The 72089-nt window shown below is 36.5% G+C and overlaps 1 protein-coding gene across 4 annotated transcripts; it reads right to left on the bottom strand.

The window, feature by feature from the left end:
* Window positions 1-13956: 13956 nt before the first annotated feature.
* On the bottom strand, window positions 13957-71782 carry TTLL7 (tubulin tyrosine ligase like 7). Of its 4 annotated transcripts, XR_001295276.2 has the most exons (21): window positions 71699-71782; window positions 71380-71514; window positions 69583-69704; window positions 68814-68881; window positions 62223-62381; window positions 61019-61235; window positions 56549-56713; window positions 55833-55991; window positions 45004-45098; window positions 43971-44118; window positions 43807-43880; window positions 40682-40817; window positions 39777-39863; window positions 35213-35408; window positions 33905-34185; window positions 30825-30959; window positions 27700-27780; window positions 22637-22797; window positions 17889-18062; window positions 17421-17539; window positions 14317-14392 (listed from the first exon to the last, which is right to left on the bottom strand). XR_001295276.2 is itself a non-coding variant. In XM_013961423.2 (20 exons), exons 1-20 carry the CDS (start codon window positions 71721-71723, stop codon window positions 14272-14274), a joined length of 2739 nt encoding a protein of 912 aa, XP_013816877.1. In that variant the 5' UTR covers window positions 71724-71782; the 3' UTR covers window positions 13957-14271. The 4 variants fall into 4 exon arrangements, 3 of the variants coding, with proteins under 3 accessions (XP_013816877.1, XP_013816878.1, XP_013816879.1); XM_013961423.2 differs by lacking the exon at window positions 17421-17539 and having other exon boundaries at window positions 13957-14392; XM_013961424.2 differs by lacking the exons at window positions 14317-14392; window positions 17421-17539; window positions 22637-22797 and having other exon boundaries at window positions 17948-18062.
* Window positions 71783-72089: the final 307 nt, after the last annotated feature.

Here is a 72089-nt window from a genome sequence, read left to right as displayed (position 1 = left end):
AATTCACAAATGCAAGGACTACTGTTGAAAAAAAAGTTTCTGATAGGAAGAACAGCAGCAATGCTTCAGCAAACACATAAGCATGTATCCTAAATGAAATCATAATGAATGAGGAAAAATATTGTACATAACCATCTGAAAGACAAAAATATGATTCATAAAACATATATCATCAACAGCCATAAATCTAACTAATAATCGCACCACATCCATCACATTCAGAGGCAGGTAAAATAGAAATTCTAAACCAGAGGACAGTATGTTCCTGCTTATAGTTTAAAATGGCTACTTGCTTTAGGTGTGTACAGTGTGCCTATGTTGCTCTCTTTTGGTGAATATGCAGTACTGACAAATTTCTGTGCTACAATTCCAGCCCTTAAAAATATATATATTTATTCAATGCTAATTCCAAAACTGATCTTTGTTACAAATAACCCTTAGCTTCTGAAAGGCTGACTATTTTTACACATTTCTTTTACGCGTTTATTTATACATATATTTTAGCTAAAAATGGCTGATAATGCAGAGAGCTAGCTGCTTTTGTCCCAAGAGCCTTCATCAGGCATAAGTCTCATAGATTACAGGCTACTTTATCAAAGTGACCAATACCACATCTACATGCACAGAAATCTTAATTAGGAAGTATGTATGTTGAAAGCAAAGAACGACTTTTAGAAAGAGATTATGATAAGCTGTTTTGGTTCTTTTACTTGGCAATGGCAGTCATACTTTGCCACACTTGAGGTTAAGGCAGGAAAAGCAAAAACCAGCAAATAGTGAAGTATTCACTGTAAATACAATTATTTTTGTGTAGTGGCAGAAAAATCAGGATATGACAATTGAAACAAACTGATCCATTTACTTCATCGTCTAGCTCATGGAGCTAACTCCATCACTATTCATACAGAAGAGATTTAGCACAACTTCTTAAGACAGTCCCATCCACTCTGTAGAATATCTCGCATCTCAGGCCGCTCAGTGTGGGCCTTCCTTCTCTCCCAAACCCACATTAATTAGTATTAATTCTTCCTGACACTCTCACCAGTGATATCTCTATACCCTTGTTTTCCTCAACTGTTGTCCCATTTTGTGTCCTGTGTTAGACTGTTTGCATGTACATCTGTTGTGCTATAAAAGTGTTTAATAATAATCCCTGTCCTTTCCACCTGGGCTGTGCAGAACTGCAGTAATAATGTTTATAACCAATTCCATGCAGTAATTATACAGGGCCAGGTAACCTTCAGGCTATTTTTCACTTGGGGCAGATAACCTAAATTAAAGAGATTAATCCTTAGGGTACACATGGGCTTACAGGTACTAAAGGAGGGCAAATACTTTTTTTCCATTAATTTTATGAGTAAGCCTAACAGGCAAAGCACAACATTCTTAAAATAAGCACCTAAAATAGAGACACCTAAAATAAAACATTTCAAACTTACAAATATACTATGTGACTTATTTCTTATTAGCACAGGAGAACAGTTACAGTTCTCTTAGATTTCAGTGGCACTTTTGAAATGCTTAGCACCTTTAAGAAATTCTCTCTTTTTTACTGAGATGTATTAATATGGGTTTTGGCAAATATTTTTTGTCCACACTGTTTGACCTTCTTTTTCCCCTAAAAAACAAATAAATAACAATAAAAATTTTGCATAATTATATAAAAAAGTAGCTATTGACTCAGCTTAAGACTTACTGATAATTTGCAAAATCATCATAATTTAATATCTTCTAGGAAGCTGTTTATCTTGCATGATACGGAGATACCTGCGCAATCTGTAACTCAATGGAAATCACATCAGGAGACAAGAGAGTTAAATCAGATGAGACTTTCTGAACAATTTTAAAACTTCCCTAAACACAAGCAACACAAGCAAGCATGTCTTAAAAAATGCACTGCAATACATAAGAGCTGGATCTTTCAAATACTTGCCATAAGTGTAATGCTTGCTAAGACGGGAAAAGTCACAATGACGTGCTCTACTGCCCCAAAGTGAAGGCAGAAATTCACTGGTTACAATCCCTGGATACACCTGATACATCAGAGAGCAACTTTATACCACTAAGGTTTTATTAAAGCTCACACAGATTATTTAGCCTTTTAATTTACAGCTTACAGAATAAATGCAAGGTTAAATACCAAATCCCAATAATCCATAGTAAGTGGGAAACAAAAATCCTGAAATAAAGAGCTTAAAATTCTTAATTAAAAATATAAATAATATATAGCCAATCACTGTTTTTATAATTATTTTAACTCTGATCTTTAAAATCTCCAAGCTGATTTATATCATATTGCTAAAGAAATCAAATATTTTTCTATAGTTGATAAACACTCAATTTACTAGTTAATTAGACCCTTTCAGGATTCTTTCCTCTTTCAATTTTAACAGAGAATAAGAATAATCTTTTAATAGCAAAATGGAGCTGCATTATATATTTTTTTTACCTGATGTTCTTAGTTGCAATTTTTGGTTTAAACTAGAGTCCCCTTTGGGGAGAACTTAAGAAGAGTTTGGGTTTGTCACTGTTACTAGTAATTAGAACCAGTAATTAGAAAATACCTTGGTTTTCTATACATCTGATAATCTGCCTTTGTCTCTTCCAAACAATTGCAAATTTCCCGTATCTTTAAGATTATGTGAACTATGCATGCACATTAATCCCCAAATTATCTGACATATGTAGTTCATACAATCTTCTCCCACATTAGTGTCATTTCAGACTTCAGTATAACACTGATATTTTATGTTGTATTATAAAAACATTCTAAAAGCATAATTTTCATGTGGTGCCACACAGCTCAAAATACATAGGAAAAGCAAACCACTTTTAAAAATAAGCAACTTATATTGCCATCTTTGATTTTCATTTTCTATACATGACAATCATAGGCTTGATCCCAAAAATATTTTCTACTAAGCGCAGTCCACTGCGGTTAATAAGGATGGCCTAACATTAGCAACTTCTCAGCCTCAGCAACATAACAAGCCAGTAGAGCCTGACTAAACTTGATTCAAAGCATACGGTTTTTCCAGTAACCATCATGGCAGTTTTCATTGCAGCCTGTGAGTCTAATACTGATGGCTTAAACCCATTCACACCGACTGCTGAAACTGGTCTTCTCAGCAGCTTCACAAAGCTTATGGGAAGTGACACTGTGACAGCTTAACAGCAGGGCTGGGTTTGCCTTTGCTTACCTGTGAGGGAGGAGAACACCAAACCAGAGGGTTTGTCAAATGCCTAGTTGTTTTGTATTTCCTGGAGAAAAGTGCTCCTCAAACTACTGTCCCACAATATCTGATTGAACAAATAGTGCTGTCACTTATATTGCGCCTACTAAAATGACATAAATAAAAATACAGACAATTATTTGATTATTAATTTCTAGGAAGCAACACAACTGCTATCTTAAGAATTGCTGCTCAGTTTTTAAGTGTGGTAGTTTGCACTATTTGAATAAAAGGAAAGAACGTCCACAGGCATTAAAGCCTCCAAAATAAATTCTTCCCACTAACTGATAACTACTAGTACAAAGAGACTGGGGTAATTATTTCTAGACTGCTCTCTCACTCGACCTTGGCAACAAGGAGACAAAGTTAAGATGTGAAAAGTCTCCTTCCCTCCTTCCTGCAAGTGATTTTGTAGAAAACAGGAACAATACTTCAGCACTACTGATGATGATTTTTCTGAAATAATTCCTTTATTGCCATGGTACCACAAAAGTCTCAGTCCTTTAAAACGAAGGGCTTGAGGTTGAAATTGATTATTTCACCTGTGTTTTGAACTAGTCATATCCTGAAGGTTGAGCTATACCTCACTTGTCAGAAAGGAGAATCATTCTTGATAAGTCTGCCTATACAGATTTACAGAATCAAAGTACAAAGCAAGCCTAGAATCAGAGGGGTCTCAGGGACAAGACCTGGCTTACAGAAAATTGAATTCTGGTCTTGTAAAAGTTCATTGATTACAAGGAAGAAAAAAAAACCTCTCAAATTTATGCTGTGGCTGGAAAAAAAAGTAGTTATGCCTCCATCATGATATTCATAGATTTTTCTGTTGCTGGATTTGTTTTGAGTAGAAGTTTTTGGCTAGACCTGCACCTGTTCAGTGGGCGAGTCACACTCCATTGAGAGGCACAGTGTTACTTTTTTCAGAGAAAACAACTCAGACTTTGACTAAGCTGGTTTTAGGGAAACAGGATAGTACCTTAAAGACACAAATGTTACATTGCCTCTGCTTTCTCAAATGGTGCTCTCTGTGCAGTACTGGAAACATTCAGACAACTTTTTTCTATAAATCATAGTAAAGGAACATGACCTTCTTGGCTGATAACAGCTAATAGTTGCTAGAAGTGCTAGACCAAAACCTTTATGAAGATTGTCCGCATCTTTCTTAATAGGGCTAGTTTACGACTTGTTTTACAAATCACTAGCATAAGTTTTTCTCAAAAAGGAAAAAATGAGCAGGCTGAATCATCAGTGATGCTAATGGGGTAATGGCAAAACTATATTAACCTCTCAGAGGGAGGACAGTTGTGCAATTGCAACATGGAAAGTCTGTACAGATTTCAAGTCACTATTGGTTTCAAAGACAGAATAGAATAATTTGTTCTCATTTGTTTAATGCCATGAGGTTGAAAATTCTGTCTGACACATCTTGTTGTCGGCATTCTTTGTTTCTGTAAATGCTGATTACTGAATGCTTTCTAACTGGTGACATTACTTAAATCTGTTGAGGAACTGCGATGATACAGAATCCTGCGCATTGACAATGGGCTATCTGCAATATATCAGTTCTCTGACACCTGGCTCAGTTGCTTTCAGATTCCCAGGCACAGTTTCCAGGACTAAAAATATACTGAAATCTCAGTAGTCTAAGACCAGTCCAACCAACCTGTAAACAAAACCGGATACCAAATTTTATAGTGACATGGATGCAAGAAGGGAGCACGGCTAAACTCCAATTGCTAGACTATACTGAATAGTGATGTCTCACCAGTAGACATACAATGAAATCAAAGTTGCTCTTGAATGACACACTACTTTCTAAAAACAAAAAAGCCCCCAAAAAAGCAAAAAAAAAAAAAAAGCAAAAAATTCCCAAACTAAAAAGGAAAAACAAAAACCCACCAAAAATACAAACACAAAAAAACCCAAACCACAATGGCACAACACAGTAAAGTACAATTTATTGTTGTTTAAATTATTACAGTACAGTCTTATACTTCTTGCTGAGGTTCTGCAAGCTAAATTTCAACTCAGGTGAGACATAAACTCCTAAATAACAAAACTGCTGACAAATCAATATGCATATTAGCAGTACTGGGTGTTGTTATCACTGATACAAAGAAAAAAAAAAAGATATACAATTGTCCTTCTAGAATTTTAGAACAGGTTATACGGCAGTCAACTAAAACAAAAGTGTATACCAATTTCATTTACTTGACTTGGCTTTAATAGCCAGTAAAGTTATCCCCATAGTGTTGTTGTAGTCTATACAGAAAAAGAAAATTACTGTGAAATATACACCATCATTCCAAAAGCTTAATTTGGAGCCTAGCTTCTTCCACACAAGGATGTTTCTAAAATAAGAGTAACCATTTGATTACTTCAGCTCTCTAATGCTAAAAAGGTTTTCTATTATTATTAGTAATACATGTATCTGTGTATCTGAAAGAAGATTCCTATGCATATATATCATGTAGGGGTGTTACAAAGTATGTTAATTGCATATTGTTTGGACAGTTCAAATGTATTTTCTGTAAGAACATTTGTATTCAAATGCAAATAAGAAAGTATACTTGGACAGTCTGAACACTGTTTCACATGAGCTATTAATTTCCATTGCTATTAAACCTTTTTCTCAGAACAGATTTGTTAATATTTTGAAGTTACAAGACATACAATATCTACTGTTTCCTCCACCTGATCATGCGGGGGGGTCAGGGGGGAATGACAAAGGAAAGTCCTCCAAACTGTTGCACTTCAAAAAGAACATTCAGCCTCACTATTCTGAAAACTGTTACAATGTGAGCAAACAAGATGCCAATAGTTTGCAAGCTGGTAAGTATAAAATACTGCACTATACCCTGCTTTCTCAAAAAACAAAACAAAACAAAACAAAACAAAAAACCTTCACTTATTATCTAGGTTTCTAATATTCAGGAATTGAGACCAGACTACTGTCATACTCAGTGGCCTATCTGTGGAGCAAAGTATTTAGCTTCTTGGTATGTCAAAAGGCATGTCACAGATGGAAGAAGTGAATCATCTCTGGTTCATGTTACACATTAAATACAGTGACCGGAGAGGAACACATACTCTGAAACAACCATGGGCAAAGGTATACACAAACTCCATGCTTGGCACATGATATAGTGAAGTTTAGTCCACACTGGTTATAACCTAACCACATAGTTTTAGGAAATTGTGCTGATTTTTCTTACAAACCTTCCCACAAATTAAATAAGTTAACAAAAATTGAAAAGATGCTGTCAGGTCTAGCTTACCAATGCTGGTAGAAAGTATTTTAAGTGTCAGAAGAACTTATTTTCCAAATCTAAAAATATGCCAATAAGCTTTCTCAATTGTCTCGAGCTGCATAATGTATTAAACACCAAAGCAATCAACAGCAATGTGACTGCACTTAAACTGACCTTATAGCATATCTGTCTAACACTATGTCATTTTGATGCAAGTACTTTATTCATCCTCTGAATCAGAATTAAAAAAAGTCAGATGGCTTGAATTCTAAACAACTGTGAAAAAGAAGAATTCACTCCCATTAACAGCACAAACCCTACAAGAGGAAATGAAGCACTGTACTCCCAATTATCTTACTTAGCAGAATGCCTCCAAATACCTAACAGAAACGGAGCTGAATGGGAAAGGGTAGCTGGTCCTGGAAGAAAGTCAAACTCTCACAAACATGATGTGTTTCTAAGATTGCTGACCATTTATCAATATGGCCTATTACTAGAAATAGGTCTGCATTGCACACTGACACCTACTAATTCAGGTACCAGAAAAAGTACAGCTCTCTGCACAGGACAATTTATCCTACATCTTATTAACAAAGCTTAGTTGTTTGACTAGCTTGCTGTATTTGTAAGGGATACTGCACACCAGTTACTAAAAAAACTTGTACTAATGAAGCCTGCAGCTGTATGCTGCACACAAGAGCAAACAACTTCAAAGATGTAAGGAACTGACTTTGGTGAAAGCTGAGAACATCCAACACTCAGTATAAATGGGTCTATGAGCAAGGGCTGCTTGGAGTACAGGTGCATATCCCTGGAAACATGTACTGAATTTCCACCTCCATCTACTCCTGTGTCACATGTGTCATTCAGTATATTGCTGAGTACAGATGTGTGCCACTCAGACCTGCATTTCTCTGAGCAAAACAAATTAATCTCATGGAGAATTCTTATGCTATGACAGCCAGAACACTTCCAGTTCCTGCAGTCAGCTCAAGAATCTATGCACTACATAGCAGTTTGCAATACAGATATACCCTGACTTTTTTTTTCTTCCCATCTTGCTTAGGAAAGCTCAGATTTAGGACATGCAGCTGAGAAACTTTTTCTAAAAGAGACAGTGACTTGTGGGGAATTGTGGCAGAAACAACTGAGTGGGTATAATGTTATAGACACTCAGATGACACAATGCTGTTCCATTAAAAGTCATATATAGCATTAAATGAAATAGTCTTTTGTTCTGCTGTGACTGAGCAAATTATTTCCACAAGAATGGGCCCAAGGAAAATCTATAATGCAAAATGATGCATCTTCCCACCAGACATCCTGACTTCTCTTAGTCATTTTGGACTTCATCCTATTTCATGACAAGCACCCCCTCAGCTTTCAAAGTCAGTCCTTCACAGCAACAATACTGCATATAGCATCAACCCCTGCTGCAGCAAGTTGCCCAACAACGCTCAGCAAGAACCACACTATACTAGCAGGGACCGGTTGCTTGATCAGAGTGCAACAGAAAAGGCAGGTATGGGTCACTTCCTTAAACTCTCCCACCCTACATGATGTGACTGCTAACTTTTAACAGGAGCAGGTGCAAAGGGCGACAGACTGCTGTACAGCCATTCAAGCCAACATGGAATACAGAGTAGACGCTCAGGGATCAGTGTCAGACACCATTTCTGTCAAGGGCAGGCTCCATTTTGCTCTTTTCCACTAAGAACAGTGTCATGCTGTCATGCTATGAAGGTTCGATAGCAACGACTGAGACAGTAATATAATAATAATAAAAAAGATGTTTATTTCCTCACACAAGTTCTTGGATTAGTAACATCCATTAAAATAATGCGATTACTAATTTAGGAAGGATAACACAAAACCATCAGTTACTAATTTAGAAAGGGTAACCTGAAACCGTCGATTACTGCGTTATTAATTGGAAGGACTGCTTATCCCTACTTGAAAGCTTTCTTGTTCACTCTCCTAGTGAGAGGGCTCTCAACCTCGAGGAGTTACCTTAACCCAGCGTCCCAGGAAAAGGGGAGGGGGGGGATACTCACGGTCCAGCCGGAGAGGATGATCAGGTCACGTTCCCGTCCCTGCTCAAACTCTCCTAGCTGCCAAGCCTCTTTTTATACGGCTGGGGCTCTGGGCAAACACTGCTTTTGCTGACTTTTTGCGAGTTTCACAATCACAGGACTGTCTGTTTGTCTGCTTGGGGGGACCCTGCTAGCGAGGCAAGACCACAACACCTCCGTATTGTTTCTTCCCTCCCCGGGGGTCCGTGCAAATTCCAGGTGGCAGACTTCACTTCTCCAGTCTTGTTAATCATTCCGCAGCCTTGCGCATGTCAATCCTTGCACATATCGGTTGGTAGACTTCTTTAGTCCTGTTAAGTCCTCTGTTCAGCAGCTTTGTGCACGTCAGCTCTTGTGCTATCAGTTCTTCTGCATATCAATTGACAAACTTCAGTCCTGTTAACTCTTCACTCGCCCGTCAAACAGATAGAGCCATTCAGAGGGCATTTAAAGGCTGTACACAGCAGTTTTAACTGTATTATTTTACAGGTGTTACCATGTTTTGTGAAAGGAGGCAAGTTTTAAGAGTAATAAGTTTAAGAGTTCTCCTCACTAAGTAAACGTTGTCATTTGTTTTAAAAGGAGAAACAATAAAAAATATATATATACAATAATGTATCAGTCCTGGGTCCTTACAAGCAAAATCTACCCCTGTCCCCAATAAGGTAAATGGTAAAATTACCACTGATTTCTTTGTGAATTCCTTAAGAGTCCTAAATGCTGTAGCTATTTACATCTCAACAAAGACTCTTCTGAGTTAACAAAAGACTTCAGCAATGCAGGAAGCCGCACAGAGGTGGCTGACAGAGAACAAAGAACACTGATGCAGAATAGCAACTAATGCATGGGAATTTTGCCACATACAGAAAAAATTACAAACGTTTTTAGCAAATGCTGAAAGATTTTCCAATAAGTATAAAATCTAACAGCAAATTGTCTTCTGAAAATGTAAATAAGTGCAACAGCTTCAAGTTAACTGTTTTAACACCACATGCTTGCTAATGTTTTTGTTTTAATACCACTAGCTTGCAAATATTTGCATTTGCTAACACCTACATTAGATATTATACAACTGTCAATATAATTCAATCCTTATCCTTGAAGATATGGAGAAAGTTGTAAACTATAAATACATGTTTTTATATTTAAGAGTGAACTTATTCTAGATCTCCTAGCCCAACTAAGAAATCACTCAGATGTACTTTTAGAGCCCAATGTATGAGTTTATTTTCCTGCACAGAGAATCAACTACTGGAGACTATAATTTTTCTGTAATGAAGCCAAGACATTCCTTGCTAGATGGACCATTATCCCAAGGCTAAGGTCTACCAAATGGGTGCCTTTATTAGGTGCTTTAAGTGGTGTTTCCTTTAATACGACTTAGGTGAAGCAATGCTTTCAAAAATGTATTTTCTATGCTCTTCTGACTTTGTACTTAGATTCCCAAGCTTGTTACCAAGAACTGAAGCAGCAGTTTTATATGCATTTTCTTTCAGCAGAAGATTAAATATTCCTGGGCACAGACCAGATGCAGCTGTAGTGTATTTAGAACATGCAGACAAATAATACCAGTAGCTTTCTACCCTTTCTGATCAGTCCTGGAGGCCCATTTTGCGGTTCTCACAGACAGGACTCCTGCAGACCTCAGTGGGTGTTTTTCTCCATTAAAGACTAACAGAGCAGATGCCATCAGGCTACTCTCTTACAGGGTAAGAACTGTTTCTCACCACAAATAACGTGTGAATTCTTTTTAAGGTTTCATAATTGGTATTTCTGAGCCCAACTCTACAGCTGTTCATCCTGCTTTAAAGTGAAAACATCTTTCACACCAGCACAGTATGAGAACCCAGAGAACAAAACTGTGAATCAGTTTCTAGGTGGCAACATTCACGGCAGCACAGTTGTTTGGGTGCCCAGGGCGCGCACCCCGCCACAGGTGACCGCAGCAGGAGTGCGAGCGCCGGTACCGGCGCTGCCTCCACACAGCATGGCAGCGGCCGCCAGGAGCCTGAGCACTCGCGGCTTTCTTGAGGAACTGTAACTGCTGGGAGGGTTTTTTACATGAATCAAGTGAGAGTTTCTGGTGCGTTTTAAACATCTACCCAACACACTGGTTTGCTGTCACTATCTTCGCCGTTATCATCACAGGTTTTCTCTCTAGACAGCCAGCTAGGACACAGGCATCCTCGGTGATGATTATGATCACCCACTGCCCCGCTTCTTCCATTCTGGCGGTACTTGAAGCGGTGTTGTAAGAAATTACCACAATATCAACTCTGGAAAAGCCTGTTTAAAGCTGTGAGGAAGAGCGGCTACCGCACCTCCGGGAAGGTGACCTCGCAGTCTCGAAGCATCGCCGAGCGCCGCCCTCCCTCGCGGGCGCCGCCGCGCCCCACCTGCTGCCGCCTCCCCTCGGACGAGCGGGGCGGGCGGCGGCCGTTAGGCGCTCAACGCCCGCGCGGCCGCCCCGCGCCCTGCCTGAGGTAACCCGCCCGCCCCGCGCCCCCGCCCGGGCTCGCCCCCGCCCCGTGCCGCTCTCCCTGCCCCGGCACCAGCTCTCGTGTCCCTGGGGCTCTCGAGCGGCGCCACCCCGCGCCCGCCGCCGCCCGCGCGCGATGGCTCCTGTAGTAAACCACTAACGTCACGGAAAAGAAAAACCTCCGATAAAGGTAGTATTTTGGTTAACTACCAGCGGGTTTCTGGAGATCAAGTTATTAACTAATCATACTTAGTGAGGGAGCCCAGTCCCTCCCTGCCTCTCCCCAGGGGTCGGCGAGGAAACAAACCCCGCGCTCCATTCGCAGCAGCTGCGGCGCTTCCCACCGACTGTCCGCCGCCGGGCGGCGCGGCCAGGCGGGCCCGGGCATGGCCTCGGCGCGGCCCCCGGCACGGCACGACCCCCGGCGGGGCCAGGCGGGCCCCGGCACGGCCCCGCGCCGCCTCCCCGCGCCGCCCGGCGGCAGACCTGCAAACACACAGCTCCCCGAGCACGGTCACTGCGCATCTTATTTCCACGTTGGAGAGTTTTTTTACTTACTAAGACCATCGTATACTGTCACAATATACTAACCGTATTTCAGGCCTGTCTCAGTCACGTCAATGTGCAAAGACTAATCTTCAGTACAATTTTATCTGTGTTCTCTTCCTTCTCGTTACAATTTCAGTATAATTTAGAAACACAGATGGGACCCTGTTGCATCAGGAAAGGCATTGAAGAGTTGGGCTTACCTCCGTCTCTGGTTCAGGAGCTGCTTGCCAAGCCGCGGTGCGATGGTAGGGCTGAGAGGACTGGTCAGGGGACCAGCCGGTCACCAGGCAGAAGGGCTTCAGCCCCGAGGTGCTTGCGAGAGAGCCAAGGTCCAAGCTAATCCCTGCTCAAAAACCCAGCTGATTTGTTGTGTGATTTCTGAAGGACAGGACTAAAATGCAGCAGTTTGGCAGAGTGAAGGGGGTAAATGCTTGCACCTGCGGTACTGCAGAGACCCAGCCTGTAGGGGCGCCTGTACTTCACCTGCAGAACATACCCATGCGTTCGGAGGAGCTGGGCAGAACGTAGGACTACATTTATTTTAAATGGGGATTTACACGTTATTGAGTACAGTACCACTCCAGGAAGGGCTATCAGAAATATGACCATACTAATATCAGACATAAACCAACCGATTTTTGAAAACTCAAACCAACCACTTTTGTACATGCTAAATATATGAGTTTTTTTCTAGATCTATCCATACTGTATACCTATACTTAGTAGCCCTCTTTCTGCTGGCAAAATATTCTATACAGTTGACCCGTACCCGCACTGGCTTCTGAGAATACTGGTCCAAACATAGTTTAAAAAAGCATATGAATCTACTATTATAAGGCTCCATTTGAATTCGGCAGACTAAGTTGGAAGCCGTTTTTCTCCCTATGGCCAAAAGTAATATACAGTGGAAGCCACTCCCAAGAAGAGAAAATTTTTAGATTTTATTAGGTCTTACAGATAATCATAGTATGCTGTATCAGTAGTCAGTGTATGGACCAAAAGAGATATACAAAGTGAACTGATGTGAACATACTATATTACAAAAAATGGAAAAGATTTAACTGGAACAGAAGATTGCTGATACCTGGTTAACCTCAGTTTTTTTAATTGTTTACAAATAGTCTTGCTATGATGTATCCTGCAATTCCAGAGCTGGGGCACTACAGCACAGGCATCAAAATCTCACCAAAATTCCCAGTTTGATATATACTATTGACTATGATTTAAAAAATTAAATTCCAGACAACTTCAGTCTCAATTTTTCTTAAATCTCTGGATATCAAAAACCTTTAACATACTCACTCCTGAGGACAATTAACTCCTAAATTATTTTTTTTAATTACCCGAAACACATTGATAACTTCCAAACAAAATTTCAAGGCTACATTATTGAAAAGTAAACAGGTCTTTGGTAAATAATAACTACTCTCTTTTTTACTCTGTTAGAAAACCTAATTCATTTTTAAATCTAAACTAACTGAATTTTTAATAATTATTTATGTAATGAGTAAGGCCCATATGGCACAATGCTGAATGGGATGAATGGGTGCATGTAGCAATACCTGAAGGAGGTGTTGCAGTTACAAGTCCTGTTACTCCTGGGTTCCTGCTCTGGCTCTGATATATGTCAGTTTCTTATTGCTCCCTTCAGCCAAGCCCAAGAAGCTGAACCTGAGTGAGAGCTTTCTACTGAATTATATTGCCTGCATTTAGAGGAGTCAGCAAGGCTAGAAAATACTGTCCATTCCAGGACACATTCCACAGCACATACTGGATTGTATGCTAAAAACTACATCAAACCAATTAGTTTAGGGTTCAATAATATATTATAGCTGCAGTAATTTCTAAAAATGTCTGCTTTACCATTTGTGCAGTAAAACAGAAAAACTATGCACTATGCATGCTTGTATGAGTTGCAGATGACTGCTTGCTCCCAAAGGAAACTTAAAGGCACAAGACATAGGTAATGTGAATGAAAGTCTGGTAACAAACATTGGCCTCTGTTTTATTACAAGAATCCAATTAGAAACTGAATGCCAGAACTGATATTTTTCATATTTGCCTATTAGATTGTCTTGACTTTGACTAAAAGATACTATACCATCTCCTTAAAGAAGGATAACATGAATAAATAGATCTTGTAGTTTCAGAGGAGAAATAAAATGAGGCCTGCTTTAGATTTAGCTTGTAGAGTTTGGGGGGGGGGGGGTTGTGTGTCCTAGAAATGAGCAGACTACATTCAACGACTATTATTGTTCTACTGTTCTACTACAGTTTTTTAATCATCTATCTTGTTAAAGGATCAATTACATATGAGACAATAAATAGTATATTTTACAATAAATATTTAAGTCAAAGTATTCTACTTATAAAATAATGTAACACTGTAATAGGATCTTCAAGATCAATTCCATTTTATATATTCTGCAGCAAAAATAACATTTCTAGAAGGAAGGAATTCCTTATAAACCTAGCAAGAGCTACACATTTCACATATGTGTGTAAACAACTTAAACAAGGTTTATTATGTTTCCAGAAAGGCTATGCTTTTGCAATAGGTTTTCAGCTAAATGTTATCATAATATGGTAGTAAATATAACAATACTTATGTTCTGCTCCATCACAAATTTTAATTTGAAAAAAATGGAGTGCCATTATTTACAAGGAACAGCAATTCTCCTTTTGTTTCACAAGTGACTATATCTGTGTGTAAACAAAATGTTAGGACGAGGCATTCCAGATGAACTGCAGCTAAGGTTGGACGAAGATGATTTCATGATGAACTGTGAAGGTCCTGGCAATAAATACCTAGAAATGATATGAAAAATACAGCAGAATTTACAGGCAAAGTAACATTCAAGAGCAAAAGAACTAGTTGTTCATGTGCCATACAATTGTTGTATGCAAGAAATTATGCACAATAAATATCATTTCTATAATGTACAGGGCATTAGGCATTAGTTACCTTAGGAAATGGATCCTTAGCTCAGGGATAGTCTTAGCAAAGTTACAGGATGCTGTAAGACAATCAAACATCTTGCCAGCCCTTTGTTTTTAAAAAAAAGTAGGTAAATAAAACAGTAGCATCCTGTGTAACACTGCAATCAAAAACTAGATTTCACTCACTGAGTTAAAATGCTATTATAGTAATATTTGTTCATTTTAAACTGTGTAAAAACTGCAATTGATGTTAACTAGCTTATAAGAAATTAAGTTGCAAAAAAAGTCATGTAGGAAAAAAAAAAAAATCAGCTTCACTTTCCAGCTCTGATTCCCTAAAAACAGACATCCCATCATCACCACTCTAGTTAAACAGGAAACAAGGATGCTACGACCTAGTAAGTTACATCAGTGACTATTTACTTTTTAAAATCAGGCAGCAATATAGCCTATATTTTATATAACACTACAAACATTAATTCATCATATGTCTAATATTCATTCTTAATTCCATTTTGTATTATCATGTCCTAATAGTTAATTACAGAAGCCATTAGATGATCACAGTAAGTGTGCAAAAATAACATCCGTACTAAATCAGAATTTCATAAGGAATGATGTGCAGTGTTAGAATGGAACACAACACATTGTATAAATTATTGCTTAAAAATTATTGCATCGTTCTAGTGAATCATATTGATTAATCATGAATAAGTTAAAAGATTAATCTTACTAATCACATGGATAGGAGCAATGTCACAACTGTTAATAGGAAACAATGTATACATTGAAAGTGCGCATCTTTGGTTTGTTTAAGCCTTGTGAGAAGCTTTTATTATCAAATTGTAATCACCAATTCAATTTTATATTTATTTTTTTTAAACCAATTTACCAAAAAAGTCTAATTTTGCATGGGTTGGTGGTGAGCTGAGGCTTGACAATTCACTATCTCACACAAGTCTGAGTCCTACGTTTGCTTGACAATACACTAAAAAGTTCCAGTGCTTCTCAAAGTATGCTATGCATAAGATTATTTAGCAAGTGGTAAGGATCTAGGAGTAGATGGTATTTTCCATGCATCTTATCTTTTGTAATAAAGGTGAATTTATCAAAATGTGAAAGGTCAGTCTTCTTATGTAGTTTGTGTTTTAGCTATTATTTTTAAGAGATTTTGATATAGTTTTTGAGCTCTCATTATGTTTTATTTACATTCTAAATTTTATAAGAAAAAATTTTATCATTTACATTAATACTCCTATTCATTCTCTCCATCGCATCCACTGGATTTACAGTTAGGAGCTGAGATTGAGAACTAATTTGAAAAAGTGACAAAGAAAGAAGTTTGTGGCTCTATTTTCATTATACCTTTTTTTTTTCTCTCTGTACAAATAGGTTTCCCCATCTAAAGAGGTATCCATTTGCAATTTTTGAAAACTTTAGTCATAAAAACAAAGCTTTAAAATAGTTTTCTGCTCAAAAAAACCCCAAAGAAGTTCTACAAATTAGATTTTTAAAAGTCTTGAAAAATGAACATCTTGTACATTTGTTAAATTATACTCTGCTGTCTTCTTGCACTTCACACAATTTTACTTTCAGGCAAGAAAACTATTATTAGTAGTTGAGATCCTTATATACAGTTTCCTTGATAATTTAAAAATAGAAACTTTGATGAAAAGTGAAATGGTACTGTGATTTTCCCATTTCTAGAAAAACAGTTCATTATCTTACATATTGTGGGGCAGAATGGGCAAGAGCATTTATTTCCATACACATATTCAGTTTCATAAATTCAGAATGTCATGGTTAACTAGCATATTACTGTAACCACAGGATAGGTGTAACATTCGAGGAGAGTAACATGAAGACTACAACTTTTAATCAATCATAGTTGTCATGACAACTCCATTGCTGCAGACATACAGATATTTAGGGCATAGATCCTTCCGGCCTTTCAAATTTATGAATAAACTTCCATTCAGTATCGAAAGAAACACAGAAACTGGAGATGACAAAGTGCGATTGGATCATCCATGTCACTACTTTGCAGACGCAGGTTTGTTAGCTGCAGGACATTGAGTAATCTGATCAGTTTGAATAGTTTGTGGTTGTCTATGATGAAAAATTTTCTGCAGTATTAACAGTAGAAGCAATAAAACTGCAAGCTTGAAGATTTTCTAGTCTTATCTAATCCAAATGACTTTACCATACTCTTGCTATAGTTCAGTAGATATTAATATTGAATATGATTTGTTTTGTGGCTAAGATACTTATGTTTTTGCTGTGACCAAAAAAATTCAGTTTCTAGGTGTTGTAAATTATGTTAGAGCACCTTAAGATTCATATAACAGTAACAAATGAGTACAGTATATCAACTAACTAGTTCAAGATAGAGCAAGTAAGCATTTAAGTTATATACGTTTAACAGGTAATATATCAAAGGTTTGCTTTTCATATGATATTCTTAACTCATAAAGCCCTTCTATGAAATAATGTCTGTAAGATGTTTTATATAAACAAACTATTTGTAAGTTTATATACATAATAATCCTAATTGCCATCATGAATAGAATCCGGAACCTAAGTAATTTGAAACTTCCATTTAATTCTCCATCTAAGACTGTTAAATTGCAGATCACAGACACCCACACTTGGAGCATTTTCAGCAATCCCTATACTGACAATATTATAATCTTTATTGTATTCAGTTGGAAAACTAAACCAGCCAATGGAGATTCAGGTAAGTGCCAAACAATTTTTTTACTATATGATGCTGTTTTGCAAGGTTTTAAAATATATTTGTGCTCTGTGAGATGAAATAATAAAACTTTTTAAATCTGCAGGTTTTAGAAATCAACTTTGCAAAACTGTGCAATACAGTAAATCAGATGGCACTTACCTGACCCTTGGCTGGAGCTGTGCCCCTATGGGATCCAACTGCGAATGTGAAGCCCGAAGTATAATACATGTTAGGATACCTCTAGGAATGCAAATCAGGAATCAGTGACTTTGAGGGATCTGAGAAGGGGAAGAAAGGAAATTTTCAGTTCACTTAAATACAGAATGCCCTTCTTGCTGTGACTACTCAGGCAATCGGCAAGCAAGTCTTTAATAAGTGTAGTTTTACACAAAACACGTTTAACAAGTCTCCTGTTAGTAGACTTCATGAAGGAGCAAGAGAGATTAGAATGGCAGAAACTCAGAATCAAGGGAAACACTGACTTGGGGGGGGGACGGGACGACACACATAGAGTGAACTACGCCAATGGCTTTTCTCTGGGTTGCAGCAGTAGAGGTGGAAATCTGCCCATTATTATCCTTTGTAATTATAATTAAGGAAGAGAATAGAGAGTATTGAAATGTTTACCTTGTATCATCCCATTTGGGGCTAATTCCAGTCAGGGAACCTCTCGAGTCCGAGGAGTACTTGTAGACCACCAGCAGGCACTGCTTGCAAAGCTGTACTATTCGTTGGCAGCACTGGAGTTGCTCGGGAGTCACCACCTCTGTGCTTTTACTGAAAATGGTTTCCCAGGAGCTCCTGTTGGCATGGAAACAGACATGGCTTCATGTTCCCCGTCGCAAATGGCAATCTAAGAGCTTCACAGCTCTGATCACATTTAACAGTGGAGCAACAAGAGAAAAAGCATGACCTTGCCTGTTTACAGGGAAGGCCCATACTATTTAACACAAATACTGGCAGATGCTGAGAGTACAAAACACAAATTAAGAGATTAATCTTCATATTTGAAATGTCCACAAGCCATTTTTTTCACTTGGTATGTCCCCTAAAGCATTTATAGGGCCATTGTGTAGGTTTAGCACATAAAGATTTACTGTCAGAAAATTGTTTTGTGGTGCCTTACAACAGGAATAACAGAAAACAGATTATTTTTAACAAGCTACCACCTGCATGTGAATATGGTGTGATACTAAAGAAATTAATAAAAGTAATAAATTATTTCTAAATGTCTATAAAGCATAATAATACTTTAATTTTAATGCAAGCCCATCATAATAATAAGAGAATACTAAATAAATGTACAGGAGATTAATACATGCAAAGTATATGTTAAAAAATGTTCAAAATGTTCTGCTTAGTTTCATTCAGCCGAAAGATGAATAGAAACATTTCATGTTCTGTTCTTCGTATGAGCTATCAAATACTGAAAAGAAGAGAGTTTCTCATTTTAGTCATTAAAATACTACTTATTGTTCCATCTGGTTATATGGGGTTGGTCATCTGGATGATGAAATGGAGTTGGTCTTTTCCAATTAAATGCAGCTTGCAAGTTGTATCTGTATAAGCTTTCCTTCTTGAAAAGCAGAAAAGAGTGCTTTTGTTTTCTTAAAAAGCCATTTCCCTTTCCAAAAAAACCCAAATCCTACCACATCGATGTAAAACAAGTATGTTTTATTACAGAAGAAGACAATAGTCCTTTGCATAGACCTTAACACTTGTGTTTGTATATATGTTATGCTTGGCACAAAATTCTGATAAGATTACAGATCATTGTATATGTTTCAAAGGCAGCACGGGCCCTGTGAAAACCTTTTTTTGGTCAAAACATTGCCGAGTACCACAGATGGTTTGTAAGCTTGAGTTTTTTATTCTGTTTCTGAAAGAATCACTTCACAGAGCGAGGAAAATTCATTGCACCCATTGTCCAGGTTCAACATGGCATTCAGGATATTTAGCCTTGTTCCACTGAGATCAATAGCAGATTTCACATCACTGGGGTTAGGATTTTATCCTTAAATCAAAGAATTTTAGTACACAATAAAGAACCAGTATGTCTATTTCAGCCAAGTGAGATGTAAAAAATTATGCTGTATTAGGATACAATTGTGAACATTAATGAGTAAAATATGCTCATGCATACATGAGCTACATGTATATCTAACTGATTTTTCAGCCTGCTCCCCAGTCTAGATAGCACGTTCCAGCTGAAACTATTCAGTTCTGCCCAAATAATTTTCAAGTGATAGAAGCATTTTCTCATTACTTATTATCCATATAATGGATTGTTTAAAATACGGTCTATAACACATCAAAACTGTTTTATCTAATAGTAGGATAATTCTACTACTTGAACTATTTTCTTTAATATCTTTTTCTCAATATTGTTTCCTGTATAGGAACTCCCAACATCAAAATTAATCTCCTGTCTTCATTCTGTCCTCTATGATGTGATATCCAGAAGAAAGCAGCAGGATAAAGTTCTAAGAATTTCTTCACCAGGTTTACAGTGCTACACAATTACATTCTAATTCAACTTATAAATCTCCAACATCTCTTGATAGAAACTCTCCTGATACATTCCTTAAGTTTTGGGCTTTGAGGTCTGCGATCACCTTCCCACAGTTATGAGGGATTTTATCAGTGAAGAAGAATATGTAGCCCACTGTAACTATGGCCGATTATGAGCATAGTGGTATACAATTACCCTGTTGGAATATATTAATAATAACATAATAACAAAGATTGAGATTTGGAAATATACATATGAATTTTAATGAGGTTTCATATAAACATGCCTATGCAATCTCCTCTCCGTGCTACACAGATTCAATTCATGTTCCTTTATACTGTATTCAACAGGGATCAGAGTACTGTTACCTAAGAAAACTTAATTTGTTAGGCTGTAACTTTATTTTCCATATGATAATAAGAAATTTTTGAGTTCTCACAAGATTCAGAAGAGAGTATCATGCTTGACTGTGTAATATTGTAAATTATGCATTATTCTTTAAAACTTTTTGAAGTCAACTGGGTCTAACCATTTCCCATTATTAATTTTAATTGTTTACCATATAGTAAAACAAATGTAGCTTTATGTAAGCATTTACATCAAGATTATTTCACTGGGGTTTTTCAGTTTCTTTCTTTGGGGTTTTTTGCTAAAATAGCATATGCCTAGCAGAAATCTTAACTAACAAAAGGAAACTTAAAGCTATTACTGCTGCTCTTCTCCCAAGATATCAATCTTATTAATAGATGAAGTACCATACTTCTCAATATATTTTCATACATTCATGTTGTTTCTTAATTAACATATCAACACCCCTTCCCAACATGTCTCCCAAATTCTACACATGTCCACAGTTTATTCCAATCCATTTTTAAAATGGCGCAATTAACGCTAAGGAAGAGTGATGAGAGGTTGGCCTTTCTGCTGCAGAGGTGTTGTCATGAGTTCTCTGTTGTGGATTACAGGGTGAGAATGATCTTTGTAACTGAACAGACAAAATACAGGGTAGGTACAAAAAGCCCTTGTCTTCTTGCTTCTGTGGATTCTGTATTAGGTATATTATGTGTAGAGTGACCTCTACATATTCTGGATATTTGTATATTATTTTCACAGTATTTTTAGACTCTCTCACACAGCAACCCCTCTTAGAAGGAACTGGATCTTTGTCAGATAATTTAGCTCCACTCTAGAGTCAGCTGAGTCTCGTTCTGCATGAATGAAATTATTGCTACATGGGAAATCCTGCTCTTCATTGAACTCTTCTGCTGGCTCAAAGACTGTTCTCCTGAGCCAGCTGAACCGCAGAGTTGTTCAGAGGTTTTGAGCAACCAACATTCTTTACAGAGGAAAAAAAAATCTGAAAGGAAAATTTTCATGCATATTGAAAGATTTGCAAAAGGACACACTAAAAGTAAGATTCAAAATAATTACAGTGCTATTAAAAGGGAAGCTAATTATAATATTTTATGACAACAGAAATAGAGGTTTGACTCAAGACTTCATACACCTCTGCTGGCATGAAGAAGGGACCCTGCAGCTGTTGAGGATTATGCAAAGGAAATGTTTCAGATTGGAAACACAGAGACCTTTTTCTCACCCTAGTTTTAACTTTTGGATAGTTAGGGATTGTGCTACACTCCCAACAGCTGCTTCTAGCACATCTTAAGGCTGACAATCTCTTAAGTGGGAACTTGCAGAGTCCATCTCTGCGAAAAAACATGAAGACTCTTAATGGCTTGAGTTAAAACAATAGTTAACAACAACAAACCTTCAGCAATGAGAAGATAATCCTAAAATAAAGTAACTGACAACATTATGGGATACTCTCAAATCTCTGAGTCTCTTATTCTTCTTATCACGTGATTCCATTTTGTTGCGAAACAATTAGCAAGTGTTTTACATGCATTCTCTACATATGACAAATGATTATATGTGAAGAACATAGTGAGCTGATTCCCTTGTTCATACATATCCATCATCATATCATATGTTTTTGTTGTAGTTCATTTTTAATAAATCTCCTAAATCACCTCATGGTAGCTAATCAAAACCCCTGCCATTATTTATTCATTGTATATGCTTATAGAGAAAATGAAATATATCGCATAAAAAAGATGTATTTATATATTTGTATTTTTATTTTATGAAGACGTTTAAGGCAAAAAATTATTTTATACCCATAACTTGTTCCTCCAAACCTATCCTTACATGAATGCCTTCCATTTCATGAATGTAGATTTTGTAGGGTACGATACTGAACTTTTAAAATATGGCCTTTTTTTTCCCCCCTTAAGAAACTTTTATTTGCAACCCAAACCAAAAACTTTTCCTGGCTTCAGTGTGGACACTACCTTTTTTGCATATAACTTCCCACTTCCATGGTAAACAGTGAATGTCTTCAAACAAAAATTTGAACTCATTATTTGCAAAACACAGAACTGACATTGCATTTGGCATAATGTGTCAGCTGGATCTGTCACTGAATTCTTCCCTTGCAAATCCTGAGATCAAACAGATATGGCAATGATGACTGTTGATGGTAAGTCCAAGTTAGACATTTACAGTGGCCTGGCTTCAAAGCTGCAAAGCATCCAATTGAAGGAGTTGAACTAGAGCTCAGCTATTCTGAAAATTAGATTGTTCCCTTAGATTATTAGATTTGGAAACAGACTCCTAAATGTTTATTTCCATTATTGAAATGGTTTGCCTAGATTATTAGATTTCTAATTATACTCTAGTTTTTTAACTAGTTCAATGTAGTACAAAATTCTCTTGAATGAAAACGAGGAGCAAAGTATGCCAGCCCAGACTGTAACTGTGAAGTTATGAAGGCAGATTAAGAAAATAAATGTAATAGGCTTACCCTGAATTACAGAAACAGTTCCACAGGCCTTGGCCATGACTCCAAAGTAAGCGATTAAATATGCGGTTAAAAAGACGGTACAAATGTAAATTTTCAATGTCTGGAGCCTTCCAGACACGCTGTAGAACTGCACGAACGCTTGTCTTGACTATATCTAAAACCTAGAATAGAATATTCCAAGCAAATCAAAGCAAAGGCAAAACCTAAAACCAACTGTTCTCTGATTGCACATATACACACACAAATACACACACAGATGACTGCATAGTTATAAAGTCCCACAGCTGTCTACATTTCATTTCTGTGCATTCATCAGCAAACTTTCATGATATGCTTTTTCCATCAATAACATTTTGCAAAACTAAATCAAAATATTTTATTACAGAAGAGTTCATTTCTATTTTTTTTTTCAGTCTGTTCAGTACGAGCTAGTTAAAATGATAGAAAGAGTTTAAAAAGAAACAATATTGATACCATTACAGGCAACAAGCAATGTAATTACAAACCCAAATATTATATACTTGAAGATTATGTCTTTTTTTCACCCTCCCTTTAAAATACCATCTATTTTACAGAAAAATAAAATGGTCTGAAAAGCTACAAGCTGCTTTTCATTTAATGTCTGTTGAGCTCAGTGTTACCCTAGATCAGACTATTTTAGTTTATCTTTCTTGCAGGAAACAGTGCAGTGAAATAAAAAAAAAACTAAAAAAAAAAACAGCAACAAGATATTTGAAATAGCAACGTTTATAGAAATGCAACAGATTTATTATACACAAACTACATTTAAATGCAAATAGGTAAAGATGTGGACAAAGAAAAGATGACAATTCTAAGTTGCATTCAGTACAGCACTGTGAGTTGCTCTCCAGGAAGTCTTAGCTATTCAGTGCACACATACGTACACTCCCAGGCAGCAGCATATCCAGCTCATCAGGAAACAGTGCTGACATTGCTCCTCTTTGATACACCTTTGCAAATCCCACTGAATTGGGATGTAGAAGGTGGAATTCATCTTGCCCAATTTTAAACATCCTAAATCAAAAATCTTCACATTGTTTATACATTGCATATACTTACAGAGAAAAAGAAGTATATTGCATGCAAAAAGACATATGTATATACACTTGTGTTTTTATTTTATGAAGTAGTCTATGGCAAAAAATTATTTTATACCTATGACCTGATCCTCTAAACCTATCCTTACATGAATGTCTTCCACCTCACAAATGTAGATTTTGTAGTGTAGAATACTGAACTTTTAAAATATGGCCTGAATTTTTTCCCCTTAAGAAACTTTTATTTGCAACCCAAACCAAAATGTTTTTTTACTTCAATGTGGATACTTCCTTTTCTGCATATATTTAAATTCCCATTGCTGTGGTAAACAGTGAATGTCTTCAAACAAAAATTTGAACTCATTATTTGCAAAACACAGAACTGGTATTGTATTTGGCCTAAGATGTCAGCTGTAAGTTCACTAAGACAGTATTTAGGCCTCTCGCTAGCACTCTGAACAGAGTAAATTCCATCCTAAAATAAGCCTATGGTTCATGTAGCCTCTTAACAAAAAAGTCAGTTAATCAACATGATTTCCTGTAAAGGGGAGACTTTTATTGCCTCTTCAGCAAAATGGTATCTTCAAAAGACACTGTCGTCAGACTCAAGCGGGTGGTGAATTGATGAACATATTCATTTATTTGGTATAAGATGTTGCAAATTCAAAAATTCAGAAGATGCAGTACTTTCCCAGGAAATTTTTACATGTGTATAACAAACTGATTCTTATGGCTAAACATCTGGCGCTCAAAAGGTGAAGGAAATTTAGAAGTAACACTAAAAAATGGAAACACGGTGTAGAACTTCAATTTTTGGTCCTGCATAAAAACTGTTGTTCGTGAATAGTCTGATTAGACCTAATGAATGAAACAAAGCAAAAATAAATAAAACACTTGCAATAGCAAAATGAAGCTTTGTAAAGAAAAATGCTTAGTGGGCAGAAAATCTGTAGATGCCTAATACTAATAGCCTGGATGAAATGTCATTTACATGTTACTTAAGCTCTTTTTTGAAGTCTTAGGATTGCTGCATGCATAGGTCTTGGGCTAACTCCATGCACGTAATTACCCTATGTGAATATTATGCTGTCCTCTGTTGGGAATCTTTGTGAACGCAAGTGTATAACACACTAAAAACCATACCTGTGGTCAGTGAGATATAAACTGTAGTAAATCATAACCTAACCATGGTGGTCCTGTTTAGTGACTGCAGGAGCTAATCCCAGGTTTTGAACTGCCCCACACTTGTGGGATGAATCCAAATTTTCAGACATTCCCTTGGCAGCATTAGCTTAGTACCTTGATCCTGCACAAGCAGCCTTTTCCTTGCCCCTTGCCTTCCCTACTTAAGGTTTTCCCCACAAAAATGGCCACTGCAGCAGCAGCCATTGCGTACATCCTTCTGAACCAACTAAGACCCTAAATTACATAAAGGATCAACCATACATTTCTTTACAATTTGTTACATTAACTAGTAGTAATTTGTCTACATGTGTAAAATAGAATAATTTTATCATGTACAGATTCTCTTATTAACCCAAAAAGCATGTACTAAGAACTATGATGCCAATGTGCAGTCTTTTCTTTTCCTTTAGCACTTAGATTTGAAGAAATCTAAGGTCTGAACCTTGCATCTTAGAACAAGCCGCGGATTGCCAAATACTCTGGAAAAAAAAAAAAAACTTTCTTACTGTTTTATTGTGTTGACATCGCCAATATGACATAGGAGAAAATGTCTCTGTTAACTGATCTTAGTTTGCAAACACGGCATCAGTCTTCCCTTTAAGGAAGGAGACAAGGCATTGTACAAGGGCCCAGATCTTCATGAAACCTCCATCCATTTTTTTTAACTTAATTTCCCTACATTGCCTTCATCTTTCCGTTTACTTTAATTTACATGATTTTCTTCAACATAACCAATTATCTAGGTATAACAGAACAAGAGGCTATATAAAGCGTATATTCAAAACAAGATGTATGGACCCTCTGGTAATCATCAAGACAGATTTTAAAGAAATTATGTGAAGTGAGATAACACAGCAGTCACAGCTCCTCCCATACAAGAGTCTCTTTTTTTCCCCCTAAAAGTCTTGGGAGACTAAACCTCATTTAATCATGTATTGATTTCATTAGTTTATTCTTAACTTGTTCCTAAATACCTCCTGCACCTCTGCTGCAATGCTGTAATAGTAGACATTATGAATATGAGCAAGAGTTTAATTTTTCTACATCATGTTGAATTATTCTTAAGAGAACTTATGTCAGGGATGAGCACTGTGAAATCTAGTACACTGCCCAGGTATTTTCTTCTCGTATTTTAGAACTTCCCAGTAACTCTAAAGTATAGTGAAGGGGACTGAGTTTGTTTCATATTTCACAAAGTTGCAGAAGATACCTTTGGGATAGATTCTTTACTTGCAAAAATACTCTCCACCTTGAGCTGTTTTCTGCTTTACCCCACCTCACCCCACTAGAATATAAAACACTCTTCCTTCAGATCCACAAAAGCTTACACATTTGACAGTCCTTAGCTGCAATGTCATTGTCAAAGTTAATACATTTGTGTAAACTACCTTTCTAAGCATAACTATCTGATTGCTTGAAGGGATCGAGGTTAAAAGCAGTAAGGGGAAAGGAGGAAAAAAAAAAGAAAAAAGAAAAAAAGAAAAAATCATTTCCAGTGCAACCAAAGATGAAGGGCCCACTAGTGCTTCAGGAAGTGTTAGTCTGCTAAGTTGTAAGAGGTGTCCTCACAAGAAAGAAATCTACATTTCTACCTACACAGTTGTTTTTAATAATGACCTGGTACATCAACCTGTATCATCCTGACTTGGAGAATGTGCCCTTGGTTTTGCATGACTGTCAGTTAAAGAAAGGACAGAACCACCCGTTATTATAGGCTTTCTAAAACAATGTTTACAGGAGAAAATTCTGACTAGATTGAAAAGATAAAAACAAAAAACAACAGAAAAAAGACAGACAGACATAGGTAAAATTAAACCTGACAGCTAAAAGCATGAATCTCCAGTAGCAGAAGCTAAGGAAGGGCAATCTTCTGTAACAATCTACCAACCTTTTCTAATTATAATATTTATCATGTATGCAGCATTTTGATTAAGTTGCTTTCTTTTATGGTCTATAAAAATAGACTGTGAAACTGAGACATACAGAGATTAAGTGCCTCAAACAGAAATGTTAATCCACATAATGAGTCAGTGGTTGAGGTAGAGAAAGACCCAAAATACTGCTTTCAGGCCACCAAAGTATTAACAGAAATCACAAATAAAACTTCTGCCACATTAAGGAAAATAAATGTTACATTGGAAAGATGATTTTGACTGACACAACATATTGACTATATGACATGACATACGGATGACTGACATACTATAATATGCCAGTTTTTAAACAGATTAAGAACTTTTTAGATGCTATGCACAACAATAGCTCCTAGATAGGAAATGAACTGAGGACAGCATGATAACAAATCTAATTAGTCCTTTGTAAGACCAAACCATTCAGTTGAACAGTAAAACAATGTTAATAAACTTTGCTTGGCAGGTCTATTTCTTATTCAGCATGATCTGTTGCAATACTGTGGGTCAAAGATTCAAATAAACAAGTGCAATATCACTAACTACAATGGAGCTTTAATATGCCTAATCTGAAATTGCTGACTGGTTCATCCCAAATCAGTCAAATCTGTTGAATCAATACACTTCCCAGAATGTTTGCTAAAAATATAAGATCTGAGGGCTAAACATTTATTCGTTTGGTTTTCTTTTGGCAGCCTAATTTTTAAGAGCTTGTTTTTGAAATTATATTCCAGGATAATTTATGCTTCTCTAAATATGCAGCATCATTTCCTTCAATGGAATTAACTCATATGTATGTTAGTATTACCGGCCAATATTCTAGCATCTCAAGTCACTCCTAGCTAGAAACTACTAAACACTGTGTGTCTGTTTAAGATTATCTTCAGATAATGAAATACATGTCACTTACTTTTCGTTGCTTTACAGAATCCAGTTTTACCAACCAATACGATGCCACTTTTGTTTTATGGTGTTTCCAATTATCCATAATCTGTAGTAATTGCAAAACATAAGATAAAATAAATACATAAAAATATATATATAAATCTGATAGTTCATTCACAGACATTCCTAATGTCAAACAGTGTGGGTATCTAAAAGCAAACTAGACCTCTATGAGAAGAACTCATTCTCGAAAAGAAATAGAAAAATATTTGAAAATTTATGTGGGGGAGCATTTGCAAAGATGTTCGCAGTCTTTCAGTCTAATCCTACCCTCTTTTCCACCTGATTCTGACAGTTGTACGCTACAAAGCAGGTAGAAACTTGTCTTGACTGTCACAGTTGAGATTCCTTCAACACAGCAATAGAGTTCAATAATGCATAACTGTTAATATATTTAAATAGTAAGTTTTTTGCTTCATAAAAGACACTAGACATACATTGAAAACATCCTTCCTATAAACGATCATATGTGAACTGCAATATTTTCCTTCTATGATGTCTAAACGCTCCCAAAATAGCTTGAGCTCTGAACATGAATTTTTATTTTCGCTTTGTTATCCTATCTTTCTATTCTATTCCAGATCGGTACCTATTGAAAGTTCTGCCTTACTGACAACTAATATACCATTTCTTATTTCCTTCCATGATGAAATATTATTTTCCAACAGAAATTAGAGTTCTGCAATACAGAAATGCATTTATAATCATGCAAATGCTGTATTAGAAAGCACCACTAGATGGAGTGCATATATATATATATACACACGTATACACACACACACGGACATATGCATACACAAACACACATGCATATGTATATACACACACACATTTCTGAAGGAGAAAATCTAATGAGGCATTTTATTCTACTTCTAAAATGAGAAACTAAGTATGCTAGTTATGAACTCTGTCTTCTAGAATCACTGAAATCAGCCATCAATACAAGGCAGTTCTTTTCCACAGATAGCACAGATTACTAGAGACATAATCAACACGTTTCCAAAATTTTGAAAGCTCATGAGACAACGGACATTTCCGACTGAATAATGTCCTCAGTTAAAGAATGAATAGATAATATCCTCATGTGAATGAATGCAGAATTCATCCATGAGATTGAAGCACTTGTCTCCACTCACAAAACGGTTGTTAGCACACCACGGGCTGTGCTCACTACATCAGAACACACATGTTCTTTAAAATGGCTTCTTCTACCAGGCTGAGAAATGAACTTCTGTCTTTTTTTTTTATTATTTTCCAAGCTGATGTTACTTTCTTAGCTAGTTAGATATTTAAAAGGGATTTTAGATATTTCTTAGCTTAGTTAGATATTTAAAAGGGGTTTAAATACTGTGTATTTTCTGTTTATATATCTGAATATTAGGGGTTGCTTTTTAATTCCCCTTTACATCAAGCATAGTTTCACATTTCTTTGATACCAAGTGATGAGCCTCAGAACAATGTTGAATGTGAGGAAAAGTAAGCTGGCGAACTAAAAAGCCAAAAAGAATATGAGTGGTACTCTTTGACACTAACAAGCTTCCAGTTTGCCTTACATATCATTCTGAGTTCTCCAGTACGCCTATTTCAGCACAAGTTCAACATGTCAAGATCTGCACTAGCAATATCACATGAAACATAAACTGTTAATGAATTGTAACATTCTTCTTAGCTTACTTAGATGTTTGAACTTTCTCCACAACAAAAAACCGAAGTTTCCTAACCTTCCTGATTGTTTCTCGAGTACAGACATACCTTGTTTTATAGTGCTTCGCTTTATTGCGCTTCGCAGATATTGCCCCCCCCCCTTTTTTTTTTTAAAGGTTTGGAAACCCTGCGTCAAGCAAGTCTATCGGCACCATTTTTCCAAAAGCATGTGCTCACTTCATGTCTCTGTGTCACATTTTGTACATTGGTTTTTTTTAAACATAATCCTATTGCACACTTAATAGACTACAGTATAGTGTAACCATAACTTTTATATGCACTGGGAAATCAAAAAATTCACGTGACTTGCTTTATTGCGATATTCACTTTATGGTGGTGTGGGATAACGGTCTATGATTATCTGTGATCCTCCCTGCTGTGGGGTAAACAGTGGATACAAAGGGCGATTTGCAGTCTGATGCCCATGCTGGTGAGGGGTGAGACAACGCCCAGGGCGAGGCGGAGGTCTCTCCACTCGACATTGCTCTACCCAAAACAACACGGGCAAGGCGGGAGTCTTGCAGCCTGGTGTTGTTGATAGGCGCAAAAGAAAAAAAGGCCAGCAGCCCTCTGCTGAGCCCAACAAGGACCAAACATCCCACAGTGTTTGACTCAGCCCCACCTCGCCAGGAGTATAAATTCAGTGCATAAAGGATCCTCCATTTGGAGGACGAGAACATCAACCTACAGACGGGTTGACGGGCCTGGACCTCTCTCCTCCCCCAAACAGGGACGCCTTTTTGGTAAGGTTTGCGCCTCCGACAATGTCGGATGTTACCCCGGGAAAAATACCATTGTTGAAAGCGCTTAATTATCAGTTTGAGCTCAGAAAAAGTAGAATTTGTTGCAGTAAGTGCATTTATCACCGGCAATCCTGAACCTGTTGATCTGTTGCTTTAATAAATTGTTTATTTTGATCAACTTTGCGAAACCGATCCAGTGAAAGTCCTTTTGAGGAGGGCTCTGGCAGGCAAAGTTGATTACCCAATATGGGAGGGCCTTTCTTATTTTGATCAACTTTGAGAAACTGACTCAGTGAAAGTCCGTTTGAGGAGGGCTCTGGCAGGCAAACATTGATTACCCCTTTTCCTCCCTTCATGCGACAGTAACAGGTAGTGGTCTGGAACCAAACCCGCAATATCTCCAAGGTATGCCTGTATTTTATAAAGACATAAGAATGTTTTCACTATTGCTCCTTTAAGGTCAGAAAGTATGCAACTCTCCAAGGTTTTGAAATCTTTTGCATTATCCTGAATTATGGAAGTTATAAGGCCACAGGAGCTCACAAATCATAAATTGAACTTTCTACTTTCCTACATTTTAGTGGCCTAAATAATAAGTGTCTAGTCTGTATGTAATTCTTCTTTCTTATTGATACATACTTACATCTTCTATAATTAATTCTGCCTCTTCATCTGTTTTTCCTGGGAATTTCATTCTCATGTCATTGAAAATGAGAAGAGCCTCTTTTGTCAAAGCATCTTCTTGCTCTTTTGCTTTCTGTTGCAGCAAAGACTCAGTCTAAAATAATATGAAGCAGAGGTAAGATTTCAGGTGTGTTATTAGATCACCATTGCAAAGATGCCTCCTTGATAAAAATATATATTTTTTAATAGGGTGACATAAAATATTTTTAACAGGTATAGACATAATTATCTAAAACACACTTAAGATACACACCTACATCTCATGTACACTAATCTATCAGAGGTACTTATGGTTTTCAAGAAATGCAAGAAAAACAGAGTTTGAAAATAAGTTTGTTTAAAACAAAATAAGCAAAAATGAATTAGATATTTATGGTGCCTGACATTTAAAATATGAAGTTGAAATTTAAATAACACATTTTGAATTTAAACTCAATATAATGAAGAAAAGAGAAATCAGTAGTCATAATAAACTTCATTTCAGTTCTGCACTGCAATAAACTCAAGTTACAAGTTAATGGAAACTGCCAATCATATAACATTGTGCCAAGCTTTCATGGAAAGACTAAAAAGTAAGGATGACCCTCTTCTCTGGTCAGTGGAGATTCTGCCATTGTCTCCAATGGTAAAAGATGTTGTTTAAAGTATCAGTGTTTTTCATATCAACAGCAACTTGAACCTCTACAGTGTCTGGATAAGACTGTCTCTGGAAGGGGTTTTGTTTTGTTCCATTTTTTTGATCTTAGCCATTAGTTAGGAGTATTTCTGATCCTTTTTGTCTTTGCATGTCTTTGTGTTTGGCTTAGTTTTATGGGTTTTTTTCAAAAGTGAAAGGTTATTTCAGAATTATTAGGCATTTCTATGTCTTCGTATTTTGTAAGAACTATGACACTTACTTAAGGACATTTTTGTCTTAAGATAGTGATAAATATTGTCAAGCATAACAAAATATTCTCCTATATAATATATAATAATGAGGCTGAAATAATGAGGTAGCAGATATTTCTAAATCGGTTCTTGCTTATTACTGCTATAATAATGGTTTGTAATTTCCAAGTGTAAATGGCTCTTTCAAACTTAGTTATCCATACCTTTAGTGCATTTGGCTTTTACCAACCTCAAAAATGGCAACATACTGCTTCCTCCTTCCCAAAAGGATCGATACACTAATACTTTATCACGTACATATGATTTCTTCTGAGTATAGTCAAAGTTATATTTTAGCAATTTTAATTTTATTCTAGCAACAATATATATTATATTATTCTTAGTTGAAAAAATAATTACGAACAGAATTCCATTCACAATACAGTGCTAAATTATGGGCAGTTTTTATCTATTCTGTAAGTAATTTTATTCACATTATTTTAAGAAACATGACGTACTATCACCCAACATAATTGTTCTGTATATCAAGACCACTTCTGTGGTGAAGCATTCTCAATGAAAAAGTAAGTATGGTTTCTTACTAATCTTCATTTAAGTGAGTAGCCCACTTTTAATGTCATATTGTGAGAGACTAGTTTTAATCTTTCAGTAATTTGTATTTGATATAGAATTAATGTGAATAGAAAAATCTATATTAGCCCTGTCTCATTAAACTCTCAGAGTACATTTTGATAATAAAAGGATACTTTTTAATCTTGAGATAGCTAATGTGATAAAAAATAACTTTAACACTCTGTGGTGAAGACACAATATCTTTCCAATCCTATTAGCTGACTTTAAAGATGGAAAACCATATTAAGGAGTATTTCATAGGATGTGAGCTGACACAATTTTAAAAGGATCCTTTTTCATCATCTAGACAAAGCCTCACAGGCAAAATGGACAATGAGCTTTCTACTGGATAAAATGATGATTAGAGTTAGTAAATACTAAGCAGCAAGTTAATCAGCATTACAAAAGGATTTCTCATACTCAAACCTCACCACAATACAGAAAGGGTGCAAATGTGGATTAAAAGTGCCAATTCTTTTGCCCTTCCCCCCTGCTTCCATCTCCAGAGGAATTATTTGCATGATGTAATATAAAGATCAGCCACAAAAACATGAATTGAAACACACCAGCACTAGCCCTCAGTAAACACTGCCTAAGTGGAGACATGCTTCGCCATAGAAACACAGGAGACACGGCTTGGTTGTTAAGAAGATACCAAACAGAATGACACTCCAGTCACAAAAGGGAAAAATGTACAGGTCAGAAATACACTGGGAAATTATAACTAACAACTCAAGTTTCAAACAGTTAAATCTTTAATATCATCTACTTATTCTATTAATTCTTTAGTTAGGCTACCTGAATCTTTACGCTTGTCCACCCCAGGGACAAGCTTCAAAATGAAAGCTTTTAATTTCACTTAAAAAAAAAAAAAAAAAAAAAAGACTTCTCAGATGCTTATTGCAGTGGCAAATCCTAAATAAGACAAGGCACTATCTATAGTTTCTAAACTGCTGTTAACTATTTGGAAGTGGAGTCCTATTGCAGCAGTATAGAGTTTATTTGAAATAGCTACACTAACCTGAAAATTAATTAGATCTTGTTCTACAACGAAGACCCAGACAAAATCTTAATAGTAGCAGGCAGTGCTTTATTCTGGTACAACATATTTACCCACGGAGAATACACTGATTTCGAAATATTGATGCATCTTTGTTAATGTAAAATTTTTTTGAAGGTAGGCAAATCCTTAATTTTAGAACCAGGTGTCTTCAGATAAATCACACAAACTTTTTAAGAGGGGTAAAAACACTCTCTACCTTCAAGAAACTATTTTGGATCAGATTTTCCAGTCACAAAAACTCTAAGGTTTCCATTTTCATAAAATCTGGCATCTGTATGGCTGCACCAGAAAAAAAGATCACAGCTAGCAGTAAATGTTTAGTGTAAAGGTCTGGAGATCTTATAGTTTTGAGTATCTGTCAAAATAGAATTGACTATAATACATCAGGATTTCTGACGCTGTAAAAATTGGTGATGTATGTATCTAGTTTTAGAGAAATGGAACACATTTTGAATGCAACTGCTATGTTAACTCACCCCTGAAGAGTTCATAGTTCCCAAGCTGGGTGTCTGAGACACTCTGGCTGAACATGGGCTGCGATTTAAAGAATGGGACCTGTTCACAGAGGACGCACGCTGGATTTGCAGAGATGCTTTGGCTGAAAGGGGACGCTGCTCAGCTGCTTGCGGCTGCGTAGTCAATATTGATATTGAACGAGGACAACTTACAGAACGTCTTATTGGACCTGTGGATGATGTGGAGGATGAATGTGATGGAGCTTTTATATTTTTAATCGGAGGCTTCCAGTTCATTCTACCTGCAGACAAATTAAATGGATGATGCAACTATTTATTATTCTTTTAACACCCATTTTTCAGTCTTTGTGACTAACATATGACTAACATATGTGTACATATGTTGTACTACAATGTATTTTGACTAACGATTGTATGTGCAGTAGTCAGTCATGTCAGTTCTCCTAATAATATATATTTCATACACTCTATAAGAACAACTATTTCTTCCTCAAAGTCAGCTTTAATCTGGTAGGTGCTGTAATATACATCAGATTTATGACAGAGCACATATTGCTTATAGGTAAAAAAGGCAGTGTGTGGCTGATATGTGTGGCTTCTTAACTGGAAGAATATGGAAAGGAGAGAAAATCTGGTTGATGGATCCATTTGCAGGCCAGTCCCCCAGTCTGCTCCTGCATAGCTGTACAGTTTTCTAATTCAGTCTCCTGCTAAATAAAGGACACTGCTATGAAAAATAAATTTATAGAAGAATTCTATGTGTGCAGTTACATGATGCAATTCTTCTAGACAATACACTGCTAAAACAAAAAATAACATACGATATAAACCATGTTCAACAGATCGTGGTCACACTAATGATCTGCAACAAGCAACAAAACCATCATGAAAAAATATATATACGTGCAGGGATTTCATCTGAAATTTATATCTTCTATACTTCCCCTGATACATTTCTTTATCCTTACTATATTCCAGCAAACTCAGGCTTAAAAGAATTCCCTTTCCAGGGAAAGAACAGTGGCTTTCTCAAAAAAGCTAAGAGCAAAGAGGAACATTCACAATATTTCCCAGTGTAGCCCATGTGCATTTCTCTCTTTAGCTGTCTTGGCAAAAAATCATTCACTTTTTCCTTTTTTTAAATTCATTTTCATTAATTTAGAAAAGATTTTAAAGAAGATGAAACAAACAAACCAGTGTTTAACCCTGAGTTACAAACATTGTTAGTAGCTACATTCTGAAATACTGAAGCATTTATATAATTCATTCTGTGCCAAACTTAATTGGAAATATGATAATTTAACTTACCTGATCGTTCCAAAGTTCTATATTTATTTTCTTCAAGATCATATGATACTTTTTTCTCCTTTTTTTCATTGTGATCCTCCTTTTCAGTTTCTTCTTCCGATTCTGACACATTGCTACTGCTATCACAGCTACTGTCACTGTTGTAGTTCCTAAGTTTTCTTAAGGTCTGTGCACTTTCTGGCATAGAAAACAAGGGCTAAAGAAAAAAAAAATCATTCATAATCCTGAAAGAACACTTTATCAGACTAGGTTCCTGATTCAGGGAGGTTCATTGGTACACATTTAAGACCTTCCAAATTAACTTTGAAGTTTGTGCTTAATTTTCCAACAAATGCTTAAGTATTTTATTAAACTGATGACATAATAATCCTAATCTTTCTCACACTAACTGGCAGCAAAGTACTTTATATAAAGAGGGAAAAATACTGTGATTTTATTTCAAGTATGGCTTATGTTACCTGGCGTCCTGCATCTTAGTTTGAAATTACAAATCAAGTGATATAGCATACCATTTTCAATCAGTTTCAATCCCTAGCTGATATTTGTAATAACTGAAGCTAAGGTTTAACAACAATCAGTGTGAAGTAAATAAATACATCAGGAAACTTTGGCTGGTACACTTCTGAAAGAGAAAATGATTAGTCCGCATCATGTGGAAAGCAGAAACTGGAAGAATATAGCAAGCTATCCTAGGTGTCTTTGGCGTTCCATATGCACATGGGATTCAGTGCCATTAGGTAATTAATCTTGTGCTATTACCAAGGGTACTGTGAGATAAAAAGCAAAAAGCAGGAGACAGAGAAACTGATGCAAGAACAGAAAGTAAACTGAAAATTTCTCTTCTTCTATCAACCATCAGCCGTACAAGAAAAATGCAAGTGCTAACAATATCCTGCATTATAGCTATTATCCTAAGTAGTCTTGTGTGGTCTTTTTTTTTTCCTACGTGTTTCCTTTCCAGTAACTCTCAGCTATAAGAGGCTACAGTGATGGCCTCATCTTCCTATTCCTCTAATGGATGCAATTAAAACTACAACTACAAAAATTAATATTGTAATTTCTGAACATATTTTGGGTCAGAGTGGAATGGAAGAACTTGCAGAATGAATTTAAATTGTCCTATTATTTTAGTATAATGTAATGCACCAGAACTTATTGTGAAGGGCAGTAGAACAAAGCCCCAAAGATACTGTTCCTGCAAGATGCACTTTATAACTGAACATCTTCTCCATAAACTTCTATTCTAGCCAAGGAAGGAAAAGACATTTCTGACACTAACATAACAGTGACAGCACACTTATGTGGCCCAATCTGTTAAACCAGATAAGAAAGAGTTAAAGAAGTGTATTCCATTGCGGAGACCCCTGGCAAATGTTCAGATTACACAAAGAATATTTCTATGTCTATCTACCTGCCAAAAGGACAAATTAAGGTGCCCCAACACTTACCACTTTCTCAAAAATAGCTGTCCTCATCATAAAATGCAGTGTAACATGGGAATATATTGATTAGACATCCCTGATGAGTTGTACAAGGATTAATAAACATTTCCGATCAAAATTCACAAGGGCTTTAAAGTAGATCCCATTCCTGTATAACCACTTACTTGTATGCATATTCCTGACACTTTCCACCATAAACAATAAGAACATCCTGACCAAGACTTCATGTCAATTAACCAACAAGAATAAAAAAGGTCAAAGAAATTTTAAAAAGCAGTGATGACAAATAATAGTCTGATCTGAGTTTAAACTGACCTCTTAGAATAGGAAATGTTCAACAGCTTAGCAATTCTAATCAGCTTGATTTTCTCATGTTAACCTAGTTTTTCTTTGATTAAACCCATCTGGTTGTACATCAGAAGAATAAAAAAGTAATTGCTCATTTCCTCTAAAATATCTGTGTTATTTTATTTCCTTCATTCTTTTTTTTCCTGCACAAAGAACAGGTGCAATGCAATAAACGTGAGTGTAAACCTTCCAATGTGCAAGTATGAGGGGCCCTCTAGAGGCTACAAATAAACCAGACAGAACTCCAGAATGTATTTCTCAATCTAAAGAGAATTCAGTAATATTTTAATTGCAGCTAAAAATACCTTTATTCTGGGAAATTCTCAACTCATTTTCTAGCCTGAAATCCTAATTGCATTAAAATAAAACTGAGGCTGAAATGCCTAACAAATATGGTATAGTTGTTATATGCAAAGCCTATTACTAACACACACATCTATGTATATGTATGGCGGAGGAGGAGAAGGAAAACACTTCTCTCTGCTAATTCTTCCAGCTCTTCTATATAGTGTTTTCCAAGTGCTGACTGCCACCAGGTTCCTTTATCCAGGGAAGACAGTGTGCCCAAGGTAGAGAGTCTAACTCCCTAGACAGTAGCTTTTGTCAGCAGACCAAATAATAAAGTTTAAGAGAGGACAGGACTTGACAACCTTCTGAAAAAAACTTTTATATAGAAAAACATGCGGTGAGAAGTACTGTTCCTGTAGCTTCAGATTTTTTTTTGTCTATCAGGTGTTGTCTTGTATATGTTAACTTGTTGGATACCCTAATGGATCTTTACTTTGTAGGGTTTTTTGATTACCACAGGATGGGTTTTTACAGCTGGATTATTCTCATACCTGATAGACTGACAGGCAGAAACAAGTTCCACCCCCTGCCTCACTCACCAGATTCATATATGAGATCTCACAGTAGACCCTTTACAAAGAGGTGGCCCATCAAATGCATATCATTACCCACATGCACCTCACCCCATACAGGAAAGAGGTGATGTTCTTTTGGTACAAGGACCACCCACAGTTAGCACTTCTGTTTCAAAGGGAGTGCATAGGATATTATGCAACCAGAGAAGTCGCCAGTACTATGGTGTCACTGTAGCTATGGTTTAAAGGATTGAGAAGCATATCAGGACTCTAAAAAGGATGCAGAAATAGAGCTCCTGTAGAGCATGGTGTCTGTACACTTCAAGGAAAAGAAGTAGGTAAACAATCTGCTTGGGTAAGCTAGTTTCATCGTCTTCCCTTCCAACCTCCCAGTTTTATGGCAAAAAGGGAATTTTGGTCATACGTAATTTTTTATTTCTCCCATAAATGCAAACAATATTGTACTGGTAGAGCAGCTTATAAGCTACAGTATCCATTTGTCTGCTATAGGAGAAGACCATGTTATATGATCTCACTTATAAATTGATCAAACTTCATCTAAAAACTACTTAAGAGAAGTTTCTCAATTTGCGCTCACTACCCTATTAAATGTTTATGGCCTCTGGCTTAGAAATGGCTTGTGTGCAAGCAGTAAAGAGCAAATATAGATCAAGTCTGAGTGCATGCAGTCAACCAGATGATGCTCTTTGAGGACTGCTGGGAGAAGACAAGCTTCTGGAAAAAGGAAAAATGTAATTGAGATGTTAAACTTGAATTAAGTGATCTTATTTTAAAGAAAAAACAAAGCTTCAAGGAGAATTCCTGAAGAATGTGGGTTGTATGCGTTTCCAGGGTAGGCTAGATGGGTTCTTTGCTTTAAATGAATCCCTCAGTGTTAAAGCACTGCCTCACAAAATCCCTTTATTTGTAATAATGTTCATGCAAAATCTGTCTTAATACCCGTTTGGATGTATAGATCCCTTTCCAGAACGCACATCTGTAAAAAGATGCAGCTCTGTAGATTTTTGCATATGTATAGAGCATCATTGCAAGTTCAGGACAATTGTCAGTATTCATTTTGTAAGGAAATTCACATGTTCCCAGGTTGTAGATCATGTTCTCAGAAACATAAATTGCTGTTGAAACTTTTACATGTCTTTAAAAACAAATTCATCAGGCCTCAGGAACCTAAATGTGAGCTTTTCCAAACAGATTTGACCCAAAAAGTTTGCAGGATGTAGAAAACATACTACTGTATTACCAAACCTAAATTATTTATCTTTTTGGCTTGTAGAGATACGCAGTGTGTTTAAAGCAAAGATCTGTGTGAACTACATGTGTAACCATAAGGTATTAAGCAAAAAGTAATATACATTCACATAAATTCTGATTCTGGATATGAAACAGGCTTCAAGATATATTATGCAACCCTTTTAGCCACTAAGCAAATTGCAGATACATTACAATCATAATTAATTCTTCGAGCTTCCATAGTGCCTTTTATCCCAGGATCTCAAAATTCTTTAGAGGCACTAATCAATTAAAACTCAAAGCATTCTCTTCAGATAGACTATGGACATAAAGGATCTTTTCACACACTGAAATCAAATAATCTCTTGTACAACAGTTGCTACCATGCACAACAATACTTCAAAACAGCTTAGAGGGAAAAAAAGAATCCCACATCCGGTTGAAATTACAAAGGGATTTAGTTGGACAAAAGGTAATTCCTTGGGCCTGAATTATCCTTCTTTTCAAATTTCCAAAAAACCTGGCTAATGGAAGTCTGAGGAAGAAAACTTCTGCCGGGATCAGCTAGCTAAACTCCCCACTTAGAGTGATGAGTAGGTATACAGATTGTACCTCTTTACAGAGTGGCATAAAAATGGGGTATTTAAAACAGTCAAATACCTTAGGTCCTCGCTGTCTCGTGGGTTTTCCCATTAGTTTTTCATCATCTATTTCACATTGCTCCAGAAGATCCAAAATATCCTCTTCCTAGAAATGTGAATGTCATTATGATTAATTTAAAGCAGGACATATCCTGTCCTTCCAAAGGTCAAGTGGCAATTCGTAAGAATTGGAAATTATTCCGATTACTAACTCCTGAAATAAGACTATGAATGCCTCTACAGGAGAATGTAGAAGTATTTCCTCCGATGCATGCATCTCTGTTTGCAATCCACATGATACTGAAAGGTGAATTCAAGCCTTAAGATTTACTAAAGATAAAAGTCTGAACAAACGGCCAAAGATTCCTGTAAAACTGCTGGACGATGCCAACTAGAAAGATGGGAAATAATTTCTCAGATTTCAAATTAAATCACATTAGTTGGTTATTTTAAATATAGCTGGTTTTCCTACTGTTTATCTTTGACTAATTAAGTAGACAATCAAGCAGAGTTTTCAGATGCCTTAAACTAGTGAAGATCGTTTTGACATCTTTTATTCCAATCCATACAAGTGGATATATAAGCTGAGGGACATTACTGGGCAAAGAAGGAGGCAGTTACCAGCTCGTAAGCAGTTTCTGACAACCTTTGGTTTGGCCAGGAATAAGGCTGAGGATCATGGAAATGGAAAAGGAAAAGTAGCTTAAAGGCATCTAGCCTGTCTCCACCCTGGACCCACTGTAATTCAACAAGATTCAAAATCTGGCCCACAAGCTACACAAAAAATAATAATAAAATGATGGAAATATTATCAAATACTATTTATTTAGCCATCACACATGATTATGGTGAAACTAGTCCACATGGTAATGCTAGAATTCCAAGATAAGTAACTCCAAAGTCAATACTTCTGCACTTCAGTACCTTCATTCTTTTTAAAGGGTTATTCATTTCCCGCTGAAGTGAAGCTGCTCTCCCAGCAAGGAATGTCTGGAAAGCAGTGGCTAACAAACTCTCATACTTTTCAAGTAAAGTCTTATCATCAGGAGGGTAAATTCGCCTACAAATGGAAAAAAATGAAATTGAGGTTAAGAGAAACATAGAAGCGGAGCTACTTATCACACTGGGAACACAAAAGTAATGCAGTTAATTCACAGAGTTTTCCATGATGCATCACAGACTTTTCCATGATGCATATTTATCCCATCTGTAATTATTATAAAACACATACTCTGAACAATGCTCTTTAATCTAATTTTAACTTGGTGAACACACACATATTTAAACCAGTCAAAAAAAAAAAAACACCCACCATGCAGTTTATTCTAGAGAAATATCAAAACTGAATTTTGCAATACTCTCTGAAATCTCAACAGCAGGTCTGAATGATGCATGAAATATTAATAAAACAGTGTATTTAAAATTCAGTGGCATAAAACAATTTGTTTCAGTAATAAAAGGACACAAAAATCTGAACGGTTGATTTGATTTAATGGGCATGACATAAATTAAAGATTGAATATGCACTGCACTTGAATGCTAAATCTTCCAGCATAATGGACAGGAGGAAAGAGTCACTATAAGAAAATTTTTATGTGGCTCATGGATGTACAGGGTGACTCTGATTTTCCATTACAGCAGGTATGCCATTATTCTCTAAAATTGCAGGTAAGGAGATTATGACAATCTGAAAAACAGGACTTCACGATTTATTCATGCTCATCAAGGAACAATAGGCTTTGAAGAAAACCACTGCAATCCATTTGTCATGAATGCCTAAAGTACGGCCAAAACTGATGAAGGTGGAAGGAATTACTCCTCACTTATAGTAAGGAGTAATTCATAAGTTAATTCTGCTTGCACTATGCAAGGCCTAGGAACCATTTTTATATTGACTGGCGTTACGCGGCTTGTATGTTTTTGTTCAATTTTTGTGAACATTAACAAGGTTCTCTCCCCTTCTTCCTTTTCACTTTTTTCCTTCTCAAAAAGCTTCCTTCACAACACAAGGGAGAAAAGATGGATATGTTCCCGTTAGACTATGGGCAATTCTACAGAAAACTAAAGGTGTCTCTACTTTGCATAGACTGTCTATACCAGCTCTAATCTAGTTGCACTCACACTTTTTAATGGTGTTAATTCTACTGCTAGAAAAGAGGCATAGAATAATTATTTTAAAGATGGGATATTCATTTCAATATATGTAGAAATACATTGCAGCTAAAGGCCATTGCAAAGTCATATACATTATTTTCAGTTCCTCATAAATTCACAAATACTTAAAAGCATGGTTCCTACTTTGAACACTCAAGCAGTCCTACAGAACTCAATGGATTAGTTGTGCTTTAAAACAAACACTTGGTTAAGCCACTTGCTGAACTGATATCCATAGACATAATGCCTAAATCAAAACCTGTTGAGGTTGATAGAAAGAACCTGTTCATAGGATTAGTATTTAAAAGTTGTGTAGACATACAATTTTCTCTGGATTTTTATTCAGAAAGCAATATTAATCCATGCAGCAATACTAATGCCCAATTTTTCCATAATTCTATGACAATGCCTGAGAAATGCCAGTCCTGCTCTGCAGGAGGACATCACAAGGAAAAAATACTGCATAATGCTTAGATAAAATTTCTCTGCATCTCTAGCTAAGATTCCTTGACTTCTCAGGCCATAATGATCCTTCAGCCTTTTTGCACACGCATGGCCACAAGAAAACTGTTCTTCCCTATTACATGTGCACATTTCTCATGAAACAATATTTCACAACTTTTTCCTGAGAAAAAAATAAAAATATTTTGTATTTGTTTTGATTTAGATTTACCAAAAATCTAAATAAAGAGAACTTTGGCTCATTTTCAACCCAGAACAGAATTAGCAACTTCAGATGGAATCAGTTAAAAAGTTAGACTTCAATGTAATTGAAAAACCAAAGTGTATTAAAACATCATGTCATTTCTCTTTCTTACGGTCTAAGTAATATGAAAACATCTGCTTCATTGTGTTGTTTTTTTGATGTACTCCTTCAGCTCCACATACATCAAGAAAGGATATAATTAAAACTGGGAATGTTACAAAGAAACAATTTTTGTAAGCAAAATGTTAATTCATGAAAAATGAAATTTTTTTCAGAAACAGATATATGTTCCAATGAAATGCTTATTGAGAACTTTATTGGGAAGTACAGAACATCTGTTCAAAAAAGAAGAGATTAAGAACAGCAGTAAAGGCATTCTGACTAATTCAGAATAAAGGATGTGAACCCAGACCTCCTACATCCTAGATGAATGCTATAATGATTGGGCTAATGTTCCCATCAGCTCTTCCCAGCTGTTCCCCCCTCCACTTCACCAAATGTTCACAGGCCTTGCTTTCACTTCTCATTGAAGCAAATGTCAAGAAAAATAAAAATAATTACAAAAACATCATAAAACAGAATTCTTGTTTTCTGGCCAACCCCAATTACAATCAATGAGTTAAAGCTTCCTTCTGAACATATTTTACCACAGAATGTGGAGATGCTTAGGTTTAAGCCTACTAAGATCCAAAAGGAAAGTGCAGAAATATGAATAAGGTATTTCAAATGTCACTCTTTCAAAAGCGATGGAGGAGCCAATAAAGTTTCTGAACTTTTCATCAACATTAAACTTAACATTCAGATCTGATTTTTCATCTTCTGTAGATGAATGCAAGAATACTCCCACCCCAAATTGGTCCCCTATGGATAAGAAACATCAAAACTTGAATATAAGACTGGTCCATAATGACAGTCATGGTGCTGGGTACTTTGAATGTGAAAAATCATGTCTTGCAAGCAAATGTGTTGCACAAATACTAGAGTGATGCCATATAGATTCCTAAGTACATACAGAAATTTTGAATCAGAAAAAATTACCTGAAAAAAACTTTACTACCTGGTGTACATATTTATATTTACTATAAATGCCTACACATTTCTGGCAGAAAATTACTATCTACTCACAAATACTTGCTTCCATTATTCCTAATGAAAGCCATGAATACTTCCTACTACAACAGTGAAATACCTGTAATTCCCCATGTGCCTATTTTCATGCTCTTCTTTGGAAATCTGTTTACGTACTTGTGCAAGTCTTTCTTTCTAGAAATCAAGAAAATAAGATAAATAAAACTAAGAGCAGAAACCATAAGCGAGAAAGAAACAGTACAGTACAGCAAATTTCCTTTATACCAGTTCTTCTTTTCTCCTTTCCAGAGTGTGGCGCTGTTTTTCCCAGTCTGAGGAACCTGGCAACAGCCTTTTCATAGAGCCTTGACCATACAGTCTTTTTTGAGCTTCAGCTTTCTGTTGGGCTAAGTTTCTCCTTTTATCACTTGTCCTGAAACACGGATGATATTATGATGTAACACAATCCAGAGAGAAGTATTCTTCAACTAGAGTTACAAAAAAGCTTCTACACGCAGCAGAATATGTTACAGTTCATACCTTTTATAATTAAATATATTGCAAAATATATCTAGCACATTCATTTCCATGGAACTCCATGCAAAGCAGGTTCTGATAGTATTATAGCAGTAAGCATTCAGGAATCAATTTTCAGAACTCAAGATTTACTGTATTATCAAGCATGTTAAACTGTCACTTATAACACAACTGAGATAGCCTTTCACTTCAAGGAAACCATCTGTATTTTTCTATCAGTCATATGTGTTTTATGATATGCAAATTAAAATTCAAACACTCATTAAGAAAATCTATTTTAATACTAACTTTTATGGCTGTAATATCTTTACATTTTAAGGTGTACTATAACAACTCTGTACTATAATTTAATGTACAAATATGATTGAATCTATTTTCTTAAAATTTGGATTTTCTCCAACATATCCCAACTCCATGTTTTCCGATAAAGGTCTATGGCTTTTGACTGTGTATGCCACTATTGCCAAAGCAAATTTCCTATGTGGCCACATGCCCCTGCCATCATTCATATCCCCACTTCGAGACCTGTTTGAAAAGTCATTAAAAGTATGAAAATGACTTTTGCCACTTCATTTTTGGCAGGTTCGTGAACATGTAGTAAAATTAAATGTGGGTCAATTTCAATAGCAAAACTGACAGCAAGGGAAACATTAACATTCTGAAAATAGGAAGGTGGAAACAAGGTCGCCATTTTCTACTAGTCCAATTCAAATACAAACCCTCCTCCTGCACTCAAGCCAACAGAAAGAGAACCAGAGTGAAGATTAGGGAACTAGTTTACCGTATGTTGAGAAGCTTTAATGCATTTAGCAGAACACCTTTTTTTACATCATAGTCTATTTTTTGATCAGTTCCAAAGCTTGGGGCACGATTAATCTGAAAAAAAATGAGATACAGAAGACTCAGGATTTTTAAATTGAATAGATATACATATACTGTAACAGGCTTTGGAGAATCCATTCTTTCAAATATAGCAGAGATTAGGAGAATACATGTTGAGAAGCTCATATCATGTTTTGTATTTTTTAAAAATTAGAGCATCAAAAATCACAAGTACTGGGAGCCAGGAGACGTACCAGACACACACCTACAAAGAACATGATTAAAGCATTGGCACTGTAAATCCAGTCTAATCTTTCCTTGGTTGCCACTGAATATGGTTCTTCTCTGAAAAGTAATAACTAGACAAGAACAGAAAGTTTTAATTCAAGGTCTTTTCAAGTATATTTAAATAACTATTCAGATATGCTTTCCAGCAACACCCAGAGGTCTAAGCTGTTAGATCAGTATGTAGTATAAAAACATAAAATAACTGACAAGTTTCAGTAACAAAAAGCTTACGATCCAAGTACAAGTCAATGTTACTCTTTGAAATAATGTTTTTAATATTTTGCATGCACTAAAAACAGCTGAGCAGACAGAAATATATTTATTAAAACTCTCAACAAAATAAATCCATTGAGTTAGGTATGACAACTTATTTGCAACTTGTAAAATGCTATCTTGGTCCAATTTTTTAAAGGCATAGAATTCCTAGAGATACATGCACACACACACATTTACAGAGCATTGAAGCATGCAACTTGGGGCCATACAAAAGTACACACTGTTGTATTTATATTTGTTTTAGGTGCTTCTCAGATTTACAACAATTTACAATAAAATCTTGGGCATAAATTCTGCATTAATAAAAAATGTTATAAAAATAATATATGCTATTTACATGAGCACATGTGGGAATTAACACTCTGAAAAGTGTAAAATAATTTAAATAACTGCTTCTCTCCTATAAAGTGAATTTTGGCAAGACGACTATGCCTTGCACTTCTGAGCAAGCAAAACCATGCTGACTGTGCTTATTAAGCAGAAAGTTCAAGGCAGGGGGGGTAAGAAAATTGTAAGAAGGCATGTGAAATGCTGTTATGAGACATCATACAACCACTGCACTAAGGTTTCTCTTGCTGCCACTTTCATGCATTCATTTAAGAGGCTGAAAAGCTACTGCATTTACGGTTCAAAATGGAGGGCCTCTGTATCACCTGTGTTCTCTAATTTTTGGATGTCATTTACGACAGGAGTTTGAAATCCCAATCCTACTGTAATCGCAGTCCTGAAGAGTAACCAGAGAACCAGTAAAAACCATGGTCCACTTCTGGATAGCTATTGCAAACTCGGGGTGGTAGAATATATTTCTGGTAGCACTAGATGCAAGTCCAATACAATACAATGAGCGACTGGGTACATTAGAAAGTTAATATATAGAACACAAGTGTGAACTTTAAGTGCATTAGCTATTCCGTAATAACTCTGTATGTGGATATTTGAATTGCCTCTCAATTCAGTGCAACTCTGTACAAGAAAGCTTCACTATCAACCCACTCTCTTTAACTCTCCTCATCCCTTCCCCAAATCTCCCTTGTCACAACAGAAAACTTCGAAAGGCAGTCCTTACAGCCAACATCAGCCAACTAAAGCTGCCATATCATTTTACAATCCCTTAAGTACCTTTTCAAAGCTCCACTCAATTTTTCTCAGGGGTAACTAATGCCTTTTCTTTAACAGTGTCTTCATATAAGAAAAAGCTCAAACAAAATATATTGTTGATCAACACACAACTATGGAAAAAGTACACTAGAGGCTTTTCACTGGAAGAGTGGAAGAGTACAGTACCTGACTTCAGAAGGTCCTTTCGTCCACTTTGAGCAAGATGTGTGAAATAGAACTTTCATAATCTTTCACCTTCACCTCTTTCCTACATGCTTGATCTATCTGGATACCATCCTTGATTAGCACCTGACTGGTTGAACCTATTCATGATGGATTTTATAACACAAACCCTAGAATTCTGGCAGTGTCACACATTAGGTTTCTTTGGGTAAGCTATCTTCAAAATTTCCAAACAATGCACAAAAAAGAAAAACTGCTTGATAAATAAAAACAGTACTCCTCAAGACAAGTTTGTCCTCTTGGACAAAACATCTATTCTTACATCTATTATTTTTATAATGTCACAGTTTTACTTCCCAAATATCTGCTTTTGCTGGTGATGATTCTTTAGCTGCTTTAGTTTCTATGATTTTTCAGGAGAGGATTGTCCACATAAGTTTTTAATTCCTCCAACTGGAACCTTCAATTTTGGTTTCACAATTAAAATTTCTCTGAGTACAGCACAACTGAATTGCTTGTGAGCACTGCAGTTGTGCAGCTCAATGTATTAAAGGACTTACTGCCATATCTGTGATACTTAAATAAAGTAGTGTAAACTGAAGTAGCTAAGGCTCCCATCCACAGCTAGATTTGCAAAGGAATCTGATTTTACAAAATGAAACAGTCTAAATGCATGAAATACCTTCTAAAATGAGATTATCAAACTGTAACTCACGTTTTCAATGACATATGGGATAAATTTCAGCCTAGCATTTCACCTCTTTACCAAAACAGTCAGAGAGTGTATTCTCACCTCCCACTGCTGCAGCCTATTAGCAAGGAGTTGGAAAGAAATATTTCACAATCACAATGCTGTAACACATACCTACTGAAAAGACCTTTCAAATATAAAAGGAGTTTACATGAATGACTTTATAAAATATTACATCCTTTCAAAAGCAGGGGTTTAATCTCTCTTCAATCTGTAGGACAGTATGAATGTTTTGAAAGGAATCTCATTGTTTAATAAAGTGATGGAACTTTCTGCTAATAATAGAATTTAAAAAACAAAAGAAAACGGTAAGCCATAAAAAAAAAGCTTTATGCAGGATGTTGTTAATGGCTATCATCAAGCAGATCTTTGATTAGAGACAACCATGAAGTTCATTCTAATCATTCATTTCTAATCTTCACAAATTGTGAGTTCTATCCACCTTTTTCATAGCTTAAGCAGAAGGCTGTATTTCCATGGCATCTCAAACTAATAAAAATCCAAGCTGTCCTACTGTACCTACTTTATCTTGGCACTGGCACTCATAGGTTCACAGGGTCAGGAAGCTGATCCTGATGATCTAACTGACCCACACAGAAATTAAACTCACCAAAAATTATTTTTCACTGGCCCTTAGTCATCTCAGGAAGGAATGAGAGAAGTACCAGGGCCATCACAAGGAAGGGGACAGGGAACATGCATTCACATTGAAAAGGGGGAGAGCAAAGATCCTGCAGCCTGCACACAGATCAGGTGAGGCAGCCACAGCACTGCATCCTACAGGTGCAGTTTCACATTTTACCTAATCTGGTGTGACTGCAGGCTGCCATGAAGGACTGGTGCTGCCCTTCACTCAGTCCTGCCTTCATGTCCCTTACCCCTTCCTTGCACCAAACCAAGTGGTTGTGAAATCCAAGAATGAAGAAGTTCAGCAGGCCTATTTAGCGGAAAATTATATTTTCGTGGGAAGGTGAATCAGATTTTCATTCAAACTGCAACCCAAAACACCTCATCCAACAGATACATGACTGCCAGGTAGATGCAAGTGGCTGGACCAGCTCTTTGGCCAAGAGCCCACAGTAACACCATACTACATGTAACATCAAACTGCACTTTTTTTCCTCTCTTCATGCACTTAAAAAGTTAGGAAGACTAGGAGTTACCACTAAAGGCAAATCCTGAGCCAGTTAAAGCATGCTGAGTGGATTCACTGCTAATGCTTGCAAGAGCAAAGAGAACCAGCACACAAGCATGAGACAGGAAAAAGCCAGCAGACAGCAAGGGAAACAGAGCTGAGAATAACTCTCCCTGGAAGAGAGGGAGAGGCTGCCTGGGCACAAGACTCACTGAAGAGGCAGCTTTCTTTGTTACAAATAAATAAAATAAAAAGAAAGAATAGAACCAAAGAGCTACAGGAACAGTCTCATCAATTGCTCTTCCTAATGGAAACTGGAAAGGTTCTAAATATTGCTAATCTCTTGGGCCAAGGGAACTTTTAAAGCTTTTATATATATATATATATATATATATATATCCATCATATAATTGAAATGCTGACCTTGCTGAGGACCACGTGAGGGCTGAGTTAATGGCTCTCCGTACTCCCCTAAATGAACATTAATGCCTATGCTCTGCTCCTGTGTTAGTATTGCCTCACTGACTGTTATGGAAGCGCTTTGTGAAACATCTTTGGTACAGGTTTTACTGAAGAATATGAGTAAAAGGGGTGCTCTCTGCTTTAAACCTCCAATGAAAACAAAATGTTCCTTTTCAAACTAACTTGCAATAAGCTCCAGAAGAGATTTTAAGAAAATGTTAATTGAATCAGTGAATATTTGAAAAATTAGATGCTTTTATAAAGATGTAGTTTCAGGTTTCATTCTGTTTTAACAGACTTTTGATATTTAAAAAAAAGAAAAAAAAAAGGAAGTTTCTCAAGCTTAATATTTATTTACAGAGTTCAGGATTTCCTTTGTTAAAGTCAGTAATATTTTCTCCAGAAATGTGTAGTTAACAATTATACTTTACACAATGATATAATTATTCTAATATTACTTTTCATACTATACTATTTGAACTTCATATAACTTAAGTGAGACACTGGTCTGCCCTTCTTCTCAACAAAGTAACAGTGCAGGCTGTTTGCCCCAACATAACAGAAAGATTGCTGGCCAGTGCTTCTGTAAGAAACAAAGTAAAATGTTTCTTTATGTTCTTTAAATAAGCTGAAATACGGATGTGCAAAAATTTTAATATACATATTTTGAAACACAACAGAAGATTGAACACTGAGTTTCTGTTCAGAGCACAGGAAACATCATGGTGGGGACACCAGATATTCATTTAATAAAGACACTTATTCTTACAATGGCAGTCTAAGAGCTGTGCCTGCTTTTATGAAGTGATGAACACTTCCCTCAGACAGAATGCTTTTAAAACCTCTTAACTTCTGTGACTGTTGACAGCAATCTGAATATTGCAGGAGATAGTCAATACCTGACAAAAGGACTCATAAAATGTTCTCTGTCAATTGTTTGACTAATTCATGTGCTCTATGGAAAGCTGACACAATGGTCATACCTGATAGATTTTTTTTTTTTTTTTTTAAGATTTCTAAATTGCACTTGTAGCAATCAATATATTTCAATATCAATATAAATCAATATAAATCAATAATTATATAGTAGTATTAATCCTTCTTTACAAAACACAGTTCAGTTCAGATATACAGTTCAAAATTTGAAAGAAATATTCATGATTTCCCTTCACAAAGTGGTGTGGCTTTTTTTAACATGAAGACAGATGTCTGAGGAAGAGTTAGCACTCTTCCACATATAATTTTTTTCTGTTGCAAAAGTGTTATTAGTCAAGTCAGAGGAGATGGGCTGATTTCTGCCTTTTTAAAGAGAAAAGTGTTAGGAGGAAGTTCACAAGTAGACACATTCTCAAGAATATTTATAAGGACCAGAGTGATGACAGCAATATTTGTGCTCAATTTCCTAAATCCTACACATTTAAACATTACTTGTAAAGTTTGGCACAGTAGTTCTCATGACTGAGTCTGACTGTCTTCATCCAATCTCACCAATATATTTGATATCTGCCTATTTTCATGGACATGAATGAGAAGATAATTAGAAAGAATCAGTCAGGTACTTTATCTACTGGAAAACGTACTTGACAGACTCAGGAAAGTTGGATTGCAGCTCTACCACCGACTGCACAACCCTGTTTCCCTTTTTTTTTGTCCGCTACTTGAGCTATGATTTGTCAGCTATAGTTACAGCAGTGCCTGATACAATAAGACTTTTCAGGTTCATAAATACAATTTAATAATAAAACTAACTCATAATAATAACAACTATGCCAAATACACTGTTAGGTTATATTCTTGATTCCATTTTTAAACCGTTCTCATCTTGTATTTGTTGTCTTCCCAAAAATTCCACTCTGAGTCTCCTCTTGTTGTTGAGGATATCTTGAAGATGAGAGAAATGCATCCAGTTCCAGTGTTCACGTTGTGCAAAAACACAGGGGAAATGAACTGTGGGGCCTAGGCTCTTCCCCAGGTCAGTGCTGTCTTGACAACCCTTGCTATTAGAGCAAACCAAAAGTCACTGTAATGCACTCATTTATGCCCTTTGCAGCACACAAAAATGTGATTCCTCTGGAAACCTGGGTGGCTGCTTTGCAGCTCTCTATCACAAGGGAGAATTTGATTCAGGGCAACCAGGGATTAAACTGGTAAGATCACAACAGACAACTGAACACAATAGTAAGTGCATAAAAAACCTGCTTGACATTTCAAGCCCAGAGAACAATGACCACACCTCACAGTAAAGCCCAAATACATTTATGCTTGTATCAAAACCACAGAGGCATAACAAACTTGGATGCCCACAATGCCAGTTCAGTCACTTTTCGGAAGAGAATCTCACCTTAAGTTCTCTGTATGAAGAAAAGTTAAAGCTTTTTGCCGTTGCCAAGTAGCTTGCTGCATATTTACTTTGCATTGCCATCTATTTGTGTTTTCCAGAGAAACAGCAAGGGACATATTTCCCTATTTCAAAACAATAACAGAAATCCCAACGTGTCATGCAGAAAACATATATAGGTATTTACTTTTCTTTTTCTTCATTCAGGCAACCTTTCTACATCATGCCTTTATGCACTATTCCTGAATTTTCCCAGACACTGGAATTTCCCTTGTTCCAACTTGTGATTGTTGCCTCTTGTCATTTCACTATGTATCTCCGAGGAGAACCTGGCTCTGTCTTCTAAGCCCACTTTCGGGTTGCAGTTGGATCCCTCCCCAAAGTCCTCTCATCTCCAAGCTAAGCAAACCCCCTTCCCTCAGCTTTTCCTTATGTATCATGTGCTCCAATGTCCTGAGCATGTTAGTGGCTTTCTGCCAAATTCACTATAGCTTGTCAATGTTTCTGCCTTACTCTGGGCAATATAACTGGACACAGTATTCCAGAAGTGGCCTCACAGGTGTCAAGTAGATCACTGCGCTCAACCTGCAGATGAAGGCTAATGTAGCAGTGATGAAGACTGAGTGCATGCTGGGCAAGTACACATTGACAACTCATTTTCAATTATTATGAGCACTCGCACCTCGAGAGACACGAGTGGCTGAATCTGGTTTACTTTGCTGAAAGTTGTTCTTTTTCCATAAAACATGTTGCTGATAGAAGTGTAAAACTTGATCCCAAACAAGAAAACTACATTTATGCAACAGCTTTATGAACAACGGTATCACAGAAATAATTCAAATGCCAATGAAATGCAGCAAGATACAGTTGAAAAGTATTTCCACATGGCTCTAGTCTAAGTAGTACAAGACATGCAAATATAATAACCCAGATGAATATCTGCACATATCTGGGCAGATATCTGCCTTTTCATATCCGCACATCATTTTACCCATATAATAATGGATTAAATACTGGATATATGGAACAAAGTGCCTTGCTTTGTGAAATGTGACCATGGGTGAGAAATCTTGAAAAGTTCTGAGAGACGACACTATGTTAAAGTTGTTTTCCCTAAAATATCCCTTAAAAGAAAGTGCTGTCCCTTTTTTTAATGCGGCTATCCCTTATCTGCACACAAGAAATATGATTGCTCACCACTCTAAGACACCAGCACTGTAAAGCAATCTTGATAGCATACCAGCGATACTGGCATAATAGATATTAATAACAATTAGTTACTAAAGCACTGTATCTGTATGTCTCCTAACTCCCCCCCCGCTTTTTTTTTTTAAAGGAATTCAATGACCTGAGAACAAGGATGTACGCTTGGCTAGGCTGTGTTAATAAAACATTAGTACTTTTATCAGGAAGCCACATCTTGAAGGCTGTTGACAAAAACAGGACAAAAATTCCTACTAATAAGTAGGAATTAGCAGTAATTGCATGCTTTGAACTATAGGAGTTATCATCATTGTAACTAGATTAATAATAACTTTTTGATTAGATTTTGCTAATACTTTAATTAGACTAAATAATAAATTTGTGGGTTTCTCTCACCCACATAAATCACAAAGGAAGCGTGGTCTGGTACCCTGTGCTTGCAGCTTGGTGAATGCAACTCCCAGGAACAGGCAGCTCGAGCTTAGTTTAGGAGGAGGGAGAACAATGAATAAGTTATTAAAAGGTGACCTTTTTCTCAAGGACTTTGTGATCTCAGCTGGATACAATGAGGTTGAATAAGGCTGGAGACAATCCAAGAATTTCAACTGAATGACTTCACTATTTATATAAAATAGGCTAGCTTGGAGGTTTGGGTCAAAAAAGCAGTAAAAAATGAATTTGCTGGGAACAGAAGGAAGATCTATGTACTAGTTGCTACTCAGAAAGGATCAAGGTTGCTCGGACAGCACAGATGCTTGTCACCACATTTGCTGCCACAAGATGGCACAAGATGGCTTTCCTAGAGCCAATGCCTTGTTAGAAGGTTCCGGAAGTTCAGTAGCACCAAGGAGCAGGAGAGCTACATCACATAACCGGGAATATAAAAAGAGGCATCTCAGGAAACGACAGTCATTACAACATTGCACGATTTATTTCTTATAATACTTGATCAAGCTATTTTTATAACAGAAAAGCTCAATGAGCTATGGAACGATAAAACTAGATTTCCCATCCTAATCCAATTTTGGCAATATTCCCATAACACTGAGAGCAGTCAGGGCCTCGTGATCAGTACTCGTTACCACTGCAAGGAGGAATGATGCACTCCCCTTTGCTGGGCTTTGCCAAGAGGGACGCGGTGGAAAGAGGTGACAGTGAGAAGCTGGGGAAGGAGCCAGAACTGTTTTAGGGGAAATATATATACGTCTATGTATGTGTGTATTTTATTTTTATATATTTTTAGATATATTTATGTGTATATATACATATATATATAGTGTGTGTGTGTGTAAATGTGTGTATAGAGCATGTTTGTTCCAAGAGTGCTGCAAAAAGATAAACAAACACAGTAAACATTTGAGGATGAGTGTAGAAACTGATTTACTAAATTTCAAAGTTGGAATTTTCTATTAATTTAGTTCAATATGTGTGGCAAATTAAGTTCTAAAGTACCTGTATCACTGAAAGCAGAAGAGGAAATGATTAAAAAAAAAAAAAAAAAAACAAACAACCCTACACAGCTCCTCAAGGCCTAAAGTACTATTCTTCAGCAACCCAGAGTACCACAGCAGCATTTACTGCATCGTTATCAGATACCTCCCACGCAAACATGGAATCTGGGAACAGTACAATTCTAGTCTGAGACCCTTTATCATAAATAGTGAACTAAAAACGCTAAAATTTCTGTATTATGTGTAAACATCTGAGAAGACAGAGGGGTGTTCTTCATAAGGAATTCATCACAGTTTTCCCTGATAATCCTGCACTGACGCTTCAAGCTGGGCTTGACCACATTCTTGCAAATGACAAAACAGCATCTTGACATCATTTACCCCAAGGCCAGATGAAATGTGCAGACAGACCAACCTCAGTCTGTACCTAAACAACTACAGACACCTACATGCAAGCTAAAGATATCCTATAGATCTTAATCTGAATGCTAAATCAAAGAGATGTTAGGCTTTTCTTGACAAAAGGAGGAGATGTAGATGTAGTTTTAAATCCAGTGACGTTAAAACAGACATCACTTTTGTAAAGTGCAGATTAAGGTCATGCCACGTGTTGTTTTTGGCTAGCACATAAAAGCTAGCAAATATGCTTAAGTCTGCATGGCAGACAGTGAGGGAATTTATATTTTTCTAATTAAAATTATACTGAATCCCTGAGAGAAATAGCAGGACAAAACAACTGTTGACAGTATTAACGGCCTGACAACAAGGTTATAATTCAGTAAATTAATTGTGTACATCTTGCTCATCAGTAGCCGAATCATATTTGTGATTTTAACCAGATTTTTAATATATTTTGCTTTTCCTTCAGCTGTACAGCATACCAACCAGTTAACAAAATGACATAAGACAATCTAAAAAAAAGACAAGTGAACTCCATCTACGTACTAAAAGTGTAATTAAAGAGACATAGTAGACAGACCTCAAACATTTCTCATTGAAAAGCATACAAGTACCATTTAAGCTACTATTCCATTGACATACCAGAAGAGAAACGTTTCTTTCAATCCATTCATGCTGATTTTTTGACAGCACTTCACATATACTGAGTTAGTTTCCTCTGTTTATATGGCTGTTTTTAAAAGCCACAGAACATATATTTAAAATATGAAATAAGGACTATAAATTCACAAAAGTTGCCAGAGCCATACACAGAACCATACTGAAGGAGTAAATTTATGTAGTATCTAATTTCTGTAAAAAAGGTCCTTCAGCAAGAATGCATCTAGAACACCCACATTAACATCACATTTCCCATTAAAAGTGTTGCTTTAAATTTAAATTGGACAAAACCTCAATTTCACAAAACATGTGAAATGCAACGTTCCTCTAGGAAAACATTGCCTTTACCCCAATCTCAAAAGTCACCGCAAGGCAGAGTTTCCACATGGATGCTGAAGAAAGTGCCATCTATCTACTCAACAACAGTACCTCCTGCAAGGCACAGATTTTCTTTAGCAGTTTTCTAATGTAGCTATGGATTCAGCTAAGGCTTGGTTAACTTTACTCTTAAAAATTTACTTTACATTCTTTGAAAGAGGTTTACCTCCAAGAGCCATGGTTTTAGTTTTCTGTCCAGCAGAATATCAAATCCCAGGACTTCAAAGCAGACACTGTCACTTCCTGGTGCTTGCCCTGGCCTGCACATGCGATAAGCATGAAGAACATGTGGCTCTGCAACTATGAGAGTCTTCACTACTAACTCCTGTAGGGATTTTTCAGAAAAAAATTATCAGGAGAGAAGATAGAGAAGATACCAGGATATATTAAAATAATGTGTTTCATGCATTAATAGGTACTTTAATTAAATGCAAAAAAAACCCCACACCCCAAATAAATGGTTTATAATAAATAAAATGTTCCTATTGAATAACAGATGGATATATTTTATATATAGCTATACAGTATATAGTTATATTCAGATATAAAATTCACTTTAGGCCCTAGAAAAGTCTCTACTAATTTAAATAGAACTGTTCCTTTGCATAATATTACTTATGTGAATAACTCTTTGAAAGGCCTTTTGTTTATCAGATGGAAATAGTTTAATAACTAGATTTTAATCAAACTCTGAATCTATCCTTTTAAAAATGTAATCATCATTTGTAGAATCCTCCTCCTCATCTTTTATATTACATCCTTTGTGGTGCATGTTGAGAATTTCAAAAGTTTTGCTGGATTCCAAGTAAAACAGATGGCAGAAGCTATTAATTTTCTAAACATATACACACAACAAAGAAATGTGTATGAGTTTTATCTTACTGAAATATCATTCCAGAATTTGGAGACATCAAGGTTATTGGTTTCTAGAAACTCAGTAAACCATTTTATGGATCGTTTACTTCCTTTGTCTTCTGTTTCATCCCGTTCAAAATGTTCGTTATGTTTATTGACAGAGTAATTAGTCAGATGCATATACAATTGGCTCTAAAAACAGGGAGAAAAGATGTAAAAAAACCCTTAAATACAGTTCTAGAATGGTCAATCCAAAAAAAAAAAAAAATTAGATCAATAATGATTTAGTCAAACAGTTCACATTTCGCAAATGCATGTGTGCGGATTTAGCATTTCTGCTTCTTGGAGATTTCATATACCGAATGTTGTAGCCTAGATATAGCAAAACCTGTGCTCATATTTAAGCCAGTTGTAGTCAACGGATCTACTATTCAACATCTGGTTAAGCATTATAATATATCTGCCGTTTTTTACATGTCTATACATAAACAACAAAACAATGTGAAGAGCAACTACCATAACTTACAGAATGGTTACATTCCACAAGAAGCAAACAATAAAGATGATACTTTACAGTGCTACTTTAAAAACGGTAAAAACACTCTGGTATCTGGTATCATAGAAAATCCTCGATTTCAGTTTTCCCTGTAGTTTATTTATGAGAAATGTTCTCATGATATTGACACTTTAAACTATTTTCTACATATGAATTCGTCCACCATGTTGGTATCTGCCAGAATTGCTCATTTTTGAATGGCTGGTAGCCATACATTAGGGGGAGTTAAACATTACATAAATGAGTGCATGCTGTGGTTCCTTTATAGAACAAAATGTAAGCAGCAATTGATTCATGTTATCAGTTGCATTTTAACTCATCTAGTATATTATGTACAACAGATTAAAATATAGGGCGTTTCCAAGGCCAGTGTATTTATAAATTTACATATCTTCCAGTGCAGGTATTAATTCAGCTTTCCACCTACACTACCACAATGACTCTCCTTATCACAGTGAGTTATTTGCCATATTTCATTCCTTACTTGAGTGCTAGTTGATGTAACCGTAAGCCTTCTGTTCCAATTCCTTTTTGATAAGACAGCCACTAGATAACACAAGCCTTCTGCTGTCATTGATCTCACTGTACTTACGTTTAAAAAACTTAATGAAATTAACAGAACTGAACAACTTAATCGCAGGCTAGTTCACAATATATTGTATTAGCACTACAAGTAATGAATTTCTTCCATGGCTTCTGATTACTGCTTTGAGAATCATTCTAAAACCTATTGTTTTCAAGTAGTTATAAGTGTCATCTTTCCATGAAATTCAGATTATCTCAGGCAAAGGTAATTATTTTTTCAAACTATAAAAAATAAAAGTGTTTTTGGAACATTTGTTAAACATCTGAACTAATATTTAGTCTGAAGTTATTTGGAACAATGTCAGCATGGAACAATGTCATCTGAAGAACAATGTCATTACTGGTAAGCCAGGTTATTTCCTACTATAGATGAATTATCACATGAACAGTTGCAAGAACACAAAGAAAACTGCCAGCTCTGCTGTCCTGTTTATCTGCTCAGAGCATATTTCAGTGCTGCTAATACTGTTAGTACAAGCAATAAAAAATATTAATAGCAAACTATTCCAAATACCCTTGATAATCACATTGAAAAGATAAGAAAACAGCTATACTTACTGATGAATACTAATTATAGCAAGGGCCAAATATCTTTATGCAATAGTAAATAAGGAAGCATGCAACCAATACCTAAACATCTGAAAACAGTAACACATAAGTGATAATTTCAAGAAAGAATATCAGAGGATAAATAACTAATGTTCAAAACACCAACATTTTCACTACATCTCCAAGTAAAATTCTATACTCTCCAAGAGCTGTGGTTGATTGAAAGGGGATGCCTGTGGAAAGTCTTAAAGGCTGGAAACGAATACTATAATTAGTTTTGGCTTATGCTCTTTCCACTGCAATCCTATGGTACAAAGGACCATTTCTTCTGGCTTCCAAATTACACCTGCATTCTTCAAAAGAGCACTAAGAGACAGACACAATGTTAAATGACAAGTAGGGAAAGTGTCTCTTCCTGCATTGCCTATTCCATAATTATGCTGACGCAGCTCTAAAAGTATACGGGTCTGGAAAAAGATAGATATAGTAGCAATGGAGTACAAGAGTGAGGTATAAGAAACTCAAATCTACTGGTGTCTGAATGGCCACTTGGGAGGAATACAGGAACGTGGTCAGAGTATGCAGGGATGCAACGAGGAAGGCTAAGGCCCATTTGAAATTAAATCTGGCAAGAGATGTCAAGAACAACAACAAGGGTTTCTTCAAATACATCAGTAGCAAGAGGAAGACTAGGGAAAATGTGGGCCCACTGCTGAATGGGGTGGGTGCCCTGGTGACAAAGGATGCAGAGAAGGCAGAGTTACTGAATGCTGCCTTTGCTTCAGTCTTTACTGCTCAGGCCAGCCCTCAGGAAGCAAGACCTGGAGGCAAGAGAGAAAGTCTGGAGAAAGGAAGACTTTCCCGTGGTTGAGGAGGATCGGGTTAGAGATCATTTAGGCAAACTTGACACTCACAAATCCATGGGCCCCAATGGGATGCACCCACAAATGCTGAGGGAGCTCGCAGATGTTATTGCTAGGCCACTCTCCGTCATCTTTGAAAGGTCATGGAGAACAGGAAAGATGCCTGAAGACTGGAAGAAAGCCAATGTCACCCCAGTCTTCAAAAAGGGCAAGAAGGAGGACCCAGGGAACTACAGGCCAGTCAGCCTCACCTGCATCCCTGGAAAGGTGATGGAGCAGCTCATCCTGGAGGCCATCTCCAAGCATGTGGAGGAAAAGAAGGTGATCAGGAGTAGTCAGCATGGCTTCACCAAGGGGAAATCATGCCTAACCAATCTGATAACCTTGTATGATGGAATGACTGGCTGGGTAGATGAGGTGAGAGCAGTGGATGTTGTCTCCCTTGACTTCAGCAAGGCTTTTGACACTGTCTCCCATAACATCCTCATAGACAAGCTCAGGAAGTGGGGCCTAGATGAGTGGACAGTGAGGTGGATTGAGAACTGGCTGAATGGCAGAGCTCAGAGGGTTGTGATCAGCGGTGCAGAGTCTAGTTGGAAGCCTGTAGCTAGCGGTGTCCCCCAGGGGTCAGTACTGGGTCCAGCCCTGTTCAACTTCTTCATCAGTGACCTGGATGAAGGCACAGAGTGCACCCTCAGCAAGTCTGCCAATGATACAAAACTGGGAGGAGTGGCCAATACACCAGAGGGCTGTGCTGCCATTCAGAGAGACCTGGACAGGCTGGAGAGGTGGGCGGAGAGGAACCTCATGAAGTTCAACAAAGGCAAGTGCAGGGTCCTGCACCTGGGGAGGAATAACCCCCAGCACCAGGACAGGTTGGGGGTTGACCTGCTGGAAAACAGCTCTGCAGAGAAGGACCTGAGAGTGCTGGTGGACACCAAGTTAACCATGAGGCAGCAATGTGCCCTTGTGGCCAAGAAGACCAATGGTATCCTGGGGTGCATCAGGAAGAGTGTTGCCAGCAGGTCGAGGGAGATGATCCTCCCCCTCTACTCAGCCCTGGTGAGGCCACATCTGGAGTACTGCGTCCAGTTCTGGGCTCCCCAGTACAAGAGGGACATGGAGCTACTGGAGCAAGTCCAGCAAAAGGCTACAAAGATGATTAGGGGACTGGAACATCTCTCTCATGAGGAAAGGCTGAGAGAGCTGGGCCTGTTTAGCCTGGAGAAGAGAAGGCTGAGAGGAGATCTTATCAATGTGTACAAGTATCTGAAGGGAGGGTGTCGAGAGGATGGGACCAGACTCTTTTCAGTGGTGCCGAGCAACAGGAGGAGAGGCAACGGGCACAAACTGAAACACAGACGCTTCCATCTGAACATGAGGAAAAACTTCTTCACTGTGAGGGTGACAGAGCACTGGAACAGGTTTCCCAGAGAGGTTGTGGAGTCTCCTTCTCTGGAGATATTCAAAACCCGCCTGGACGCGATCCTGTGCAACGTGCTCTAGGTGACCCTGCTTGAGCAGGGGGGTTGGACTAGATGATCTCCAGAGGTCCCTTCCAACCTCAACCATTCTGTGATTCTGTGATAACTGTTCTTGAAGCAACTATCTTTTTCTTTTGTTCTGGTTTGAATATTAAAAATTGATATCTTTTGCTTGCTTTTAGGGAATATTTAAACTCTTTAGCATGCATATATAAAAGTCATAAAATTTGAATGCATAAGTAATATAAGGCTATAATTGCAATTCTGACAGGAAAAAAAGAAAGAGTGGAATATCTTTCATTTTGAGTTTTTCCCTCTTCAGTAACAACGCACAAGTTCTGCCATATAAATATCAAATTAAATCTCATGTCACATACTTATCTTATTTTTCCTCCTCCAAACACTACTCTGGTAAAATTCTACACACAAAAGTGATAAATTGGAATGAACATCAACTTACCAAATTTGAGTCACTGGGTGGATGATACTTCTCTGTGCCCATTCTCACCAGTCCATCATGATATAAAAATATTTTTAATGGATCACAGGAAGTTACAAGAATATATATGCGTAAATCAAACTTGTAGCCTTCCATAAGAAAGGGTTTGTCAAGATATTCCTGGACAATCAAGTGATCCTGGGCTTGTAGTTTTTCTCCATTTCTTATTAAAGAGATTCTGGTTAAAAACAAAGGTTAATTTAAAAACATGGAACTTTGACATAACTCTTTGAAATACATTTTCATGGTCACACAGCCAGGTAGGCAAAAGTCTGTGTCAAGAAAGAGACATGTAATTGATTCACAGGGTTGAGAAAAAGTGTCATTCACTTATGTGGTTTTTATTTTCCTGTCCTTCATGATACTTCACTGGATGAAAAAAAGGCAATGAGCCATTTCAAAATAACTTTCTACTTCCCCTGATTCAACAATTTGTAATAATGCATTCCTTCTGCAGTTAGAAGTTGCTTGGCAGAATGAAGTCTCTAGCTTCTGCCATTATTCTTCCCCATGCAGCTCTAAAAATAGGCTTCCAGTCTCGCTCTGTCATAACTTCTGCCTGAGATACAGACTTCAAAGAATTTTAGGGGTAACTTGACATAGTGATACCATTTGCAGAGCAAGATACCAATTGGTATGACTACGGATGGTAAGATCAGGCTCAGTATTTCTGTATTCCAGTTTGCCCACATCAGAATGAAAAATCATTTATATACAGACTGTAAACTGGCATTCCTAGAGTATAGAGGCTTTCAAATAATTGCAATAGCTAATATTTTTCAGTGTATCAATATTAACTCTAACTCTGAATTCCCATAGCTTTGTTATCTTAATTCTACCCTTTACTATTTTATGATACATGACGCATTCAGAACACTAAATTACCACTTCCATTTAGCTTTATATTTCAGCTGTGCTGGTTGGTATGCATTTGTCCAATACATTAACTTTCTTATACTGATCATACAACTTCAACTACAAACTTCTTACTAATACACTGCTCCAGATAATGTTGTAAATAGCACTGGATTAAAAAAAAAAAAAAAAGCTGTTTTAATCTCAAAATTTGTAATCATTTGTTTGGGTTTTTTTATTTATTTACTTTGGGGTTTTTTAAGATTTCGCCTTTTGTAGGTAGGAAGACTGAAGTTAACGTGCAGCTTACCCATGCCCCATTGCACCATTAGCTGGTTTGACTATGAAAGTTTTCTGTCTACGTTTCTTCTTCAGTTCTTTTACATAGTTCTGAAACTGTGTGTATTCTGCAGGGAAGATCCACGTTCGAGGAATAAAACTATACTCCTGAGGCTGACACTTGATCATTCTGCAAAAAAGCGTAATAGAGTTGAAATCTTTTAACTACTTTCATGTATTAATCCTAGGATTAAACAGCATTTACAAAATCTGACAAGGTGATTTTACTGGCAAAGTACTGTAACAGGAGAACAAACATCTATGGTTAGTTAAGAATAGTTAGTTCTCTATGATGTACTCATATGCCTACTTTAAGAACAACAAAAGCTGACTATTTAATGCATTATTGCTTATTACCATATCTTATTATCTTACTATCTTATTGGCATTCATCTCAATTCTGTTACATCTTTTGTTCAGTTAGTCAGATGATTTAATGATAGTCCTGTTCTTAGAAAGAGGAAACTTACAACAGACCACGTGATTGTAAATCTTTCCCTTCCTGACAGAGACTCCTGTCCTCCCTATTTTATTTTTTTTTTGTAGCATTTTGGCATATGTTTTAATTTTCATATTGGTATAGATTTTGGGGGTTGTTCATTTTTTTGGACATATCCTCAATAGGGCTATTTTTGTCTGGAGGGAGATCCTGTAATATAATGCCAAAACACTTCAAGAATTAAAGAAAAAAGAAGTGTCTCACTTCATGGGTGGAACGAAAGGGGAAGGGAGAAAGCTAATTGTGTTTCAGACCACAAAGCAAATCTCTTGATGCTTAACATATTACATGTTAGTTAGCAAAAAAAAAAAAACAAAAAAAAAAAACACACACACCCTTGGGGCCAGAAAGACCCAAAAGCCAAATTTAAGTCCTGGCAAAGATTAAATGTAAATGGAGACCAACCTAAAAAAATGACCTTGGAGTTTCTTCATGGGTATGAAAAATATTAATAACAAGGACTGAACTTAAAAGAAAGTGGAAGTAATTCAAGAAGGGTTTTTTGTTCCTTACTGGTCTTCAAAGATATTTCAAAAGTAAGAATATGTAGCAAGTTGACCTTGACACAGGCCAAGCGACTGCACAGGCACCTCCAAAGTAGAGCAAAACATGTAAGTTTAGATTGATGCTTGGCACCAACATATTGTGATTAAGATTCCCTGAACACCTTATTTAGTCAAAAGAAAGTAAGGAAATGCAAGACAAGACAAGGAAAAAAATTATAAGTACTAACTAAAAAATAAGGTCAAGGCATCTTAGGGAACAATTTCTTAAACTGAATTTCATTGAAGGATGCAGCAAGTTCCTGATCTCCCTGCTTTAACAGGTGGGGGCAGCTGAGGTGGCAAGCATACCTGATTTTGTAGCTATGATGCCTGAACGCAGGAAAGAGGAATAAAAGAGGAAGAACACCAGAGAATTCAGTGACTACTGTTAGTTAGAAGTCTCCATCACCCAAAGCAGCAGCAAGCTGTACCTCTGGCAGATAGCAAGCACATACCCGCACCAGACTGCGGTACTGGCTAGATACACTTGAGTTAGTTTTAAGCAAGATAGTTTGAATACTGGTAGCAGCCAAGCTATAGAGGCAATGTGCATTTGGTGGTACTACATAGATTAGTATCCCAGAGGTCACAGCAGGATAAATGAGTCCTCACCAAGTTCAATACTAATGCAGCTAGCTTGTTTCAGGTACTCAGAGCAGCTCATATGAAGTCAGTTTGGGTAACTTGACACTACTTTAACATGCAGTGTGAACACATCTAAAATACGAATATCCACAGACCAACAGAACACGACTGAAAGTTTAAAAAAAAAAAAAAAAAAAAAAAAAAAAAAAAAAAGACCTGACATAGCAAGTCATCCAAACTTTGATTTAAAAAAAATACCACTATGATGAATTTTAATAGCTTTTAATTAATTGCAGATTTAGGTACACTTCTGCTCTTCTAATGGAAACTAATAGTATCAGGATAACTTAAATGCAAAAGAGACAATATAATTCCAAATTTTTTAATTCTACTACAAGCCTACACTATACTCCTCATGCAGCAATAAGTCACTTTTTCTTTAAGTGGCTCAGATGCTAACAGAAATTACAGAACTGCCAACCGCATCTGTAAGACTAGGACTGTAGCCAAGACTAGTAGTATAATAGATACACTGTCACCAAATTGTTTATCTAACTACCCAAGAAACACTCTGCCATAAACTATAATAGCTACAGTAGTTTTGAAGCACTGCATGAGGTTCAGTGCTTCTACAGCTTTATTGTAACTATCATAGTTAAAGATCTGGTTTGATGCAAGCCATCAAATATTCAGATAAGTTAAAAAATAGATATTACAATTCATCATTCATGCATATTTCTAAACCATTCTCTACCCACTATATATGTACAAATGTTATTATCTTGTTAATTGAATAGTGTATTTAGCCAGAACTTATCCTATTTTTATGCAACAAGGGATATTGGTGTTAGAGTTTCCATCCCTATCCAAATTACTTACATATACATCCTGAAGTGTGTTACATGACAGAAACTTGACATTTAACTCATTTACAGGTTTCAATACTTATATACCCTACTCAAATAATATAATTTCATGGTATTATAGATATATTAATGTTATTTTAAAACTGCAAATACATCAATACTATATGACTTTCTGTATCTTATGCATAACTGAATAGACTTTGAACACTTAATAATATGAAGCTGAACACTTATTGTTTACAAATTCTGGTGCTCACTAAAACTTTTAATAGAAGAATTCAGTGTTGTTCTTTCCCTGCCTGGCCCTATTCAGAAAATGGTTTAGGATCATCAAGCAGCTTGCTGAAACAAGACCTATTCCATTACAATAGCCCTGTTTTCCAACACGTTACCCACTACTGTGTTAAACCATTTCTTTACTGTGCTGCTCTGTCCTTTAGCCTTTACAGTCCTTACAAGGAGGTCTGAGATTAAACAAGAAGTTATTGTTCCTCTAAGTGGTATTCTAACTCACGAATGTGGTCAGACTGTGCCCGTGTCCAACAAGCACGCTTGCCAGAATGCTTTCTGTGCCAAAGAATCAAATGTTTTGAAAAAAACGTGGGTTACTAAAGTCATGACTTGTCAATCTAATAACATGGGTTCACTGCCTACGTTTCAAGATCTTCTGACTTTCCAAGTATGAAAGGAGGTTAGTGGGTAGGTATAGATGAGGACGATTCTTGGACCATGATCAGTCCACAAACCTTTTAAATGTAAGCACCAAAGGTGATGCATAAAAGACCATCCACGTCCATGTTCTCTTTCCCATTCATCCTGTACGCCTTCTCACCCACTAACTGCATCCACACCTATCACTCACATGAGGAGGATCTCTAACAGACCATTCACAGAAATCAAGATCCAGTTAACCCTACACTACCACCTAATTTTGTTTTTTCCAGTGTGCTGATTATTCCCCTTCAAAATGATGCTCGTGCCTCCTTTTGTTCTCAGCTACATTGCTGCTTCTATCTGTTCAGTTACTCTGTGTTCCTACCTTTTCTGTTTGGTCCTCTTCTCCCACATTACACACGCCACATGTTACACTGTTCCTTTCCACCCTTCTGCATGCAAAAGCCACAGAGCTCTCCAACTGGGAAAGGCCTGGATGTTGGCCTGTAACAACAGTTCCACTTTCTTCTGAAGAGCAATTCCTCCCCAGTAGCATTTGCCTCTCAGAGGCAGGGAGGTTCACTCTTCTGCCCCATTCCCAACAGCTTGCACAAAATAGAAGAGTGAGACCAGTATAATGACAGGGAATGAAGTAAAAGAAAATGAAGAATAAACACTAGTCCACTCTCCATCAATTTTCAGCAGTTGTTTCATGAACACTCAATGATCCACAAACCACAGCTAGTCTGTAAGAGTCAATTATCAGGAGTTTGCTGTTATTTTTTCCTGTCATTGGAGCAAACTCCTTTCTAAAATTTAATTTGTAAATTAAAAAAAAATTATTTTGAACTGAATGTACAGAACTATACTATAGACTATGCTTATTTTATCCTAATTCTACAACTGTTGAAGTAAACTGATCACAGTTACTTGAATACAGCATGTGATTAAAATAACATTTTGAAACTTGCCAATAAAGGTCAAAAAGCTCCAGTTTTGTATTACAAAAGTCATCATTAAAATTGTTGGTTTTTGAGAGGGCATTTTATCTCAGCACATCAAATCTTCCTAGGGGCACTTGGCAAATATGGCTCGTTAATTAGATCTCATGATGACTGCTATGTGGCAAATGTTATTTAGCATTATACTCTTTACTGACAGACAGACTGAGGTATTAAGTCCTGACATTCAGTTTCAAACTCTGAAATAGGAATTTACAGCAGATCCTGCGCAGTAACATCTCCTCAGAACGGCCCAAAAAATGTAATTGTTCATAGATTTGCTATCACATCTAAGAGACCTTTGTAATGAAATCTCTTACCAAACCCCTTGCGTTCCTCTGCACCTCAATTTCTAGTCATCTCCTCTCCATTTATGACCAATGCAAATGGCACAATATGCTACCATGCACAACAGTGCTAAATATGCAAGTGTTTCTTATATGCACCTCTAACTCTTAAATTATATATCATTTTAGGAATAAAATTTTATTCTAAATCCTTTCATTGCCACTTTATGTTGTTTGTCTACTTCCCCAAATGAATGGCTGTAGAGATAAATAGGTAAGTTCTGGATATCCGCAGCCTCTCTTTGAAAAAATGAACTCTGTTCTTGGTTGTCCTCATGTTTCATTGCCTCATCAAAATCCAAGAGCTGTACTTGATCATACTGAAAATGCAACTGTTACTAAAGGAGCTGTCTAAGGGAAGCAAAAAAAGGGAAAATAATTTTTTTTTAAGATGTCACCAACAATCCAGCACCATCTCAAGGAAAACTAGCATAGTTCAAATGTGGGTTGATCCAAAAAAGCAGTATATGCTGCAAATAAGAAAACAAGTAAATAGAAAAGACTGTATGCAGCAGAAAAGCATGAGAACAGAATTAGTTTCTACACTTCCCTGTTCAAATAAATATTAAGACAGAACAGCAGCTAAATGGAACAAAATCCTCCATTCCACACCTTCCCAGACACATGCAACTGACTTGTTTTGACATACACGTGTCTATTCCACAAGCTGTCTCAAGGTATATCACTTTGATTTTTGTGAATTATGAATACCAAGTACTGAATTGTGAGGCCAGTATTATGAAAAACAGACTGATAAAACCCCAGTGTATCTACTGACATTAAGTGAAGTCATAACACATATATTTGACCCAGAGTTATCATATCAGAGAAATTGTTCCGCTTTATGTATAATGTGTAATTCCCATATTCAATACTTTCAGAATGTGTCACAAACTGAGAATTCAGCAGGTTGAGAGAGATATTATCAGACTATATTTGAAAATAATGTGAGCACGATAACATAAGCTTCCCCCCCCCTTTTTTTTTTTCCAAACATTACAGAACTGTAGCAATACACAATGATACCATTGCTTACCATGCTGACCAATATTGTTCCACTGTTTCCAGGATATCTCCAAATAGCTGTTTGCATCCATGTATTATCTCTATGCTTTTACTTAGAGTTTTGGTCTGGAAGGGGCAGTGAGAAGTGCTTGTATAGCATTTATTGATGCAATGGGGTTTTGAACCACAGGTAGGACACATGAGCAATATAGCAATGCAAATAATATTTGCACCAGAATATCTGTATACATTCTACATACTATAATTAGCATTTACAAAACAGAAAAGGGAGAACAAGAGAGAGAGGAGATATCACACTAATTACAGGAATATATGAAAATAAATTCTGTTTTGGTAATGGTGTACTATAGGTAAGATTTGGGGCCAAAACATTAACTTGTTTTTAATCGCTGTTTGAAGTAATTTAGCCTAGAAGAATCAAAATATTCACACAGATTTCTCCCTAAACTCTTACTTATTACCAGGCAGATGAATCATTATTTAGCATTGTTTTCTAACAAGTCTTACTCACAGATTCTTAGCTAATATAATTCTTCAGAACCCAGTTATTTCACTAGAGTCAGGAGAATTTACTGAGACAAATGAGTCTCTCTGACTCTTCTATAAACAGTAAGACACTTCACATTTTTGCATTTGATATATACAAAAATATAGTCACTAATTACTTTAAACAGATAATATTCACCCAGGTATTAGTCATTTTTCCTGTTCTACCATTACATGATATATGCCTGGGTGTATTATGTATTACATGTATTATCTAATAATTTAAGGCCCTATCCGGCATTCTGCAGCATGTAGAAAGAGAACTGAACTCAAATTATTTTCCACTGAAGTCAACAGCAGAGATACAATAGTCCACTCAGATGCCACAGACCCAGGACCAAAGCTAAAGCTATTAAGGAACCTTGGAAACTATCATTGGTTCTATTATAGCCTCTCAGTAAAAATAAACAAACTTCACAAGTGGTAAATTAGTACTGTATTGCATTAAATAACATGGCTGAAAAACTTCTTAATGTTAAAAGAAAAAGATTACTTAGTCATGTTTCTTGCCAGGAAATCCTTTCTGCAGATCTCTCCCATTCCTGGAAAATGGTTGATTCTCTGAGGTAGGAGAGAAAAATGAAAGGAAGTTGAACTTTTTAGTTTTCCTGTCGTAACTATTACAAGAAATCATTTAAAACATTCAACTACATATTCACACAAATGTAGTTAATACTATATATAAATCATCCAAAAGAATATCTAATGTTAACCTGGGTATCCCTAACACTACTAAGGATACTATAAATTGTGTTCTCCTTCTCCAACAGATTTTCACCTGAGCATCCCCATTGATTTCACTTCATATGAAAGGAGGATCTATCATTCTTTCACTCAAAAAGTTATCTAGGAACAAAGAATGCTGTCACAAAGTAATAGCAAAAAAGGAATTATTTATTCACAAAGACTAGGGAGAGAGGCTCTGCTTAACTTGCTTCCTAAAAGCTTATGAGCAACTTATAAATGATGTTTTGCATCTTCTTTCAAACTCTGATCAATCACAACACCCAACTGGCAGACAAAAGCATGAGAGAACAGCCCCAAATATTTAAACACCAGGTTCCAAACAGTATGAACAAATAACTCTGGAAAAGAGAATAGGATTTAAAAATATGTGGTTGACTTTGTTGTGGTCTGGTTGTTTTTGCTTTGTTTTGTGTTTTCTCTCCATGCAGATGTAACTGACCAAGAGTGGCATATCAAGGAATGTTTCAGCCTGAAACAGCTTACTGGCCATTCAGAAATGCCATCTCCCACTCTACCTGGTAGTTCCGAAGCTCAGCAATCTTTTCTTGTTGCACAGCACAATCACTCCAAATAAGATTTGCTGTTTCATCTTCATCACGTGTTTTCACAAATCCCATTTCTCGTATTACTACACGTACTACAAAGAAATTACATAGTTTAGAAATATTCTGAATATCTAAAAGAGATATTCAAAATTAAAAAAAATATTTTGAACTTTTTCAATATTCAGCCCTTTGCCAGAGAACAATATTAGTATGCAAGTTATTATTTAACTTGTAGTATTTCTATCGGTCTATTGCAAATCTGTCACTATAGGACCTTGTACTGAGGCTGGAAGCACAGTGCAACCACTAATAGGAACCGTAAAGAGCTTCAAGGCATGCCACAATGATTTAGTCAAGTCCGCTTGCACTTGAATGGCTTTAAGACTTAATCTTAGCTATCATAGACGTTAATTTTAAAACAGTGGTGAATATAAGTGTCACTGCAGACAGGAAACAAGGCGGCTTCTCAAGGCAAGGTACAGTAGTTGCAAGAGCAAATGATGCATTATTTGAACATCAAAAAGAGAAAAATTTAAAAAATATAAAAGTTTGGGGAAATTTGAGACATTACTCAGGTTCTAGGAGAAAAGACTTTTCTGAAAAACTCACAAAACAAATATATATATATATTCTTCTACCTTAAACTATCCACTTTGCTATCTGCATAATGAATTTTTATTCTGATACCTCTCCCCAGAGAGGACATATCTCTGGATTTTTACATCTTCCCCACCTGGTAAAAGTCAGCAAGGTCCATTTCAGTATTCTGTGCTTGGAGTTTGAAAATTTGTCACTACTTTTGGTTCAAAACCTGAGCCAGAGAGAAATACTGGATCTGCTTCCCATCTAAATGGTCCATATGGAACAGATGTCACTGCGAGTCTCAGAAATAATTTTTAGCTCTGACTTCTCTGGAAAACTCCTTGAACCATTTATATAGTTGGAAGGAGATAAGGCTGAAGGAAGTGTTATTCTTCAGGCACAAATAACTATTCCATTGAGAAGGAAAAGCTTCATGCCTTGATACTGAGCCATTTGGTGTTTTGGGGTTTTTTTTGTTTGGTTGGTTGGGTTTTTTTTTGTTTTTGGAGAGCTATCAGAACAAACTCGTCATGCAAATTACAGGCTGAATAGAAGCATATATTTAGTGTCATTGTTTACTGTTAACCAAGAGTCAGCAGTGGTCCCACCTCCCAAATTCTCTTCTCATATTCCACCAAAAGCTTGAACTATAATGTTGTTCCCACAAGCCTGCTATTTAAAATGCTGAAGCCAAATTATATTATTCTAGTTTTGTATGCTAGTATGCTTTTTCTTCTACAACAGAAAGACAAACTACAAATTTAGTGTGATAGTAGCCCCAAGCATCAAAATATAAAACATGAGTAGATTTTAATCAAGAAATCTCTGTATAAGGGATCCCTGTATTTAACATTAAACTTACCCTTTTCATCTTTTAAAGCTTTACATATACTCCCCAACACGTATGCAACTCATAATTAAGATTTTTTTCAGCTTCTTTGATTAATTAATTTTTTTTTTTTGCATTTCAGGGCCTTTTCCTGAGTAACAAATGGAGAGTAATAGATGCACAGTGTGCAAAACTATCAACTAGATGTTAAAAAAAGAACAAAGGCTTCTTAGAAAAGAAAATCCTTTGGAAATGACTCACTGTCAGCTTGTTGCAGAGTCCATTAATTCACCCCATTAGTTAGCAATTCATTCACGTCAATGGCTATTATGATGAAAAAATATGTAGTTTCCTACCAATTTCGTATTTTGTGCCAGCAACATTTGCTGTGATGACTCCATTCTTCTTCTTCTTCTTCCTGACTTTTCTTTTAATTGTGCTTTGATAAGGTAGTTCCGAACTCAAAGTCAGATGAGTGGTTCCATGGTTATCTTTGAAATATAAGGTTGTAACAATCAACATGACTATAACTCAAATAATGTATACAAATGAACTACAAGTGCCTCACCACAAAGCAACATCTGAGCTAGTCTGTTACAAACATTTAATTAATTTAGAGGTACAAGTATATTGAAATAATTAATAGGATACATTAAAAATACATAACTCACATACCTCCTTCATTAGGCAAGGATGGCATTATAATCTAGGATAGTACAGAAGCAGAGTCCAAATTCCGTTCCAAGTTCTCAGAAAATGATGGGGCTATCAAAACCAAATTATTTAAAGCTCTAGTCATATCATTTTAATCTCTGGTTGTAGCAAATATTAATTCTGAAATAGACAGATATCAGCATTAAAAAATAAGAAAGACTGTTACAGAGAGATTCTGAAAATAAACAGTAGAGAAGCAAATATGAAACTATATTTAGTAGCAAGTCAAAAGTAATGCTTCTTTTAAAGGATTAATCAAGTTATTGCAAATATGAAGCTTTGTTCATTACAATTCAGTAGTGTTGTTTCTGGGAAAAATCATTTTGCTGTATTCATTTTCAGAATAAGAATA

This window comes from Apteryx mantelli, chromosome 8 (assembly GCF_036417845.1).
Source record: "Apteryx mantelli isolate bAptMan1 chromosome 8, bAptMan1.hap1, whole genome shotgun sequence".
Classification (NCBI taxonomy): Eukaryota; Metazoa; Chordata; class Aves; order Apterygiformes; family Apterygidae; genus Apteryx; species Apteryx mantelli.
The sequence above is the reverse complement of the archived record's forward strand: the minus strand, read 5'-3'. Positions and strand labels throughout refer to the sequence as shown.

Excerpts from the sequence above, each read along its gene's own strand:
- TTLL7 (XM_013961423.2), bottom strand. The coding sequence starts at position 71,723 with ATGCCATCCTTGCCTAATGAAGGAG. Across the intron at positions 62,382-68,813 it reads CTGGCAAGAAACATGACTAA|AATGATCAAGTGTCAGCCTC; the intron begins GTAATCTTTTTC and ends GCTTTTTTGCAG. Across the intron at positions 18,063-22,636 it reads AACTGTTTCTGTAATTCAGG|GAGCTCCTGGGAAACCATTT; the intron begins GTAAGCCTATTA and ends CCATGCCAACAG.